Genomic DNA, 72,089 nt, shown 5'->3' on the forward strand with positions numbered 1-72,089 from the left:
AGGTTTGTATAGCCTTGTTATCGGCCTCATTGTGGAGGTTTATCTTTTGAAACGATTATTGGAGGTTTATATGATGTTTTTTATTTTGTTTGTAAAGTTGTTTGTCTTCTCTTTTCAACCAAAAGTTCTCTTGTTGATATTCTTGATGTTATTTTTTCTGAATGTAGGATTTGGAATTCTTTATTCAATAAGAAATTTTAATGGCCTTATTCTGTTATGCATGTCATGATGTTTTTGTTTTTTTTTCCAATTGTAGGATTTTTCTATCATCTTGTTTGTAAAATTTTATCATACTCCATTCAGTAGTTGGTTTGTAGTTGGTTTGTTTGTTGTAGAAGATGTGACAACCCGAAATTTCTATTTTGTACAAACCATTCACTTCAATCAAAGTCAGACTTGTTTCTGCTAACTTTTAGCACTGTTTAGAGTCTGTTTGAGCATTCTGAGCCTAGTGCACCAAAGGAATGAGTGAAAGGAAGTGCCAATTGATGCTGTAACCTACCAAACAAGCCATAAACCCTCAAATGAGGAGTTTACGGCCAGGGACCATGAGTTTACGGCCATAAACTCATGGTGGCCGTAAACTCCATACTATATATATGGCCCTTAGTCATTTTCAATCACTTTTCACATTTCAAGCCTAGAAATCGGATTCTCTCTCAAGTATCTTAAGAACTTTCATCGAAATCTTCAATCTAGTAAGTAATCTTTCCAATTTCAACTTAATATCCTTCCATATCTAGTGAATATACATGATTTCATCCATGAAATCTCTTCTTTTGGTTAGATCATCAAGTGTTCTTCATTTCACCAAGAACACCAAGAACACCCTAGTGTTTTTGGACCTTAATCACCCTTTCAAGCTTCTATATCGTAAGTACTCTCTCCTTAGCTTGTTGTATACTTATAATACTTGAAGAACACTTAGAAAACATCCATTTGACAAGAACAAAAGGAGTTTACGGCCAAGACAATCTCCCTTGGCCGTAAACCCTTAAAATGGTGCCATATTGACCCTAAACTCTTCTAGGAGCTAAACTTGTGAACTAGAATACTTCTTGGAAGACCATTAGACCTTGAAAAAACATCTAGAATTCAAGAACAAAAGGTGTTTACGGCCAAGACAATCTCCCTTGGCCGTAAACCCTAATTAGTGTGGCATAAGGACCATAACTTCTTCCTAAGGCTTAGACAAAAGACTAGAACACTTCCTTCATGAGTGTAAGACCTTAACACACAAAATGGTACAAATTACCATGAGTTTACGGCCGTAAACTCATTGGGCCGTAAACCCATGGGCCGTAAACCCATGTGAGTAACGCCATTGGGCCGTAAACTCCTATGTGAGGCCCTACATCCCTTATATGCAACCCTATGTGGTTTAACACTTCATTACAAGTTTTTCCTAGTCCCTAAGGTTGTTCAATTTCATGATTAGTTGTTATAAACACTAATTAGATGCATATATGTGTCATTATATGCTAAATAGGATCCGTGTGTGCTCAAGTCTTAACTTGACACTTAGCATCCTTTACCGATCTTACATTCACATCACTCACTACAGGTGAGTTCATACCCCTTTAACTTATCTTTTAAATGATTTTAAATGCTTTTATGAGGGGGGGGGGGGAATACAAGTAGAAAACATATAAGTTATATAATCAATCACATGTGATTAATAACTGTGTTTCAAACAAAGGATTTCATATACTTCAAACTGTGTTTCAAACAAAGGATTTCTTATACTTTAAAACTGTCTTATCAACCAAACTGCTTTTAAATCGTTTTACAAATTGACATCAAGTCATCAATATTTATTATTAAACTCTTCAAATGTTTTACAAAACTTCTTTTTAAACTTATATATTGTCAAATGCATGTCTATATATAGAGTTATATAAGTAATGTTTAAAGGACTTAGGACTGATAACTCGCTTTATTTCATTTTCCTTGTTTGGATGTAGCCTTAGGATATCGGTTGTTTGTCCGAATGTCGTCTAAATATTAGTTATATATTATGTGTACATATGTAGATACAAAAGTACTATCAATCAGTTCAGTACCTTTGGGTAGCAAAGGCATACCTTCATTCATTCAATCTACAGAAATTACTAGTAAACTATAATATGTATAGTTTAGGAGAATACTAACATATACAAATACTATAACGAGAAACAATACTTACTATAAAGAGAAACAGATAGAGAATACTATAACGAGAAACAATACTTACTATAAAGAGAAACAGATAGAGAATACTATAACGAGAAACAATACTTACTATAAAGAGAAACAGATAGAGAATACTATAACGAGAAACAATACATACTATACACTATACAAGAGAACATACTATGATGAGAAACAAAGAGAACATACTACATACTAGACAGAGAGAACATACTACATACTAGACAGCGAGAACATACACTACACTAGTACATACAATACATATACAAGAATACTATATCATAATGTGAGATACTACTGCGGGGCATAGCATAACTGCTATGGCTCGTTTTGTAACCAGAATCTCCTGGAGGGAGAGCGTGAATTTGTGTATAGATCTATACTGGATTGACTATCCTACACCTAGCTGTTCGCTACAGTGAGACTTGCAAGTCTACTGGTGCCAAATGTCATTTCTTCCGACGTCTTTCATCGTCGTGTTTTAGTCAGTTAGTATGGTACAACCTCATCACATTATACCTAAATTAAACCATTGGTTTTAAGGTAGTTATTACTTCAGTAGTTAATACAAATAATACTGCAGTACACATACATTTTCCCATTATATTCAAATTGTGATCTTGTCACATAAAAGGGTAATATAAAACTATATTTTGGTAATAATAGTCATATTTGGGAAAAACATCCACTTTTACAGAGAAACAAACATATAAAACAGTCTGATCTTGGTAGAAGACTACTTTTTATACTAGTAGAAAATATAGGATGTTCTAGGAGTTTTCAAACATATACAAACATTTACAAACATTTTCAGTAAACTTATTCAAACATTGACACTAAATACTTATGAACTCACCAGCTTTAATGCTGATCTACGCTTTCAAAATAACTTGTATTCTCAGGTCATCAATAGACAGGTACAGTCGACCAGGTTTTGAGAAGACGGAGCATGTTCAAGACTCGTCTTTTATTTTGATTATTCATTTTGGTGTCTTACTACTTTCAAAGAACACAATTGTATTAAATTATACTATTAATGCAATGGATGATGTTGTTGCTTGTTTGCTACTTTGCATTGTTATGATACTGTACATGACGTCCTCCGCCCCCGAACGTTTTCGCCGTTCCGGTTTTGGGGTGTGACAGAAGATTATGATTTTATTCGGTATAGAAGTTTATGTTCAAGTTATGTATTATTGTTATATATTTGATATTTGCTAATAAAGTTCAGATGATTGTTTGATTTTTGATCCTTTTGCTTATATCTGGGTTTTCTACCAATTGGAAGTTGTTTAAGTTTTGGGTGTTTATTTTTCTTTCTATTTTCTAGTTCAAGTAAGTCTGTTTATATCTTTGGCTTTTGTGGTTTGTTTTTTTATTCCAGTGTTAAAGGATTTCATGACTTCAAGTCATGGTTATCCAAAAATAGTCCGAAAAAAAAAATCCGTTAGATGGGTGTTACCAAATCCATTACAAAAGAAACTATAGTAAGCAATTCAAGATTACAATATCAAAACATAAACTTTACATTTTCCATCTATAAACTTTACACTTCATACATAAGTGTTTATACCTTTAAAAAAAAAAAACAGAATAATAATATTTTCATTTCATAGTTAAATAGTTTTGTAAATTTTATTCCGTTTTGTAATTTATTCTATTTGTTTAAGATTTTATTGTATGACATGCCTTTAATGGTAAGGAAAATAAAGAATTTCTTTTATTAATGATTATAATTAGACAAAATAGGAAAAAGAGATGTTATATATGGCTTTTTCATTCCCGTCCTTATCGTCTGTTTCCAAAACAAAACTGGGACTAGTACTGACTTTTTTTGGCTTAGACAAAAAAGGGAATTTTTTTTTTTGGCTTATAATTAGACAAAATAGGAAAAAAAAAGATATTATACCTAATTGTTTGGTGCAGTGGGTGATCCTGTGTGAGTGGTGAGTGTGTGTTTTGATTTTTCATATGAGACCCATTTTTCTTTCCTTTTCATCTCCTACCTGTATCTCCAAAATAAATCTCGACCGCAGTGTTAGCTAAGATTATCGATTCATCACTTGCTGTGGTAGAAACCATGTCGAATTATGTCTATCTTCATGTTCTTTCTATTCTTTTGGTGGTGGTCGGGAACTATAATGATGTCAGAGTTTTCGTCTCTGGTGTGGTTGATGAATACGGAAGAGATGATTTTCCCGCTGAATTCGTTTTTGGTTCCGGAACTTCTGCTTATCAGGTATTTGCTCGTCTGAAGTCTGGAAAGTTGATTTGGAGGTAACTGTACATGTGTCTGTTTGTGATAAGGTTGAAGGAGCAGTGCTGGAAGATGGAAGAAGTTTCAGCATTTGGGACACCTTCGCCCACTCAGGTACGTAATACAAGTAGAAATTTCGGTAGTCCGTTCAACTGACTCGTTGTGTCAAAACTGAAAATTTTGGGTGTTTCGATGTAAGTTTTCATTGTGAAATTTCAAACTAGAATAAGATAATGATTAATGATCCGATTAAAGTTAGGTCGTTAGCTCCTGTTACAACTCAGCACCTGATATGGATCAGTTTTTCAAGGTTCACAATTCTTTAAACCAGAATTTGGTACTTCCTTTGGAGGTTAGTTCCAAACACAATAAAATTTAATTGATTTTTTTTTTTTTTTTTTTTTTTTTTTTTTTAGTTTATTCGAGAATTATTGATAAAATTTGCTGTAAAAGTATTGAGTTTGTTACCATTTGGTATTGAAAGTTTAAATTAGACGTTTTGAAGTTGTAGGAATTTATAGACTTAGCCATCGGAACAAACTATAGCATGTTACGGGTCTACGTGGCATGCTCAGTAGGCTAATTTTAAAAAACGTTTTAAAATTATTAATATTATTATTAGGGAGGAGGGAGTCGTTCCCTTCCAACCCTCCGAACCCACTGCCACATCAATTTTTCTCTTTTATTTTTCTTCATCTTTCCGAACCCACAACACACGGAAATCCTATCTTTTTGAACCCACTCAACCCACTCAATTAAAAAAAATGCAAAACAATTAAGGGTACAAGTTTAAAACACATGGTACAAGAGAAAATAAGAAAGAGAAAGTAGAGAGAGATGATGAAGTGGGTTAGTGAAACCAATCAACCCACTCGTTGAAGCGGGAGTGGTACCGCCGATAACTCTATTGCTAATTAAGATTTTACATTTGATTGTTTTGTATTTTTTTTTAACCGAGTGGGTTGAGTGAATTCAAAAAGATAGGATTTCCGTGTGTTGTGGGTTCGGAAAGATGAAGAAAAATAAAAAAGAAAAATTGATGTGGCAGTGGGTTCGGTGGGTTGGGAGGGAACGACTCCCTCCTCCCTTATATATTTACAGATTTGGTCTCTAAAATTTTTAAGTTTAAAACATTGGCCACAAGGCATTCGTATGTTGGCAGATTTAGTCCCTGTGTAAAAAAATAAATTACAAAAATTGTCCTCGTAATTTATAGAAAAGGTCCTGTGCAGTTTTTTTTTTTTTTTTTTTTTTTTTACATTAACGTTCCATATGTTTAAGATTTTTGTATGTCGGCGGTTTGGCCTTGTGTAGAAAATAAATTACAAAAAATGTCCCCGTGCAGTTTTTTTTTACAGAAACGGTAGTGGACATTTTGTCGGAAATCAGAATCACAAAAGTCGTTGGACTGTAACTCGAAAGAATACAGCATGACTAGGACTTGGTTTATTAAGATAGTTTAGGAGATGGCATGCAACATGAAAATGAGGAATTAATTCTTGGCTTAGACATAAATTGGGACAACCTTTGAACAACAAAAGAAATGTCTAGCCTAGTAATGTTTAAGTATAGAAATCATCCAACAAGTCTTTGATACTGATATGGATCGATAAACTCTTCTCCATTATCTGTACTTAATGAAGAATATGGATCCATAGGATTGGTTGTTGACTTTGCAGCTAGAAGACCAACATCTTGGATTAATTGTAAGTCATAGGAGTCCCAAGTTCAAATCCTGGGAGCTACTCAGGGGCTAGCATATATAATTAAATTTATCATTCAGCTTTAGATATTTACGATTTTACCGCGTTACTGATAAGCCCCAGACTCTACTTGTCTATTGCAAAAGGGAAATAAAAGGCAATTGGGTGATTCCTTCTCGTTATGCTGGTATTTCGCCAAAGGGGTATTTTAGTCTTTTCTTTTAATTTATCAATGAGTGAGTCTGCAGCCAATCATGGGTGGAAACAATTGTTAGTGGGGTCAGCACATGATTATGTTGGCTGTTATTCTCTTTTGTCTTCTCTGTAGTCGTAGTATAAATAGTCATTTTGTTTTAGGGAGTCGGCAGCTAAGAATTGATTTGTAAAGAACTTTGTTCTTCTTTTGGAGAGTCCATTCCTCTCGAATGAATGGGAATTCTATCCTAATTTTCTGGTATTATTGAGTGTTTTGTTGCTTTGAATCTGTTAGAATGTCTGGGGTATATGATAGATTCAACAAGGATCTATCATTTACACTCCTATATATATTGTTTAGCAAAAAGGATATCGATTCATGGGAAATTATCACAATAACAATATGATCTATTTCACATCTCTTGTACTTATTAATTACTCTAAATAAAATCTCTTGAACTTCAAGTACCATTGCCTTGGTACTAGCTTTAACCCATACGGACTTTTATCTAAAATACCATAAACATTATAGTGACGATCATGTCCATTTAGCAATCATCAAACTCCACAACTCAAAATCTAGGCGGGGTATCACATTGTTGATGTTGTTAGGGAGTTGAAGATCAGAAATCCATTTCAAAGTGTAGACTTTATATGGGGTTATGAAGGACTAATTGTGGATATATATGATTCTTGCTCCAAAATCTCAGGTTTCTATAGTGGAGCAAATGGAGACATAGCATGTGATGGGTACCATAAATACAAGGTACACACCCTAGCTAGGATTTCAATCAAGAACAGTTGAATACAACATGTTTAAGTGCAACTTTAATAGTTTCCTAGAGTCTGACTGCATTGAATGATTCAGGAAGACATTGAACTTATGGCAGAGACTGGTTTGGAAGCATATAGATTTTCCATCTCTTGGTCCAGACTCATCCCAAGTATGTTGTCTAATGTCTACTCAATAGTAAAACTTCAGTGTAACTCCACTTGTAGTCTTGCTTATTCATGGTCTTAATTTTTGTAGATGGAAGAGGATCTATCAATGTAAAGGGCTTACAATTCTACAACGATTTCATCAATAGGCTTATCGCCCATGGTTAGATACCGCATAATACAAGTTATATAGCTAACTAACCAAACAATGTGTAAAAAAGTTGATAATTAAGTCGTTCTTCACCCAACAAAATGTAATCTCTAATTTTCGGCAATTCTGATTATGCAGGAATACAGCCACATGTTACATTACATCATGATGATCTACCACAGATACTTGAAGATGAATATGGAGGATGGATTAGTAGAAAATCAGTGTACATTTCTTTCTAACTAAAACTGTGGTTCCATAACCCCCTATCCTATGAATATGATGTTCATGGAACTAGTTCTCCTTGTAGGATATAATTGAACATGGTTAATTACCATTTGTAAATGCAGGAAGGACTACATTGCGTATGCTGATGTTTGCTTCAGAGAATTTGGTGATAGGGTTTCGCATTGGACTACTATTAATGAAGCCAATGTATATGTTTTAGGTGGTTATGACGTGGGTTTCTTACCTCCTGGGCGTTGTTCTTCTCCATTTGGGTACATTAACTGTAGCAGAGGCGACTCTACTACTGAGCCATACCTTGCAGCTCACCATATGCTTCTCGCACATGCATCTACTGTGAAATTGTACCGTGAAAAATACAAGGTAATTAAATTTCTGGTATTTAATTTCCATGATTTGCAATTCAATATACCATCCATCCATATGTTCTTACCTTTGTCTTCAACCAACATTCACGATAATGACACTATCTTGATGGAAGATCCTAACATCAACTTCCTTTGTCGAAAAAAGAAAGAAAGAAACATTCACTAATATGGGTGATGATGATCGATGCAGGCCATGCAACATGGTTTTGTTGGATTAAATGTCTTTGCTTATTGGTTTGAACCTTATACAAACACAACCGAAGATGTCAAAGCTACACAAAGAGCCCATGACTTCTATCTGGGTTGGTGAGTCATCATCATAAAATCCTAGTCTTGGAATCCAACTAATTTTTCACTTTGATTTTTGTTTTCAGGTTTTTGAATCCCTTGGTGAATGGGGACTACCCAGAAATAGTGAAGAAGAATGCAGGCAACCGAATTCCAACTTTTACCAAACTTGAATCAGAGAAAATCAAGGGTTCATTTGACTTCATTGGCATAAATCACTACAGCACATTATATGTGAAGGACAACCCAAGTAGTCTTGAAACGGATACCAGGGATGTTCTTGGAGACATGGCAGCAACCCTTATATGTATGTATGTATGTATGTATGTTCACCAAGTAAACAACAAAATCGACACTTAAACAAGCAGTCACTACTCAATCGGTAGATAAAACTAACACTTACATGATGTGTGCATTTCTTGACTTTGGATTGCAGATGGTGGAGATGGTGGAAATGGATCCCTTCCAACTCAGGTTTGAATATCTATCGTTTGTTGTTACACTTTTCATATTTTTGCTTTCATTTATCCTCTTTTAGTACTTAATTTCTTTTTATATTTTTAATCTCAGTTCCTGGTGAATCCAATGGGTCTTGAAAAGCTTCTTAACTATTTAAAGGAAGAATATGGGAATCCTCCTATCTATATCCATGAAAATGGTATATACATCAAACCAATTACTAATAAAATTTTATTATTGTCTACTGAAATAAGCAAAAAAACGTGTCATGTGTTCCGCCGGGCATGTACATGTATATACTACTACCTTTTTGTAGTGTAGAAAAAAACATAAAGATTTGGTTTTCTAGTGCATCACCCCAATGTTTTTGTTACTTATCCCATGTTGAGGTGGCCTTAAGCATTTTCAGCTTTGAAAGGATTCAAATGAGACTACTATTCTTGTGAACCATGGGGATGTATTTCTGTCCATATATTTTGGGGAAAAAATGTCAAAATATTTCAAAAACAATATATGGCATTACTTTTCGCCATTTTTAACATCTAAACATCATATATAACAAAAATCACCATTTAGTGAAATATTCTAGCATAATATTATTCATAAAAATATAATGATATTCTATCAAAATATTACAAATGTGCAAAATTTTAAAATCTTCAACAATATTCTTATGAATATAACAAATATTACAATGTGCAAAATTTTAAAATTTTAATAATATTCTTATAGAATATTTCACTAGAACAGTTATATTTTTGTTTATTATATATTTTTTTGATCTTAAAAGTGACAAAAATAATGCTATATATATATATATATATATATATATATATATATATATATATATATATATAGGTCCCCGAAAAGTGTGGCCATAAAAGCATCCTCGGGTCTCACAATATTTCCTTTGATGGAGTATTGTTTATCTTTTTGCCACCAACATCCTAAATATGGTTGTATGATATTGACATATAATGTTTCGGCAGGCCAAGAACAACCACGTAATGGAACATTGACGGACACCCCAAGAGTAGAGTACTTGCATGCGTATATTGGTGCTTTATTGGATGCAGTAAGGTATGCCTCTACTCGGCTTTATGAAGAGAAAGGTAGAACGGTCCATCTTTTCAGAGCTTAATATATGGTTATTTTTGTCCATGACATGGTAACAGGAATGGATCAAACATGATGGGATATTTTGTCTGGTCCTTCTTTGATCTCTTTGAGCTGTTGGATGGCTATAATTCTGGTTTTGGTCTATACTATGTTGATTTGGATGACAAAGAATTGACTCGGTATTCTAAGCTTTCTGCTCACTGGTACGCCAATTTTTTGAAAGGAAAGAACATGAGTGGCATAATTCTAAACTTGAAGGTAAAAGACTCTTTCTCTTCTTCACACTAATTAGCTTTTGCCTTTGGCAATGTTGTAATATGATCATTATTGGTTATCATACCCATGTACTTATAATCGTTACCAAGTTGACTATACTTGGCTAGATTTTTGCAATTTAAATAGCATGCAATGCGTTTGGCATATATGAACAAATTTTGGTTTATTTCCTAGTGTGGTGTTTAAATTTCTAGTAATTTCAGGTTTGATATATAGGAGAATGAAAGTGTAACAACCCTCGCTAGGGCCTATTTGAAAACACAGTTAAGAAAATCCCTTTTTGATGTAAGAGTTTAATTTTGTTTGTTGAGGAAAATACGGTCCCAATATATCAAAAACACATTAGTAAATTTTAAATGACGAAGTTGTTAACAATAAAATATCACAACATGGTTCAAGTTCACCACACATTCCATGGCATTTTTAAAATCCAAGCTAATCCTTAACCCAAGCTAGGGTCTTCGATCTAAGCACACATCAAAATACCTTAGGAGATTGATTTGTTTAGTGAGTTACTTGATGTTGATTCATTTAGAGTAGATGATGACGATCTATCATACTCGAATCAAACCCCCATAAACAAACACACAAATAATTCTCAACACAATAACTCAGATCAAGTCAAGGGTCTTGTATGCCTAAAAGGGTCTTGTATGCCTAAAAGATTGACATCAACAATAATATTTTCAAAAATGACATATAAGTCCCACATTTTACAAGAAAGGGTAAACCAAGGCTAAATCATATAATAAGATGCATTACATGCAACTAGCCCATAACCATGTCAATCACAATAGTCAATCTCTCCGGTGACTTAATCGGACACTATGATGCTAGTTTGTTCCTTAGGCTAGGGAGCCACAACCCCTAGTCCCAATGGCTCAACCAGACTCTACGATGGTAATTCGTTCTTACCTATGGGGTAGCTATCATCTACTTGTGCACATTAGAATTATCTAGAAATTTATTCACAACAATTCAACATGCAAAAGAGATCTCAAGGATTTGATAACTCAAGTCACCCATCCTAGTATGTATGCACAATTATAATGCCAAAAACACTTTAAAAATAAGTATTAGCTTTTTTTATCAAATCACTTTCAAAATCTTGTTTCATGAATGCAATCAAATATATACACATATTCAACTCCAACATTAAAGTCTCTTTTTTTCAATATAATCAAGTATAATGAAACTTTATATATGGAATTATCCATAATTAAGGACACCATTGTAGTTTTTTTTTTGTTTACTTGTGCATATAAATATAGGTGATACCTCAATTCTTTTGATCTATATCAAAATTAGGGCATCCATAATGCATTGAACTTTATAGAGTTCAATAGATTGTCATATCATTATTTTATATTCTATATAACTATCAATTTTTTTCTACAATGCACTGAACTCTACAAAGTTCAATGAAATATTAAAAAAGCTTATTTATAATATTTATTAAGAATTAAAAAACTTTCATTTTTTCTATTGAAGAGTTCAGTGATCATTGAACTCGAAATCCATTAAATGTCATGGTGGCATCTCATAATGTAGATTTTCATTATTTAAATGAAAACTAAACTTGACACCTTCATTCAACTCTCTCATTAAACTCACCATTATGGATGATCTTAGAGAGTTCATATATAAATTTTTTTCCATTAATTAGGATGCTACTTTTACTAACATATCTCAGTTCGATAACAAGTGTTTAATTAAGGTTTCTTGTTCTCCAAGTAATAAAATCATGTCCTCTTTTGTGGACAGACATGCACCATCACATCGATGGCTAAACCACTATAAATTCTTGAAATCTTCATTTGGTCGAGGCCGTTGAGCTTATTTTGTGTTTTGAGTTTTTGAAACAATACGATTCATTTTTTTACTATTCCTCTCATTGTTGGTTGTTCACTTGGGTAGTGAACCTTTAAGCAGGGGCGGATTTAGGGGGGGGGGGGTCACTGGTGGCACCGTCAACCCCTGATTTTTCTAGCCGCAGTGGAAATGTTTTCAAATTTTTTATTTTTTCTACTATCGTACAATCTCTAACTTTCTCGTGCAACCCCTACTGTGAAATCCTGCGTCCGCCCCTGCCTTTAAGTTACAATAACTTCCAACAAGTGTTATCATGGTTTGGAATTCAGTCCTCAAGATAGTAAGACGATTCCTCCACATAGGTAATACTCCCATTGTGATCTCTTACGTTAAAGGTTCTTATGTTGCATCCGTTTCTTCTCTTCCTATTAGAAAATGGAATAGTATTTCGAAACCTATTTCAACTTACCAGTTATTTATGCAATATATAATTATGTTAAAACCATAAAATTATTCATATAAAAGTTGAACTAATTCATTTATTCTATAAAAACGTTTCATGAGTTCAGCTAAGCACTCCATGAAAAATAAATCAGTTACAACATCGTATGGAAGTAGTAACCGGCATTGCGAAGATGAAAAATGCCATTGTTTTTTTTATCTTAACATATTTCCTAATTTTGACTATAATCTTATGGACTTCTATTGTGGTGGACCATATCCCACTAAGACGCCCAGTCGAAGAAGACCAAGAAAGGGACTCTAGAACAGATTTGTGTAGTTAACGCATATGTACATGCTCTCTTAGTATATATGAAAGAAAAATAAACTAGACGAATGTCCGCACGTTGCGCAGATTAAAATCATATAGCTAAAATTTTGAAAAAATATATGTTATTAGAAGGTATTATGTCATTGGCGTTAACAACCAACCAAGATTGTATCGTAATAAACTCATTCACATGATTAGTATATGACATGCCTTCCTTAATATTTGTATTCACCAACTATCGATCCAGTAAAACCGTATTTGTTATCGAAGGTTTATATATATATATATATATATATATATATATATATATATATATATATATATATATATATATAGGAAAACACCTTTATTACTCCAAACGTTGTCTTCTCTTTGATGATATTGTAGGCAACATTCTTCACTAATCAAATATTGGCCATGCTATGAGATTATCAATCCAACAAACCCCGATCCTTCTACTTTATCGATTATTTTCATAAAAGGGTTTGTATATTTCTTTTGGTAGAGATAGTCTTCGATTTGCATCTTTTAAAATCTAAAATCATGGGTATCATACTTTTCTGTTAGCGGATCATTATTATTTGTATTATTTGTATTCATGTATAGATAGTCCACTTTATATTAGCCCATTATATCCGGGCCCATTTGCTATGTATTTTGTATATATTCATTTATCTTGAATGGAATGCGATTACGGAAAAATATTATTCTTTCTAAACCCTATTTCTAAGTCAACAGCTCTTCTATCGTCGACCCTCATCACATCTCTCATTCTATTCTTCACTTTCCTCTGTCGATTATCATGACATGATCTCCAAAGTACCAATCTTTTTCTACTGTTTCTGACAAACCTTATACCATGATAAATATCGAACATGTTATTTCATGTGTTCTCGATCTGGACATGATGAATTATGATATATGGCTAGGAGTTTTGAGACTCACTGTATAGGCTATGGAGTTGCCAATCACTTAGAGCCTCCAAGCGAAAAACAGGCTGCTTATTCTGATAACACATAATGGGATAGATTGGGTTCCATTGTCAAGTCATGGTTGTATGCTACTCTCTCCACGTCTATTCTTCAAATGATCTTTAAGAAAAAGGTTACTGCATATGAAGTTTGGCAAAACATCGAGAAGGTCTTTCGAGATAACAAAGTCAACAAAATAATCCTGGTAGATAATGAACTCCGTAACATAACTATGAGTAATTCTACTATTACTGAATATTGCAATTGTATCAAAAAGTCTTCTAGACTTGCTTGACAACATGGATGCTAAAGTAGCAGAAGCCAATATTGTAGCATACACCTTGAACGGGTTACCTCCAAAATTCCGGTATATTGTGGCATCCATCCGTCTTTGATATCCACTGCCCTCGTTTTGGGATACTCAATCGATCCTTACAAAGGAAGAACTTCAGATAAAAAAAGATGAAGCCCGGTTGTCGACTCAAAATCACTCTGACAACCCCTCGTCGACGATCGTTCTAGCCACCGACGGGACTCACAACAGAAACTACAATAAAAACTACAACTTTCACGGAGCCTATCATGGTGGAAGAGGGGGTCGCAATCAGCGTGGAGGCTGAGGAGGAGGCCGATGTAGGAAGAAATAGCTTCACAGGACATGGCAGTAGTGGCAGTAATTTTCAAGGAGGCGGAAGATATACCCACAACGTCAACACTTTTCAACGAGGTGGGTGTGGTTGGGTTTTTGGCTGGTATCAGGTACCATCTGATATTGGGCCATCGCAACAACTAGGTCTCTTACCTACGCCTCCTAATGGGCCACGACAGCAACATGCCCATCAACAAGTGGGCCATCAATTTTTTCAGCACTCTAATAACATCCCAGCTCCACCACATCAAGTTTTTCAAGTTTCTCATCCCAATGTCATGACCCAATGACCCACTAATATCTCTCCATAGGCTACTGCAATCCCACAAATGTTCAACTCTATGACACTAAACGACGCGAGATAAGGCGGAGGGTTCAGGGGTTAAGGGATGGTTTCAATTTTGTTGGCAGTTCAGGCTCCTGTGTTTTGGTTTGATTCTATCTGTGTTGATGGTTTTCTTTAGATGGATTAGACCAGGGTGGGATAGTTTTTAAGGCTGTGGGAAGACCACAACATGCATGGAACCATGAAGTGGTAGGTTGTTGGAGGCCGGTTGTGATATAAGACTACAGTTGGTCTTGTAGCATTCACTTTTAGCATTGCATTTGGTGGCGTCAGGTTTGTCGGGCTGTTATGATCTGTTGGAGTCATAAGTGGCAAGATAGTTTGGGCATTTATTGCCAGTTGAGGCTTTCACTCGAAAGTCGCGTGGGCGGGGATTTGGTGTTTCAATTAGTGGAAAACAAGTTGGGACCAGGGAGGTCTCGACAGCTTTTGGAAAGTTGCTAGGGGGCAACGAATTAATTCAAGGCGGTATTAGTGATTTGGGATTCGTGTGTGGAGTCGCTTATTATTCGGAAATATGGTAAGACATTTGTAGCTTGGATTAGATAATCTTAGAGTAAATGATTTGACCCTGTTGCGCAGCTCTCGTCTGAGTCTAACCGTTGCAGGGATGAGTCCTCTACTCGAAAGATTATCTGAGTCTTCTGTCAAGTATAAGTGTTCAACATCAATAATGGTTTGTGATTCTGTTTCCGTTAGAAGCGTCAAGTCAATCAAGGGTTGGAAGCGTTCAGATTAAGTCTGGACTTCAATGACAATTTGGCCTTGTAGTGGTTCGGTATGGGCGGTCTGTCATGGAGTCAGACCAATTTGAGAATTCAGGTAAAGTAAGGCTGGTTTTCTGCATGGGATTATGGATTCGTCTTCTTTGGGTTTGGAGGGTTCTGTTAAGGGTGGGTACGATAGCTTTGGGAAGGCCGTTGTATGCTCGGGATTGTGGTTGCGTTCTTCAGGCTGTCTGGCGTGCCTGGGGTGGTAAGGAATGATTTCAAGGACGAAATCTAATTTAAGTGGGGGAGAGTTGTAACACCCGGTTACCTAAGGTACTAAATTATTCTTTCATTTTGCATATTGTGGGTCTTCACGACGTGAAGTCTTTAGAATCACGTCGTAACTGACTGTTGACCTGTTGACCCGCGTTTCTGGGAACTCACGACGTGAGGCATGGGTCTCACGACGTGGGATCGTCTTAATGACCCAAAACCCTAATTTTTTCGAGTATTTAAGTAAATGAGAGGCTTGGGCTGTCCATCCTCAGCCTCTCTCACCCTCTAAGCCTCTGGAAAAACCCTAATCTCGACTCTCTTGAAGTATATTAGCATTTTTGAACTCCTTGAAGCATTCTTGGGTGGTTTTGGGTTACTTGAAGTGGAAGAAGATCTTGGTTGAGCAACCTCTTTGTGTTTTGGCTTTCATATTGCAATCTCCTAGAGCTTTTGGACCATTGTAAGTCATAAAGCTTGGACCTTTCTATCTATTTCTTTCTAGATCTAAGTTATTAGCTCTTTTTTGCTTGTTTGGGGAACTCACTAAGCTTTGTGCTTATGGTTTTCAGTTTATGTTTCAGGTACTTGGGTTTTCAAATGGAAGAGCTCGGGATGATTGCAGGGCACACACCACATGTTTCCGCCTTCTGTGAATTACTCTGATTTGATGATATTTTGCTAAATCTTGTCTACCTTGGTTGTATGGGAAAAATATGTATTAGTGATTTATTAATCTAAAAACGAAAATTTTATGTCATTATAGTTGGGACGTTACAGTGTTATATTCATATATGAACGATACTTAAACTGTAAAAAAGTTAAACATACGTTTTATTCATAAGTGAATAATGAACTATAACAAAAATCTGATGCAATTTTATTCAATAATGAATAACGAGAGCTGAAACTCTAAAAAAAATTATTTTATCTTAAAACTAAATCAATATGGATGTCTATTTATAGAGAATAAAAAATTATGAATTTTGATATATTTAAAATCATTTTTCGATAAAAATGGCTTTCTAAAAAAAGTATGTTTTTGTGTATATTAAGGTAATGATTAGCATAAGTTAAGGGACCATGTTTAGTTGGAAAACACATATATATCCGTTACTCATTTCCATCGGTACACTTAAGTGTTTTGCGGCAAAATAAATGTGTGGCTGAGAATGATTCTCCTATTCTCAACATTTTGTTTTTATCAATTGAACCCTCTTTTATATATATATATATATATATATATATATATATATATATATATATATATATATATATATATATATATGAAATTAGAAACCCCCTTATGAACGGTACCTCACCAGGGACACTGTTCATCGAGTTACCAATAGGTTAAAAGCTTTTCACTTCCCGATCCTTCTACAGCTCACTCCATCTTCCCTCGCGGCTCCACCTACCGACTGCTTCTTCTGCTCTAATTTCCATCTAATTTCCATCTGAACTGATTTCTCCCCACACTCCTCCAAACCACCGCCTCACTCCTCCATAGTCGATCGGTCTGATATTTGATTCCGATTCAACACTAACACTTTCACGATTTGGAATCTGGGAGCCAGGATCGATCTCTACTTCTCACTAGAAATCGATTTATCAAAGGTCATCCTTGCCAGTCACGTCGCATGCGTTCACCGGCGACTCTCGGCGCCTCTATCCCCACTATTCTCTCGATTTCTGCCACCAGGAGCAAACCACCGGTCACCACAACATCTTCACTGCCATGTCGCCTATTCAGCTGCTGTACAGCTATATCACCGCTTCATACATCGCTGACTTCCTCTTATCTTCATTTGCTCACAATTTCATTCATTATTATTCATCATTCAAATCATTAGAAATAGTTTATCTTTTTGTGTACAGAAAAAAAAAATATTAAATACAAGGAAATTTTGATTAGACATTTAGACTTAATAGGTTTTTCATATATATATATATATAGCTTAAGGATATCTCATGTAAGTTTTTGTTTAGTTTTTTTAGTCGACTATTTCTCACTATTTCATTAAAATCATCTCCAATACATAAGTTTTTATAAAAAAATTATTGTAATTGTCAACTAGATTTTCCAACAACATATTAATTAAAAAAAAAAACTTTAAAAAAGCTTTTAAATATAAATTTGCATAAAGTTATTTTTAGAGGTGGCAATGGGTCGACCTGAGTTGGGTTCGGGTTCAACCCATTTAATAATTAGGTTGAAAATTTCAACCCAACCCAACCTGTTTATTTAAATGGGTTGATATTTTCAACCCAACCCAACCTTTTAGATAAATGGATTGTCACCGGGTTGACCTATTTATATAGTTTCCAACCCAACCTATTAAATAAATGAGTTAAACGTGGGTTAACCCATTTAAAATCAATTAAATAAATTATATAATTAAATATTATACCACTTAAATTATAAAATGTAAATAAAAGTTCATAATTATGACAAAAGCACAATCCTAATTCATAAATACAAATAAATTGTTCAAATAACATTAAAAATATTTAGTTTTACAGTGATTTTGGAGAGTAACCAGTATTATTAGCGCTAAAAAATGATGGAAATTATGATTGAATTTTATTAAACATAGATAATAATAATGCAACGTTATAATTTACAAATTAATACTTTGATTAATACATGATAATATTCAAATAATTATTAAATTAAATATATATATTAAAGTTAAATGGGTTGACGGGTTGAAAACGGGTTGATAATTTTTTACCCAACCCAACCTGTTTATTTAAATGGGTTAGACGGGTTGACCTATTTAAGTGAAATGGGTTGAAAATCTCAACCCAACCCGCTAATTTTGGGTTGTGTTCGAGTTGGGTTGGCGGGTTGGATCGATTTTTGCCAGCTCTAGTTATTTTTATTTGCTAAGCTTTTGCTTAAAAAGCACATGATAATTTTTTTTTAAATGATCTATTCTTTAGAAAAAAAAAATTGCATTGAAGATGTTGGAAGGCCAACATATTGACCAAATCTTGGTTGCCACGTGTTTAGCTTCCATTCGTGTCTCTTTGCCGCGTGTTTGTCCTTCTTCATCTTGATTAAGAAGTTCCCCGAAGAAGCTCTCTATATAAAATATAAACAAAACACATGTCCTGAAAATTCTCTTCACCATCATATCCCATCTCCTCTTTCCCTTGCAAGTTTTAACCATATCAGAAATTACTTTTTATCTCTCCTTGTAACACAGAAAAAAAGAAAATTACTTTTTATCTCTCCTTGTAACACAGAAAAAAGAAGAAGAAGGAATCATAAAAACCAACATGACAATCAATTTCGCCAGAACGAGATCTCAAAAGAAACCGTCGACGGCAAGTCGCGGCGTCCGGTCACTAGGCATAGCTATTGCGATCCCGGTGGCTCTAACCGTATCCAATATCATGATGTTCGGAGAGACCGACACCTTCCACTACCAGGACCTCGACAGGCCATTCTGGATCCCACCCTTGTGGGCCCTACACCTAACCTGTGTCTCGTCGGCTTTCGTCATGGGGTTATCGGCTTGGCTGGTGTGGGCCGACAGTGGATTTCATCGCACACCAACGGCTATTTTTATGTACTTGGCTCAGCTTGGACTCGGCTTGGCCTGGGATTCCATCTTTTTCAAGGTGGGTCCCACTCGAATGGGGTTGGGTGTGAGCTTCGGCCATATGGTTACCATTTTCTCTTGTTCTCGGATGTTTGGCCGGATAAACCCAATCGCCGGTGATCTGGTGAAGCTTTGTTTGCTGTGGACCTTGTTCTTAACGTTTATAAATCTACATTTTGTACTTGAGGAATAAATAATAAGGATCGATATGCCTCTCGTTCTCCTCTGGTTCCAAGAATTAATGGAACGCAATCATGAAAAAAGGAATTGAAATCATTCTAGCTAATTAAGAGTAGAGAAAATAGGAATTAAAAGGATAGGAAAACAAAACGGAAAAGGGAAAGGCCTCTATCCAAGCTTAATGGTTGCCATAAAATCAAACCATGCAAGGACTATTCAATTCTTTTGTAATTTGATGTTTGATTTCTTGATGCATATGTTTGAAAAAATAGAATGTATATATCAATAATCCTCTCATTGCTTTTGGAGCTAATCATTAAAATTCCACTTACATCACAAAATGATTACTTTTTGCCATGGATACTCTCTGATTCTACTGTCCATGACTTGATGTATCCTGAAATTTTTATATTTGATCATAAAAAGTTCACGAAACATATTGTTGCGGTGCTTTTTCCTTCAAAAAATGGTGAATACAAAAATTATGGTTTTGCTACATTAATTCTCTTTCAACTATGTTTGGCTTTAGGAGAAGTCAATAGGTTTCAAGTTAAAATTATTTTTTTAAACACATAGTTTTTAAAGGGACTTATACTTGCACCATATATGCTCTTGAGAAACCAAAATTGTAACCAATATTATTATACCTCATTTTGCTTAAATTTTAAGAAATATTCATGCCATACAATTTTCACGACATGATATCATTTTAGATTTTAGCAGAAAAAATATGTCGTTTTAATGAAAAGGTTATTATTTGTAATATTTTTTTTGAAATGGCAAATTTATTTTATTTTAAAATTGTTTTTAATTTCATTTATGTCTGAGAGACAGACTTAAACATAAAACACTCGACTCCAATGAGGAAAGTAACATTGATACCTATCATAATAAACGAAACATAAAAATGTCACGTGTCCTTTTTCTAGTATGTCTCTTTGACATGTGACACTTTTCTATGATTTCTATCATTTTTTTTGTAACAAACCAATTTCAATTCAAATTTTGAAATAAAAAATCATATCCTAATAACAATTTTGAAATATATGGTATCTATATTTTAAAAATCGTATTAAATCTCCCAGAATTTAATGTATACCAATAAAACTTTCAATGTTGTAAACAAAAAAAATTCAAAATCTATATTAAAGTATTAATTTTATTTTTACTTAACAAATTAATTCATGATTACTAATTACATTCGACAATACGCTCTATTTTTTCGACATTTTTTGTCTATATAATAATTTAAACATACCGACCGTGATTTTCACGCCTTATAACCTTGTTCATGATATATGAAGTCGGAAAAAGTGATTACAAGGAACTAGCATGCTTTTTTGCCAAAATAAATAGTTTTATGATAAGTTTTAAAACTAAGGTCATTTGTTGATACAAGCTTTACATTTTGGTCGTTTTTGTTATTAGTCGGTGTTTTTATAATCAATAAATATCTAGTAATTTTTTAATTTTTAAAAAAATTGCAAAATAATTTAAATTTGTTTTTATTGTTTACGAAAATATTTAATATTATGTGGGTTTTTCCTATAATTTAAATTAAGATATGTAGGATTTCAGATAATTTGTCATTAACATATTTTTTTTAGCGCGAGACTCATCCCAAAACAAATAATATCACATTCTTCTTTTTTATCTCCATCTTTCTACACCGTTAAATATGAATTGCAGGTTGAAACCTTCCCATGTAGCCTCAAAAACAAACAAATTTAAACGAACTTCAATCATCATATGTATTTCACATTTAAATAAATAGGTATGTTTAAAGTTATGGCACTTACATTAACAACTATAACTTTTAGGCCAAAGGGTATGGATGGGGTTTTCACGCGTGACAGCTGACGTGGAGGTGACGAAAGCAATGACATATTAAAAACATTATTAAAGACACGCGTCTTTTCATTGTGGAAGAAATTGTAATTATTTGTCATTTGTCTTTTATAATTATTATTGTCAATGTAATATAAAGTAGTGTAAAGTATAAGACCCTCAATAGTCTAGGGGGCTATATTGTAAATATATATGTCGTATTGCAATCAAACGATTGCAACTCAATTATGTAACCGGCTCTCTTGAGCCTATAAATAAGGCATTTGCCCATATGAAATAAACAAGTTAAGTTTGAGTGCCTAAGACTTGAGTTGATGTCAAAGTTATTCCTCTGTTGAAATAGTCGTTCTATTTCTGAATAGCAGAGCCCTATCCAAACATATCCACCATTATTCATATAATTTAAACAATCCATCGTCAATCCATCTCGACGCATCATTCAGGTATAATTCTATCCTAATTTTTTATTAATTCCGTCATTTCGTTAATTTTGGTATCAGAGCTAAGTATCGTTCTTATTATGATTATGAATGATAAATCTTTCATTCATATGAATATATGTTCATCATGCATCATCATAAATATTATTATAAATATTTATCGTTATGAGTTATCATCATAAATTCAATGTTTAAAACAATTATTACTATGTACCTACAAACATATTTCGTAAAAAAGTTTTTAATTCTCCTTATGAAAACATTGGCATCATAACCACCATTATAAATATCATAAATAACAAACCCCACCATCCTATTAAAATCTATGATTTTTAGTTACCATTGAAAGAAAAGCTAAATTATCATTTTAAAAATTATAATCATGAGTTTTTCAAGTTTAAATATTATTAAACAAGAATTAAAGTTTTTTCGTAAAACATTGAAACAATCTAAAAATTTCTTTTAAATTTAAAAATAGATTCTAACATATCAATAATTAATTGTATATCCAATATTGAAGCAATACATATAATAAATAATAGTATAAATTGGAAACAAGAAAAAATAAAAAATCTAGAAGATAAAATAACAAAACTAATCTGTTAAATATGTCTCAAGAAATAGAAAATTCACCAATCATTATTAATAACGAAGAAAATGAATCTGGATACACTTTTGATGCTTTAATTAACAAAAATAATATTAATAAAGATGCTATAAAAAATCAAATTTTACACTATCAGAAAAACATAATTTTAGAAATAACCCATTAAAAAATTTCTTTTCTAGAAAAAATATTATATATTATGGAAAAATTATAGGAGAAGAACCAATACCTATAGAATCAACTCAAGGAAATATTATTATACCCATAATAAATAAACAATAAATTAGAAATAGATTATCTAATATTAAAGAAGTAGATAGAATAAAAATTGCTTATATTCATATATCAACTATTCAAGTAATTTTAAAAAGTACTTTTAACGATTTAGATACACCAATAGAATTAGAAATCAGAGATGATCGTATAATTAATAATCAAGAACGTATTATTGCAAAAGGAAAATGTAATTTAATTAAAGGAAAAATAAAATTTAATATTAATATTCAACTAGGATTAAGTCTTAAAGATAAAAATCTAAGTAATAGTATTACTGTACGATATAAATTATTAAGACAAAATTTTATGTTAAAAGGTAATCATCCGTTTACTATTACATATCAAATAAATTATGCATTAACAAATTCTCATCATAGTATTACATTTAAAACAGAAGATAGAATTTATATAGACAAATTATTTACCCCTTTATTATCACTTGAATCACCAAATATGAGTAATAACAGAATATTTAATGAAACTAATTTTCAACCAATAATAACTACTCCATTAATAAAAAGAAACTACAAGATTTGTTTTCAAAAAATTAGTACCAACAAACCTTATTAATATGGAAACTTTACAAGAAAAAGTAGAAACACTAACTAAATTATTCGCAGCACTAGAAATTCAATCCGAAATTCAAGAAAATAATACAGAAATAGAAAATAATTCGGATAATAACGATGCAGAGGTAATATATGATTTTTCATCCGATGATGAAAACCCTTATTCAAATCCATATAAAGAATCACAAAATAATTTTGGATTAAAACAAAAACAATCGTATGTTGAAGATGATTATCAAAATCAATATATTTATGGACCACCTTCATTAGAGGAAAATTTTTTATATAGACAATGAATGGTTAAAAATAAACAAAACAAATGAGAAAAAATACCTCCACAATACATACCCAAATTATTTACTTTTCCAACAAATTCAGATATTCTTTTTGTTGATTGTGAATAAATTCCCGAAGCAAAAATTCAAGAATGGAACAATAAAATGGGAATTCAAATTCAATTAACTGAAGAGTTAAGAAATCTACATCCAAAATTTTTTCTTAATTATATTATACATAAAACACGAGGTAATGCATATCGTTTCCTTTCATCTCTTGATGAAACAGAAACAATGATGATAGCTACCACTGACGCTATGGAAACATTTAAAAATGTATTAAATCGGCTTATTCAAGAATTCATAGGAAAACAAATAGAAGATAAAACATCCCAGGAAGCCTTTCAATTAGAATCATCATGACATTTAACTAACCTACGGATTTGTAACATGTGTTATCTAGACCTATTTATATGTGAATATTCTGAACATTATTATAATCTAGATTTCACTAGAAAAAAGATAGCATTAGACATGTTTTACCAAAAATTACCATCATTAGTAAGTCAAAGTGTAATAAAAGATTTCCAAGAAGCATTACAACAAAATAAAATTGCAGATACTTTAGGAGCACGAATAAATATATTAAAAGCATGGATGCAGAAAAAATGTTTAGAACAAAAAACAACACAAGATGCAAAAATTGATTTATGTTGTGATACCCTTTCTAATAAAGTTAATCAATATGGTTGTAAAGACAATAAAAAAACAATATAAAAATAAAAATTGGAAAAAACAAACTTATAAACCTAAATATAAACAATATTATAAACAAGGTGAAAGAAAATATTTTCGAAATAGAAAACAATATAAACAAAAATATCAATCTAAAACAAATTATTGCCCATCGAATAAAAAAGATTGTAAATGTTGGATATGTCAAGAGGACGGACATAAATCTTATGAATGTCCAAAAAAGACTGAAAGAGAAAAAGAAACAAGTTTATTAAAAATTGCATATGATCTAGGATATGAACCTATAGAAGATTCAAATATAGATTCAGATATAGATATTTATGCATATACAACTGATTCTGATTCAGATGCAGATAGATAATCCTATGGAGAAAGCATTATTGGGATTGAACGTGAGGGAAACCTCATATCTAACCCATCCGAAGTACACATTACCAAAGCATACAATGGTATGAAAATACCACCAAAAGCATACAAAAATAAAGTATACAGTGATATGAAAATTCTCATATCATCATTTGAAATATTAAAAACAAACAACTATCAGCAATCATTCAGGTACCCAAGAGACGCAAATATTTAATCAGCAGATATATTGAAATGGAAGCAATCATGAAGCAAATCAAACACCAGTTCAAACAAAAAGAGGAGCAAGAAACATCATTAGTCAGACAACTTAAAGTAGTCAGACGTGAAAAAGAACATCTACAACAAACATTACACATTTTATCATCCCATTCAGTACCTAAAGAAGAAGCAGTTAGTAGTTCAACAACGAAGCAACCAAAAGAAGAAATTCAAGAAATATCATCCGATGATAGTCAGCCACAGATAATACTCAAAACAGAAAAACAACCTATGACGCCAAACCAGGAAGAATATCCACCACTTCAAGCCGATCATAAAAACATAAAGAAATGGTATGTGATTTTCAATGGAGAAAACAAAGGAATCTACGACGATTGGGGAATTATCAATTCATATATTCTTGGAAAAAACGTCATTCACAAAAGTTACAAAACAAAAAATGAAGCAGAAGCCGCATACAACGAAGCATACAAAGCAGTCATAAAAGATAATGTCGAATGTTCGAAAACAGTTCTCCTTACACCACAAAAACCCATATCCAGCTTTACCCCACAAAAACCTGTATCCATCCCAAAATCCCTTAACCAACTAAACGCAAAAATTACCCTTGAAGCCATTCCATCAACTAAAGAAAAAGAAGCTATGAAAAAACCATCTGCTCAAAAATTTGCCAGATTATGGGACAGCCTCATTAAATACACCGAAGTCTATTCTTTAGTGGGCTTTTACCCAGTAGCCAGGCGACCAGGCCCAAAAGCAGTATTCCTAGCAGATCTCACTGACCCCATGACTTTATGGGACTATTTCAGCCATGGATTCATAGACACTATCTATCTTGATGGAACAAATTTACATTGCATCAGCGAATTCCCATCAGCTGTTCAAAAAGTAATCAGAAGCTACAAAACACGATTTGCAAAACAAGAAAGAGGGTTATTTATCAAGATGCATTCAAGTTACCCAATTTTTGATGAAGATTCTCAATTACTTGTTCCAAGCATTACTTTCGCAAATATGGAGATAAGCAACGGCTCAAAACCAACAAGAGATGACCTACCCCATGAAATACCTACACAAGACCATTTGATTTTCGCACTTGCCGGTGTCTATTTAGCATCATCTCGTGTAGGCAATGGTAAAGATCAAAAGTCAAGAATCAGAGTAAATTATGCCAGTAAAACCTTCGTTATCTATTCTCTAACAGACAGTGAAATAACCCCGGAAGCATTAAAAGCAATTGAAACTTTCGAACAGTCGTTCGAAAAATTTTCACATCACTTAGCTGAATTACCCGCTGATTTAAAAAAAACAGCTTTGTAAAGACAATATGGAAGAAACACTGTTCATGGAAGACTAACGTCAGCAATGAACAAAGCACATATCATTCAGAAATATCTGTCCTTTCGGTGGCGGGAGGAATGGCGGAATGACGAAAGCAATGACATATTAAAAACATTATTAAAGACACGCGTCCTTTTATTGTGGAAGGAATTGTAATTATTTGTCATTTGTCTTTTATAATTATTATTGTCAATGTAATATAAAGTAGTGTAAGTGTCTTTTAGGCCAAAGGGTATGGATGGGGTTTTCACGCGTGACAGCTGACGTGGAGGGGGGTATTTACGCGTGAACACCGCCCCCCTCTATAGTGGGTGTGACGCGGATTGAAGCCATTCACGGACGATTACGAACAATTTTATTGGCTGAATTTTTTCTCCCCAATCATTCCTCCCGTTTCTCTCTATCTCTCTCTTCCTTCTCTCTCTCTCTCTCTTGTTCACTAGTGAACACCACCCCATTAGGCCATTACTAGTAAACATGTAGTGGAGTGGATTTTTATATGACGTGACAGCCTAAAACGCGTAAACATCTCAAAACCATACCTCATGGCCTTAATAGTGTTATTGGGTAATTAATTGTGGGAATATAGTGCCAACAATCATCCAGAGAACTTATGAAACCGAGAGAATTCATGGAGCAATGTTGCCTATGGTATGTGGCATTGGTTTTTGGTGCTAACAACCACAAACACAAGATACGGTTTTCATTTTTCTAGTTTAACAAAGAAAAGTACAAAAAAATAAATAAATAAATAATACAAAATAAAAAAACATCACATTTAACAATTTTTTTTCTAAAAAAAATGTCATGGTTGTCAAAATAGAAAAAAATCAAAAATTGTTGACGTATGGTGGCTTTAGTGAAAAAGAGTGTCACTTCGTCACCGGTAACCTACTATACTATAACCTACCATACTAAACTGGCAATATGAAGTCACACTGGTCGAGGTGGAAATTTTGTTTCAAAATAGAATGAATTTAATAATAGAACAAAATAAAATATATTAAATCACGAAAAAAAGACAAAAATAAAGTCGGTTTTCAGTAATATATATATATATATATATATATATATATATATATATATATATATATATATATATATATATAGACAAGTTCAATAGAGAACCATTATTAATCAAGGAACCAAGGAACCAATCCAAAACGTCAGAATTTAAAGCGATCAACGGCAAAAGGAATAGTTGCAAACTTTTATAATGGACTCACATGTACTGGATTATAACAAAACTCACTTCCTTTTTTTCATTTAAATTTTTTTTAGGCCAAATTTTTTATCGAAAAAAAAACCGAATATACCGTTGATCACGATTTTTCGTCCTCTTTCCATAGAGATCCAAGATGATATATAAAAAACGAACTTTTTTTTTTTCCGAAAAAACTCACTTAATTTTCTTAGTTTTTCAATATTTAAGTTTATTTTTATAAAAAAATATTAATTTTTTGTACTCTATTAATAAACATAAACACCGATTTAAAAAAAAAAAACCTCGAACAGTGTAGATTCACACTGTAAATCTAAACTGTAAATATTTCAATTTTTAACATTCACAATATGAAAAATCTCGAACAGTTCAGATTCACATTGTGAATCTGAATTACTATTATGCATACTGTGAATCTGAGAAGGTTCACAAAAAAAAAAACCTCGATCAGTATAGATTCACACTATGAATCTAAATTGTAAATATTTCAAATTTTAACATTCACAATGTGAAAAAACTCCGATCAGTTCAGATTCACACTGTGAATCTAACTTATTATTATGCACACTGTGAATCTGAGGAGGTTCACAATATCAATCTGAACAGGTTTACAATATGAATCTAAACAGGTTCACAATGTGAATCTGAACTAATATCGTTTTTTTTTTTTAACATGAATATGAATCTATGTTTAAAAAGTACAAAAAATATGAATTTTGATATATTTTTTTTCTATAAAAAAATAGACCTTAACTTTTTTCATCAAAGAAAATGAAGTGAATTTTTTTCGAAAAAAAAAATTCGTTTTTTATATATCATCATGGATCTCTATGGAAAGAGGACGAAAAATCGTGAACAACGGTATATTCGGTTTTTTTTCGATCAAAAACATGGCCTAAAAAAATTTTAAACGGAAAAAAGTAGTGAGTTTTTTTTGTAAAGGGTGGATTTTTTGGTATAATCCGGTGTGTGTGCGTCCAATGTAAAAGTGTACATCTATTTCCTTGGCCGTTGATCGTTATGATTTCCGACGCTCACGATTGGTTCCTTGGTTAATTATGGTGTCTATTGAACTTCACCATATATATATATATATATATATATATATATATATATATATATATATATATATATATATATATATATATAGGTTCAGGTGTTTAAAGTAATTATTGTGTTATTGCATGTATAAATGTGGGCTAATCAAAATTAAATAAATAAATAAGGGTAATTTAGTAATATGATTAATAACTTCCAAAAATAATCCCTATAATCATGGTATTGACTTTTTACCTAATTTCTCCAGGTTTATATCTAGTTGACTTTTTCTAACCCTAATTTTATCCCCTTCATAAATCAGCCTCACACCCTTACCATCGAATCGAACGATCATGGGAGAAACGGGTGCAATCCCAGATTTCCATTCCCGATTTCTAACCCTTTCGCTCCGAATCAACAGATTACAGACCAATGGAATAGGTGGATGAGACAACAGATTTCCGGTGAGTCCCTTTTGGGTCTACTCCTCGTTGGTCTTGGTGTGTTCTGTGATAAGGCGATTGGCGATTGAGGAAGGAGGCTCCTTCGATGCTTGGTTGGACCGAAGAGGAAAAAGGAATGGAAGCATCGGGGGTGGGGCTGTTGCTCCGATCGTAGTAGGTCAGGAGATTGGGGGTCTGCTTCAGCAGCTCCTCTGTTCTTCTTCTTCTTCTTTATTTTTTTATTTTTATTTTTTTTGTTGCTCTTGACTGAAAATGATGAATGGAACGGATGTTTGTGTTGTTTGATTTTGAGGTGATCGACATGAAAGATGAAAAACACACACTATAGTGTGTGGTCATTGCAGAAGACAAAGAAGAAGGTGGAGGTGGGTTGTCACAGTCGACTGCTCGCCGATTTCCCTCTCTTTGTCACAGTCGACTGCTTACAACTTGCATTGGTTGGAATCGAAGCAGAAACACAAATTACACTCAACTAAGTCCCTAGCCGGGTAAACCACATGTCTCTGTTGATATTAACTCAATTAAGCAGAACAAAGTTTTTACAACTTTATTTTAGTTCATTTCATTAAAATTAATGTAAACTTTAATTTGTTTCTTAAAGATAGTTTTCTACATGTTCATACTAAATTTATATTCTATTGGAATGGAATCACGAATTCCAATTCTGTTGGAATGAAATCATGAACTCTAATTATGTTGGAATGGAGTATGGATATTTTCTCACTGATTTATGCATGTTCTATAATTCTTGGTTATTGGTTTTGGTGCAATTCACAAGTCCACATATTTTTCCAAAGGAATTTAGTTTTTTATTTTCATTTGCTAATGCATTATTGGAATCTAAACTACAATTTGGTTTTTTTTTCACAGAAGTTGATGCTTGAAGAATGGACCACAAAAGTGAAAGTGATTCTAAGCAACATTATTCTTTTAGAATGTATTAGTGTCGATGTTAGATTATGTTTTCTTTCCCGTTTTGAAAGTTTTTTTAGTTTTATTCTTTAACAATAAATGTAATTCTTAACAATTGTTACCCGTATTCTATAAGAAATAATGTATTTTTTGTTTTTATTCTTCAATTGATTATTCAAGAATTTGTTATTCTACAAGAAGTTCTTAAAGTCATGATCAAGAATTAGGTTCAAGAATATTTTTATTATTTATGGTTCAAGAATATTTTTATTTTTGAGTAAATAATTAAATAAATAAACATATTCTGTCAGAATGTCCGAATTAAAATAATTATAATTCGTAAAATCAGATTTTTAAAATTAATAGAATTTATGATCCCTTAAAATATGCAATTTTCCTTTATTAAATCTATATTAATTGACTAAAATACCCTTGTAATTAAATTAGATGATAATTTTCAATTATATTTAATTCAATAATATATATTAATCACTTTCTTAAAATAAGTAAAATTGATTGACGTACATTTATGCATACAATAACACAATAATTACTTTGAATAGAATAACCTAAGCCTATATATATATATATATATATATATATATATATATATATAGAGAGAGAGAGAGAGAGAGAGATGAGAACATTTGAGAACATTTTTTAGCCTATGAGTTCAAAAACACGCGTGTTTGTTTTAAAATAATCTGATGTCCCTCACATACTCATACACACGTACATTCTCTCTCCCCTACACTCTCTCTAGAATTGGACCACCGGTCCACTACCAAACCACCGCTGTCGGAACCACCGTAGTGCTACCAGAACCACCACACCTGTGCCTTTTCACCATATCCAGATCTTCTTGTTTGTCGTCTCCCTCCGCCTCCCACCGTCGGAAACCACCCGACTACCGCCTCTACACTCCAGATTTGCTTGTTTACCACCACCTAACATCGAAAACTACCTTCATCTACCTCCACTCTTCCCAAAACGTCACCAGATCTTGCTACACTGGCCACCGCCACTGGATCTCGTCTAGCACCCATCATATCTCGTTTCGATGGATCTCATCGGATTTGAAGTAGAAATCGTTCGCTTCATCACCACACTTATTTGTCAAAAGGTTTTGGTCTTCATTTATGATAGTGTGATTGATAGTCTAGCATGTGAGAATGGAAGGAGGAGAGAGGACTTGAATATATGAATGTAAGCTTTGAATTCACACAACAAAAAACACATTTACATGTCAACCAGTCATCTCCGGCGAGATATCTCCACCGGATATCATATTTCACGATATCATTTCACTGACCACTAGATTTCTACAGGATCTGAACTAGAAGGCCACCATTTTCCGATCACGTTCATTGGATCTGAAGAAGGCGACAAGATCTGGTTTCACCGGTCGCCGCCATCGAATCTGTCGACGACAAGCTCTTATCGGAAATCATGGAGTTATCGTCGTTTCTCCGGCACCGCCGCCGCCTTCGTTCTCTGTCAGGCTTCGTGATTTTCAGCAACAGTCAGCTCCTTTCTCCTGGTAGATCTCTCTCTCTCTCTCTCTCTCTCTCTTTGTATATGTTTTTCTCTTCCTGTAACTATGTCGAATGCGGTCCATTTATCATCCTACTTACTAGCCTCCTTATCATATTTACATTTCACGTTGGAGCCAAAATCATGAAAATGATCTTCAACAAATTGTGAATAAAGTAATCAAGCATCTGAACCCCATTTTCCTTCGATTTAGCATCAAATTCATCCACCATCTCGTACTTCCTGCCTATCTCAGTCAGAAATTCCGCCAAAAAGTTTATCCCCAAACCCAAAATGAGATTCAAGCTCAATAAAAACCTTAGATACAAGCGAAAGATATTCGATTTTTTTTTCAAACTCGGTTCCTTCGTGATTTAAGATAATATATTCATACCACACATATATGATTCAACAAGAATTAAAAAATACACATAAATGTGGAAAGATAGTTTGAATGATTAAAGAGATGAAACATTGGATTTAAGCTTTGTGATTCGTGAAGCCACCTGAGGCTATGCACCGCCGTTAAAAAAAATAGGTTAAAAAGATAAGGAAAAGTAAATAGAAAAAGAAATATGTTAAAAAGATAAGGAAAAGTAAATATACAAATCCATCCAATTACTTCGTGAGTTTGATTCTCCTCAACATCCAAAGGTGGTCTTTAGATTTTAATAAAAAAGACACAAAACATATCAAATTTTATAAATTTTTTCCTTTTGTTTATCCATTATCATGTAACTATTATTTTTTGGTAATCATAAATAAAATTTAACAATGATTATAAAAATCAATTTTATTCATTGTTTATATTAAAAATGTTAATATTTTTATAATTTTAAAATAATAAAAAACTTATTATATATAATAATACTTTAAAATAAAATTTTGGCTTAAATTAGATTATTATTAGGTGTAAAAATTATATTTAGTTGGATTGAATGGGTGGAAGATAGAAAAAATAATTTTTTTAGTACATAATTATATTAAATTTACTTGTTGATAAAAAATTCTAAATTATATATGAAAAATTAATGAATTGAAAATATGAAAATGAATATTATCCGTATTAATCATATATGATTAACTTCATATAATCACATGTGAATATATACATGAGAAATATTATTAAATCGAGATTGCAAAAAAATATTTGATGGAAAATGATCTTGTCCCTATAATCATTTGTGATTAGATACATATAATCAAATATTATTAAGTAAACGAGCACAATTATTGAATCGAGTAAGAAAAAATGAATTTTGTCCATATAAATCACATGTAATTAAATACGTGGGACTTACTATTTAATTCGAAAATTCGAAAATAAATATTGTTCACATAAATCATGTGTGATTAGATGTATATAATCACATGTTATTATATGTATCTAACCATATAATTACATTTTTTATTTCTCGACTCAATAGTTGTTCTTGTGTATATAATCACATGTGATTATATGTATATAATCACATATGATTTATATGGACAAAAATGAATCTTGTGCATAAAAATCATATGTAATTAAATACATATAATCACATGTGATTATATACACGATAAAAAATATTGAATCAAGTACACAAAAACAAATATTTGTCCATATTAATCGTGTGTGATTAAATACATCTAATTACATCAAAAATGTATTGTTCATGTAAATCATATGTGATTGGATACATATAATCACATATGATTATACGTATCTAATCACATATGATTAAAGTTGACAAAAAATAATTATTGAATCGAGAACGCAATAATGACATATGTGATTAAATATATCTAATCACATTTGATTAAATATATCTAATCACATGTGATTATATGTATCTAATCACATGATTTATATGGACAAAAAAGAATATTGTCCATATAAATCATATGTGATTAAATACAAATAATCACATGTGATTATATACACATAATCATAGGTAGTGGTGATGGGTGGTGGTGGTGTGTAATGATGTTTGGTGGTGGTAGGTGGTAGGTGGTGATGGTGGTGAAGGGTGGTGGGGGTGACATGTAGGGTGGTGATTATGGTGGGTGGCAGGTGGCGGTGGTGATGGGTGGTGGAGACGGGTGAAGGTGATAGGTGGTGGTGGTGGGTGGGTGGCGGTTGGTAGTGAGGGTGGTGATGGTGTATGGTGGTTTTGGTGGGTGATGGGTGGGGTGGTGATGGGTGGTGGAGGCTGGTGGTGGTGATAGGTGGTGGTGGTCGGTGGTGATGGGTGGTGGTGGTTGGTGGTGGGGGTGGTGATGATAGATGGTGGAGGCGAGTGGTGGTGATGGGTGGTGGGTTGGTTGGTGGTAATGGCAGGTGGTGGTCATAATGGTGGGTAGTGGGTGGGTGGTGGGTGGGGGTGATGGGGGCAGGTGGTGATGATGGGTGGTGGTGGTCGGTTGTGATGGATGGTGGTGGCGGGTGCTGGTTTTGGTGTGTGGTGGGTAGAGGTGGTGGTGATGGGTGGTGGTGGTGGGTGGTGATGGGTGGTAATAGGTGGTGATGGTGGTAGGTGGTGGTGGATGGTGGTGGTTGGTGGTAATGGGAGATTGATGTGGGTGGGGAAGGTGGTGGAGTTAGGTGGTAATGGTGGTGGTGGGTGGTGGTTTGTGGTTGATGGGTGGGGGTGGTGGTAGCGGGTGGTGGTGGAGGTGGGTGGTGGTGATGAATGGTAGTGGTCGGTAGTGATGAGTGGTGGTGCATGGTGGTGGGTGTGGTGGTTGGTGGTGGTGGTGGAGGTGGTGGTGGGTGGTAGGTAGTGGTGATGGGTGGTGTTGGTTGGGTGGTGAGTTGTTTTGATTAGTGGGTTTTTTAATTGTTTGTAACAATTGACTAATTTTATGAATATTATTTTACAGTTTTAATTAAAAAAATTAAATGGTGCAAATTTGTTCTCAAATGTTCTCGCAGTAAGAAATGTTCTCGATTGAACGCTCCCTTATATATATATATATATATATATATATATATATATATATATATATATATATATGAGTAGGATCAAATGAGAACACCTAAAAGGTTGAGAACGCGAGAACAGATCTGAACCATCTAAATATCAAAATCTAAGGCTATTATTCATCGGGCCATTTATGTACATTCTGAAATTATTGGTATGAAAATGTAACTTTTAAATGGAAAAAAGGGTATAATAGTAATTAAATAATTATTTAATTCTATAACCTCTCACATACTTCACTCTCTCTCTCTTTCTCCTTCCAATTTCCTGTATCTCTTTCTCTTCCTCGATCTCTCTCTTTTTCTCTCTATACCTAGGGCACGCCTTCATCATCTACACACCACGAGAGCACCATCTGTTCATCAAGATCATCTCATGCCGCTGACACTACTGAGCCTCCTCACTAATGTGCCGAGACCGATTGCGACAGAGAGACATATACAGAGACCGATTGCTACATCAAAAGCGGCGGAGGCCATGGAGTCGTCGGCGACGCAATCTAATGTGCCAACAGCAGCAAATGGTGTTTGTAATCCGGTTGGATAGCCAGATTAGTTCCCGTTGTTTTCTTGTTACCAATTTGAAGGTAACCCTAGAATTTTTAGGCTTTTGATTTTGGATTCACTGTCCCCCTTAAAATTCAGTTTTTTATAGTTTCCTGCAATATTAATATTATATATCTTGTTTTTATACTTAGATTCATGGCATTGATATGTATAAAAATAGAGAATTCGACTATGCACCGGGTTTGTTTATTGGGTCAAAAGACAAGACATATGAATTTGTTTTATATGTAGTTATTTTTACACTTTGTTAAATTGCAAAAACAACTCTGTTAAAGTATCAACAAAAGTCGTGGGCATATCTCTACTATTAATTATGTTTTGTTGATCTATTCATTAATGAATAAATAAAATTGGCTTAAGACGTTAAGCTCTTTTTTTTTAACTAACACCTTATTCATTTATGAACAGTGAATATCACAGTTTGGCTTACTATATTACATTTTTTTTTTCACTCAGGTCTTATTCATTTATAAATATTGGGCTTTATGTTGATGCAGATACAATAGCTTGATCAGACAAAAATATACACATAGGAAGAATGGAAGATTTCTATGGAAAAGGGAACTCGGGTGACACAATTACGTTTTATTCAAATATGATTATACTTGTATTGGATAGAAAGAATGGAAGAATCCTATGGAAAAGGGAAGTCGGGTGACACAATTGCGTTTTATTCAATTATGATTATAGTTGTATTGAATTCATTCTTAGCATATTTAATTACGATTATAGTGTTAGTATACTCATTTATGGCTTGTTTAGTATAAATGTATGAATTTGTTCCCTAGTATATTCATTTATGAACAAATTAATATAACCTTATTCATGTATGAACATATATGTATTTGAATATTTCATATTATAGTAAAACACTAATTTCATAAAATTATAAACCATATTATGTTTTTATAATCATATATGAATGAAATCACACATAAATCAAATGGTAAAAGGAAAAAGCGTGAGGTTTTTATTTTGAAAGAAAAAAAATTAATAAAAATTATTTTTACGATCTGTTAAAAAAAAGAAAAAAAATCAATTCTTTTTTTGGTAACAGAATCCCTAAATTTCAGAAAATACAATTTAATTTAATTTTATTATAATTTAATTAAATTACACATTTACAAATATACCATTATATATTGATTGGTCTAGAATTGTTTTCGCGTTCTCAACCTTTTAGGTGTTATCATATATATATATATATATATATATATATATATATATATATATATATATAACTGGAAAATAATCATAGGGTGTCCATGTGGTTCCCTCTAAACAAATTACATGTTATTCATATTGTAGAAATGTAGTGAAGTAGGGTCAACTTCGTAGTACCACTTATACATACGTGCTTATGATGATGAAAAATGAGTGTCACAGCAATATTAGTACTTAAGCCAAAAGCTAATCATGTTAATTAGAAAAAGAGTCTTTTATTAGGTTCAAGTATGGAATTATGGGAGTGATGTTGTTTCCTTTCAAGAAATTGGTGTACCAATATGCAGAAAGCTTAGGATATCGTGTCAACTCCTTCTCATCAAGGTCAACATAGTAAAGACCATAACCATAATTATAGCCACCCACCATCTCAAGGAGATCAACGAAGGACCAGACAAAATAACCCTTCGTGTTTGATCCATTCCTGTTAGCATGTCATAGACCAAAAGAACCATAACAGATGAGCATTATATATATATATATATATATATATATATATATATATATATATATATATATATATAAAGCTCTTTAAAGGTGAATTTTTTTTATAAGGATTGAGTAGAAAGTAGCATCATCCATGCATGTGTACGTGCCCTTTCCTTCATAGGTTCGAGCAGAGGCATACCTTAGTGCACTCAACACAGCACCAATATATGCATGTAAGTACTCTACCCTTGGGGTGTCCATCAGTGTTCCATTACGTGCTTGTACTTGCCCTATCATAAGTTAGAACAAGATATACATGTCCATATATATCATACACTCATATTTATATATACTCATATATATATGAAGTACTAATTAAGATGTTCGATGTATACCATTTTCATGGATGTAGATAGGAGGATTCCCATATTCCTCCCTCAGATGGTTAAGGAGCTTTTCCAGACCGATTGGAATCATGGGGAACTGAGATTTAAAAAAAATAATAATAAGAGATTTAGTACTGTTGGCATAATTCAGGTTATAAGCCTTCAGGGACATTTTTGGAAACTTTCCTTTTAAGCAGTATTTGTGTTAGTTTAGGATGCTTTTTTTATTAGTATAAGTAAGGGAAATATTTTAGTTATTTTTCATTAAGTTTTCCAACAATAAAAGTCTTGTTTAGTAAGTAATCTCTTTTCCGCTCGTTGTGTTCTATTCCCTTGTTTCTTTCCTTGTTGTTCTGATTTCTTCCTTAGGCACCAATGTATCCTTAAGTTGATACCTTACACTTGGTATCAGAGCAAAAACCAATCGATCACATCCCCACCCATGGAAGGACTGAAGATGCAGTATCCTGTCTTGACCAAAACCAACTACAACTACATTGCATAGGCGATTAAGATGAAAGTCTTCATGCAAACACATGAAGTTTGGGATGCGATTGAGCCAAAAAAAATCCCAGAACCCAGTTGGTGTCAAGAAGGATAAGATGGCCATGAAAGCTATTTATCAAGCCATCCCGGAAGAAAACTTGTTGTTGATAGCGGAGAAGAAAATGGCAAAAGAAGTGTGGGAAACACTCAAGACTAAGTATATGATTTTTTAGTGACTAAATGCTGAATTCGAGATTCTTAGCATGAAAGAATTTGAGACGGATGATGATTTTTCAGCAAAAATCAACAATATCGTGAGCAACATCCGAACATTGGGTGACACCATGAATGAAGCATACTTAGTCAAGAAGATTCTACGAGTCGTTCCCTTTAAGTTTGTTCAAATTGCATCAACCATCGATCAAGTCGTTGATCTTGATACAATGACAATTGAAAAAGTGGTTGGTAGACTCAAAGCACATGAAGTGCGCATTTAAGTACATCAAGAAGTAGACGAAAATAAATTGCTCTTAACCCGTGAAGAATGGTCAGAAAGAAACAAGAAGCAAAACAACGGGCAAGAGTCAAGAAACAACCAACGGGGTAATTCGAGTAACCGTGAGGGACAAGGAAAAGGTCGTGGAAGAGGAAGTTGGAACAACTCAGGTCATAGAAGAGGTGGAAATCACCAGAGCAGAGGAAGTCATTGTCAAAATCAAACTCAAAACCATGACAAAAGTAAGATACAATGATATAACCGCCAAGAATACAGACATTATGTTTCTGAATGCAAGAACCCACAAAAAGAAAGGAATCAAGAAACAAATCTAACTCTGGATGTCAGTGATGCCACACCAGCCTTGTTACTTGCAGCATTGCATAATGAAGATGTTAAACATGAAGACATGCTAAACGAATAAAAAGTAAATCCAACCTTAAGAGAGAGGGAATAAGTATTTAATCAGTCCTAAGTATGGTGCCTTGACAAATGGGCTAGCAACCACATGACGAGTGAAAGAGGTAAATTTCGAAAACTTGATAGCTCAGCTAAAGTTTTTGTCAAATTTGGAGATGGGACTAGAGTTTGAATCGAAGGAAGGGGTTCTATCGTTTTTAAATACAAGAAGGGTGAACATTGAGAACTCAAGGAAGTATATTTTACACCAAGACTATGCAACAATATTATTAGCTTAGGACAGTTGGCTCAAAATGGTGATAGAATCGTTATGTATGGTTCTTACATGTGGGTTCTCGATGAAAAAGGTAGGTTGTTAATGAAAGTCTTGCAATCTAAAAATCTGATGGGTTTCGAGCAATACATCAATCCTATGGTGTACATGCAAACCCTAATAGCTTTGGATCTAGTTTGTCTAATGAACATGCAATTAAATATCCAAAGCTATAAACCCTATATCTAATAAACTATAACTGAAAATAGGGTTTAGATCTTACCTTTGATTGTTATATAGCAATAACAATCAATCCTTGGCTTCAGAAAGCTTAGTGCGTTAAGTGTTGCACCTCTAATGGAGTCACAAACACCACTAAGAAACTTGGATGAAGAGGGAGGAGAGAGGAGGCACCAAAAACGGCTGGAAACCCTAAAGGAAGTATTCACCACGTTTTTGGGGCCATAAGGGTTCCTTATATATGCTGGCTATTAGGGTTTACAGCTAGGAAACCCTAATCTGACTGCTTAAGCCCTAAGCAGCCCATGGACCCCTTCTGGAACATGCCTTGGACGATTTCTAATGGGCTTCCCCATAGAATTCGTCTAACCTATTATTCCAAGGTGATCCATAGCCCAATTATGCAATTATCTTATAATTACACAATAAGTCCCTTAAGTTTAATTAATCTCTTTTAGTCACAAAATTAATTCTTAATTAATTCTTGAGTAATATTAATTAAACAATATGATTTCTCCTTTAATATATTATTCTTATAATATATTAATAAATCATAATTAAACCTTTCTCTCCTTAATTCATCCTACATATTGCTATGGTGAAAGCAACCCAAAAGGACCATGCTCATAATCAGGTCAAGTACATACCAAAATAGTTATGGACTTAGACACTAATCCAACAGTCTCCCACTTGGATAAGTCTAATAACTATTTTGCATAACTTCAGAACCTGATCAGCAATCATAGCTTTCAAAAACAGCTGTCAACTCTGATCTTATCAGATACGCGTGTCCTTTAGATAAGGGATCATATATTCCTCCATTCTCAAGATATCGTATAGACACAAGACATGAAATTCGATCATTCTCTCTATACTGTTTCCCGACTTCCGATTTATGACGACTGACAATAGACTACAATTGAACACATCAACTTAGTCCCGACTTGGCCAAGCGCTTAGGGTCATCACTAAATCATCGAGGGGCCCACAGATATCGCTTTTATCCCACTTTGGGTAAAAGGAATGGATAAACTTCGACTCAAATGCTCGCTTGCATTTACTGATCGAATCACACACAACAATAAGTTTTATAACACCAAGTTACTGGTGCGTTTTCTTATTATCAATGCGCAACCGACCAACAAATAACAACTCACACGTCTCGGTTTAAAAAATATACAATGTTATCGTCTCACAATTACTCATGATAAAAGCCATGAAGTGATTCAAGTGAGCGTGGGTTTGATCCAATACTCTAATCTTATTAAAGCACTCATGAACTCTGCAACAAACTTGTGTTATGTCTAAACACTTAGACAATCTACAGACAGATTCATGACAGTCTTCCTTCATACCTACTTCCAACGTATGACCGAATGTGGAGGTTCGAATAACCCAGTTATTCTGGAAGTCAAAACATGCAAAGTGAAACGCAATAATAATATTAATCCTATATGGCCCCAAAACTTTTGAGCGTAAATAAAAACACTTTTATCTAAACACCATATTGATTACTCATTATTCATTGCTTACTGTTTCAGAAAATCAACTTATTACTCGAATTATAACCACAGTTGTCCCATGCTCCAAGCATGCACACTTTGGTTTCCTATGGTCCATACTTTGTGAAATAGATCAATTGAAAAACCTTTCCAATGAAACTCATTTCACAATCCCCAATCCTTATTATTAGTATAAGAATACCAAATTCTTACCACTTTTATAATATGTCAGATTCTAACATTTTATGCAATGATTCTTTCGTAATGTCACAGCACGAAAGTCACCAAGACCCGGCTAATGAAATTACAAGGTATTCTATCGGAAATTGTTACAATACAATTCCATAGACGTGAAGTCTCACATTCAAAGTACATTCCTTTGAACATCCTTCTCGCATAAAAGTTTCTAATCTAGACATATTTCTTAATATCCAACTCCCATTAATGAAAACATTTCCATATTTTCCATATGATAACTCATTCTTAATAGAATCTTATCTATTCATAATAATGTCAATATAGTCCATCCAGTACTATACTTCTAACTACTCACAAGCGACAAATCCTCAGTGAACCTCAGATCGTCCTTTGATAGTTGTTTAATTATTTTAGTCAAAACCATTTCTAGTCTTTTTTCCCTCTTAATGCCCTAGGCATTTGGAAAATTTTAGAATGGTCAAATATTATAGCATATGCAATCGATCCTATACCCGAACCGTATTGGACACGATGCATAATGTCTCACATAAAGACATGATACTTTATCATCCTTCTGCCATAATATTTGATGTGCCATGTTCCCACTATTCGAACTATGAAGAGGGATGTCGTAATCATAATCGAATATTGAGAATGCACTATGTATCCTTGACTAAATTTATTAACATTTCTCGATCTAAGCTTTAGAATTTTGAAACGAAGTATAATATTCTCTCCCTTAATTATAGCAAAACAATTTTTCAACCCTTGCGACTTTGCAAAGTATAACTCTTGTTTTCTATAATTAATATCGCTAACTTGCAATAATTACCATAATAATCATGCTCCCACTATCATGATGATTATTTTCTTACCAGCATAACACTTATGCTCCCACTAGCTTTGACATGTATTCAGAAAACAACTGAACTTCCAGAGAACAATGCTTATTGAATTCCTTAAGTTCATATTTCTAATACTTGATGCTTTGATAAGCCTTTATCTAAGCTTTTTAAACTCATACACCTTTTCCTTAGAAAGCTCATATGTGTGTCTAGACAAATTCAGAACTTATGTTACTAAGTCCCAAATGTACAAACTAATTGCCAAATCTCACAATTCGAACTATGAAGAGGGATGCCGTAATCATAATCGAATTTGAGAATACAATTTTCACAATTGCTATCTTCTTAAAATCTCTCTTAGTGAAAGCATTTCCTCACAATCATTTACATGAAGGAGGGAAACCTTATGTCACTTAGATTTTATGGTGTATGTGTTCCTATCCATGTGAATTTGCCAAAACGAAGGTTTGCGACAAATCCAAAAACATATGGACTGAACTTTCTCAATCTTGATTTCTTGCCTCATCGTAATACGAGTGCCCACCATGTCTTCCAAGTAGTTTAGCAACTCGCCCTTACATATCAATGTACCTTCCATTGATCAAGGTGCTTGTCTTTATGCATTCAAATGAGAACTCATAGAACTCACATACATATTTAGCTTAATTGGAATGGCACAGAAACAAAATAATGTCAACACGATAGGTTATAAGCCTCAAGTCGTGCGCTAGTGATGATTAACTAGGTTTACTCTTGATTTGTTCTTGAAACTTTTCAAGACCATTAAGACTCCCACTGACTCCTTGACATATAAGGTTCTCTTGTCAAGAAACATTTCTTGACAAACAAATATTCAAGAGTTAGTGTAGCCTTTTGTCAAGTTTAACACTTCACACAATTGGTCCTGGTTGGTCTTTGTCTTATCCAAGACATCACAACTTACCAATTTCAAATGTGCAGGAATAAGAAGACTTTTTCCAATTCCACATTTGTTGATTGTTATAAACCTACTAAAGACTTGTCACTCATGTCAGAATCTTGACTCTAAGACTTGATATTGGAACGAAGTATGATTGACTTCTTGATTTAACCATTTCTACAATTCTCGATTCCTCTACTTAGACATGCAATTGCACTAAGACTTACTTAGAGGATCAATTGAGACATGGTTCTTAATCATTAATACCTATCATAAAACACAATAAAAGGTACTCTCCCTTCTTCTTAGAATAGAGAAACTTTTATCTTTCTGCCTACTTGATTCTTCTTATTCGTTCTGCTATCGTTTGAAACTCTTTCGATCAACTCAGAATTATACTTAATCTTGTAAGTATAACCATATTTACTAAACTTTAGTAAATCATGACGAATATCTTTATCACTCTCGTGGTGGACTTGATCAACGCACAACCTAGTGTACTCGATCTCCTAGTCCTTCTCTTGACACTTTGCCAAAGAATTAGTCTAATTTCCAAATATGAAGTTTCTCATTCATCACCCAACCAAGTTGTATGATTCCAAGTTTCTGTCCAATTGAAACTTGGGCGATGAGAATCTTCCTTTATTTGGCAAATTCTCGACATTTCCACAAATAACATAATTAAGAATCAAATCCATTATTGCTAATAGTAGAAATATTCAAACATCAATTTTTCATACATGCCACTGCAAGGATAAATAAATAAGACAAAATCAAAATTTATATTATTGCGGAAAAATTTGTCCTTACAATGCAATTCAACTGAAAAACTATGCTATCACATATTTCTTATCAATCTATCCTAACTCTAGAGTAGCAGCTCAAAAATCTGATCTTCGAATCCATGCGATCGATATCCATTTCTTCATGATCAGATTCAGCACGCTTCTTCCTTAAGCTTCCTCTCTTTTCTTTGATCCTGCAAAAACATCAAAATGTAATCTTATCACATCATGTATTAAGAATCAAAGAATAGGAACTTATAGAGTTAGTTAATGAATTTTACCTGAAGTAGAGCCATACGTCTTGACTCTCCCATCTCTTAGATCTCTCAGGTAAACAGGGCAGCTTCGTCTCCAATGCCCCTTCTCTTGGCAGTAGAAGCAGATGGACTCTTTTAGAATGGCACAAGGAACTATCTCAGAATTTACCTTTTCTGGATTTCCAATGTCACCATTTTCAATGTCCATTGAAGTTTGGGAGTTTGATTTGCCAGACAAATTTGCTCGATCAGCACGCCAAATCATTTCTGATTCAACAGCTATAAGCAAATAGGTCAAATCAATGAGGGTCACGTCATGGTCCATCATATAGTACTCTCTAACGAACTCACTATATGATTGAGGAAGTGACTGAAGAACCCAGTCAACAGCCAACATTTCTGAGATATCGACACCCATCATCCTTAACCTATCAATGTGTGACTTCATCTCTAAGATGTGTACACACACAGGTTTTCCATCTTCGTGTTTACTTGCCAAAAGGGCTTGAGTGAGCTTGAACTTTTCAAGCCTTTGAACTTGTGGGTTAGGGAGATTAATTGGAGGAGGTGAAGGAAGTGAAGCATGATTCTCATTTCCTTGATCGTATCGTGGAACGTCATCTTCATTTGGAAAGTTTGTTCCAAGGGACTTGGGAAGACCATTGTAAGATTTATACATCTACAAAACGGGAGAAAATTCAAGTTAGTTGATAAGAATCCTTGATGTAACACCCAAATGGAACATCAAGGCTAGGATCCAACACAATATTCTACAACCTAGAAGAGGGATGTCGTAATCTAGTTGCAGAATATTTGAAGGTAGGTAAATGACGATTTACCAATTCCCACCATGAAAAACGAAAAAGAAGTTTAAGTTTTAAATGAATTGAAACTCCTAGGTCTTTTGAGATTCATTGAACTTTTCAATGGCATGTTTAATCTCGATTATGCCCTTCAAATTTGCGATTGGGATGCCGAGGATCACAAACAAGGTGTGAATAACCATACGAATCTACGTGATGCACTCAATGATACTATCACCTAATCAATGTGCCGGTTAACCACACACGCTCCATTGATCTATGATAAACATCGAGCCACCCTTCACTACCAATGTCAACACCAAATTAGTGTGCCGGTTAACCACGCACGCTCCACTAACGTTTGGCAAGGGTGTGAAGTGTAATTCCATGGATTAGCATACAATTTCACATTTTGCCTAAAGTAACTATGATTTGGGAATTTATAAAAGCATTTAGTTACTTTGTACTTCATTATACTTATAATGGAAGGTTTCGTCCTATCCTACCCGTTCGGCTAACGACCCTCCACTAGTCAAGAGTGCGGTGGGTAAGAGTGGATACTCATTCAATCGCCATTTTATAGGCAATTTCCTTAAACACCCCTTATAGACTAGCTTCGTGAATGAGGCCTACTAACGGTAAGACTGACTTTTTACTCATATATATAATATTAGACTTTTAATGTTACATATATATAGTATAGGGTGTATTTTACACTTTTAAAATACTAGGTGGTCTAATTTAATAAATTATACTTTTAATTTAATTAAATGTAAACCAAAACTTTATGGGTTTATAAAATCTCCTTTAATTATACACCTTAATTAATAAATAAAACCATAAGGGTGTAATTTAAACTTTTTCAAAATACGAGGGTTTTAGAATTTAACATTTCAAAATTAATCTTTTAATCAACTTTTAAATTCCAAAACTTGAGGGCAAGTTTTGAACTTTTCAAAACATTAGGGTTTAGAATTTAAATATTTCAAAAATTAACTTTTAATCAAAAAATTTTAATTCCAAAACTTGAGGACAAATTTTGAAACCTTTCAAAACATTAGGGTTCAACTATTCAAATTTCAAAAAACAAAACTTTTAAGTTCAAATTTAAACTATAAAACCTAAATGGGAAAATTGAAACTTTTTCACAAGATAATTCAAATCTAAATTACAAATAATCAATCTTTATCTAATAAAAACAAAAGATTATCTAAATTTTGACAATTATCTTCTATTTTGGCAAGGATAATCTCCAAATATTGATAAAAATCGGATTTTATTAATAAAAAACGTTTTAGGCAATTATCCACAGCCAAAACATGTCAAAATCCCGAAATCTGCTCCATCTACGACTCTGACTCGTCGAGTCTAGCTTGGACTCGTCGAGTTCACTATGGACTCGGCGAGTTCAGCCATGGACTCGGCGAGTCCAGCCCCCAGAAACCAAAAATTTTCGATTTTAAGCATGAATAATCAACTATAGCATCAAATACATCAAACAAACAACCCTAGGCTCTGATACCACTAATGGGTTTCGAGCAATACATCAATCCTATGGTGTACATGCAAACCCTAATAGCTTTGGATCTAGTTTGTCTAATGAACATGCAATCGAATATCCAAAGCTATAAACCCTAGATCTAATAAACTATAATTGAAAATAGGGTTTAGATCTTACCTTTGATTGTTATATAGCAATAACAATCAATCCTTGGCTTCAGAAAGCTTAGTGCCTCAAGTGTTGCACCTCTAATGGAGTCACAAACACCACTAAACAACTTGGATGAAGAGGGAGGAGAGAGGAGGCACCAAAAACGGCTGGAAACCCTAAAGGAAGTATTCACCGCGTTTTTGGGGCCATAAGGGTTCCTTATATATGCTGGCTATTAGGGTTTACAGCTAGGAAACCCTAATCTGACTGCTTAAGCCCTAAGCAGCCCATGGACCCCTTCTGGAACATGCCTTGGACGATTTCTAATGGGCTTCCCCATAGAATTCGTCTAACCTATTATTCCAAGGTGATCCATAGCCCAATTATGCAATTATCTTATAATTACACAATAAGTCCCTTAAGTTTAATTAATCTCTTTTAGTCACAAAATTAATTCTTAATTAATTCTTGACTAATATTAATTAAAGAATATGATTTCTCCTTTAATATATTATTCTTATAATATATTAATAAATCATAATTAAACCTTTCTCTCCTTAATTCATCCTACATATTGCTATGGTGAAAGCAACCCAAAAGGACCATGCTCATAATCAGGTCAAGTACATACCAAAATAGTTATGGACTTAGACACTAATCCAACAAAATCGCCGGCACAAAATCTCGTTTGATGAAGAAGAATCTATGTGTCTACTTGGCTAAACAATCAAACCAACATGGTTATGGCATAATCACTTGGGCCATGTAAGTTTCTCGTCCCTAAAACACATGTATAATGCAAATATTATGGAGGGATTAGCTAATATCAATAACCCCACCACCCGTGTGAAGGATGTTTGGTTGGAAAACAAACACGAAAAATATATCCCATGCAAACAACCTTTAGAGCAAAAATTAGACTTGAACTCGTGCGTGGGGATCTTTGTGGTCCCATCTCGCCACCCACACCTACAGGAGCAGGAAAAAGTACTTCATGTTGCTAGTTGATGATTATACAAGAGCTATGTGGTAATATTTAATGAAAAGTAAGGATAAAGCCTTGCAAGTATTTAAAGAATTTAAAGCAAAAGTCAAAGTGGAAACTGTGACATCCCCATTTTCACGGCCAGAAAAGACCGATTTTGTTTATGCTTTATAGAAATCAGAGTACTTCTTTTAATAAAAATGTTGCGGAATTTGTTCCCAGTAAAATATGATAAATACGTTATCAAAGCATTTCTGAAGAAATGTATTTTTATTCATTTTTAAAACATTTGGGATGTCATCGTCAATACAGAAACATAAGCATAAACATAACTTACATTCATTTACACTAGTGATCTACATCTCTTTTAAATCCCTCAGTGTAAAGTAGCTTCATATCGACACTTGTTATACAAATAAGCTTGAGTGGGTCAGGTTGGGAAACCTGGTGAGTACATAGGGTTTTCAACCCACAAGAATATAATTATTATGTTAAACATCAAACAATCAACCCAATTACCCATCCCCATTATCTTCTTTACTCTTAAGGATCTAACCTAAGATTCAGCTATTCCTCGTTCATTCATTTCTAAGGAGTATCATAAGGAATCGGCACTAAGTCGGCATAGTCGCCAAGGTTTATCTCGTTTATTGACAGTATCGCTTTCGAGAGTCCACTCGCAATACCTGTCAAGGGGTTTTTAGAGTACACCGGGTGAACACATCGTTCACAACATCTACAGGTTGCGAGCCTGCTAGTGTACTACTAGACTGTCTAGAATAGTCTGTGGTTGTCATCCATACTCTGCTAGATGACGAGGCCATCGCTTGGGTCATCGTTTGGCTCATCGTTTGGCTCATCGTTTTGGCTCATCGTTTTGGCTCATCGCTTTGGCTCATCGTTTTGGCTCATCGCTTTGGCTCATCGTCTTGGCTCATCGCTTTGACTCATCACTTAGGTCATCGCTTCGCACCATATTTTATCACTCATATATCATCGCTAATCATTCATCTCATCTTTCATCCCTCATCATTTTTCTCATCTTTCATCGCTCATCATTTATCTCACCTCTAATATACCCATGTTTTTCCCAACACATTTTGTAGATATAAAATACATATACAGTTTAGATCATTTAAAACATGTATAAAACGTTTCATCCAGCATAGACAGCAAGTATTCAGACAGTATACACACGTAGCACGTAATTTATAAAATACGTCATATCTATGTGTAAGATGAAAGTAACTATGCACTCACCTGGAAAGGCGGTGACTCGGTACTTGGTCAGCACTTCGTTACTCTTAAAACAATCTTCCTCGGACAAAACCTAATATCATTACCACTAGAGTTTAGTCTAATGCTTGACGAGACTAATTAATAGTCTTGCTAGTATTACTATTTTATAAGCACGAAACAATATTTCTCAACCACTATGTACAGACAGGGGCTAGACATGAAACACCGGAGGGCATGATCATTTCGGCATAAAAGCACTTCTGAATTCCAACAACCCTATGCGGCCCTTTAAACCAGATTCCCCGTACCGCGAGTAGTTAAAAAGATATTATAACGACACTTATATAACCCATAATAATAGCTCAAATAATTATTATAAGGTCCTAATAACGTTACTATAATTAATTAAAAGCTATATTAAAAATAGCGTAGGCGTAGCTCACTTACAACGGGTTTTATCAAAAACCGGGCTTCGCTGGAGCAGTGTTTCCGAGCCGAAAGGCCCTTTTTCTCGGGACTCCGGGAGCCTCAGGGCTTCCTTCGGGTGCTAGGGGGTTTACCTAGACTTTAGGGGGCTTAAGGGGAGCTAGAGAGAAGTTTTAGAGAGAGAAAGTAGAATGGGATGGTGTGAGGAATTGGTTTCACCCGGCACCTCTATTTATAGGGGGCTGGAGGCCATTTCACGTTGTGAAACATAAATTCACGTCGTGACCCGCTGGAGACAGCCAGGCACAGCCTGGTGCTGACACGTGGCATCGCACACAGGGTGGAAATCAGCTGATTTTCAAAAATTCATAACTTTCGAATACGAGCTCCGTTTTCGACGTTCGTTTTTTCCACGCGTAGGTAAAAACAAGATCTACAACTTTCATTTAGACTCCGTCGGCTACTTCTCGACCGATCTTAAATTTAACAGTAGGAGGAGATTAGACTGTTAAATGACCGCGAAGAATTCGTAACTCCTTCATACGGACTCCGTTTTCGTCTGTCTTTTTATCGTTGAGTTCCTATTAATGAGATCTTCAACTATCATTCAGGTCGCGTATGCCAAAAACCGCTCGAACTAAAATTCGAGTTTCTGGCCGTGCACTGCTATGCCAAATCTTAGAAAATTCATAACTTTTACATACGAAGTCAGATTTGGGCGTTCTTTTTATGGACGCTCTCGGTTTAACGTATACTATAACTTTTTTTTAGATTACTAAGGCTAAAAAGTAATCTATCGTAAATTCACTATTTACGTCTCCCGGTGTCGTGCCGGTTTTGCCGAAAACTTCGACGGGTCATAACTTCTTTGTTATAACTCGGATTTCGGCGTTCTTTATATGTACGGAACCCTTGTAACATATACTACCACTTGGAAAAGATTAATCCTTCTAAATAATATTCCATCAAAAACTCATTTTTTGATGCTTATTGTCTCTAAATTGACTAGCCCGGATTTGCGGGCGTTACAGAAACCGGTGAGAAGATTTTAACACTTTGTATAGATCAAGCAGGTGAGTTTCTTCCAAACCGATTCACCTCTTATTGCAAGGAAAGTGGCGTAAACAAGCACTATACAACACCTTACTCTCCACAACAGAGTAGAGTCCTGGAAAGACGAAATCGCACCGTTGTAGAGATGGCCAGAAGTAGTTTGAAAATCTTGAAAGTTCCTGATGTGTTATGGGGTGAAGCGGTGACTCATGCGATCTACATTCTCAATCGTGTAACCAACCATTAAAGCTCTCAAAGATGGTACACCATATGAAGCATGGACCGGAAGAAAACCACGAATTGATCATGTAAGAGTTTTTGGCTACATTGCACACATGCAGTAACTGGAAGGCATTTGAGTAAATTAGAAGTTTGTAGCAAAAAGCTAGTTCACTTGGGGTTAGAAAAAGGTATGAAAGGTTATAGAGCGATTGATCCTGATACATGATACAAAATCAATTCAAGTAAGTAGAGATGTGATTTTCGAAGAAAATAAAACATGGGAATGGGGGCAAGCAACAAAGTTCAAAAGAACATCAAACAAAATCTTCACCTTCGATATATTACATCTCGATGAAAACAAACACCCCTGGTGATAGTGAGCAACATGGAGAGAACTCAAATGAAGACAATACAAATTAGGATAATGGTGTACCTGAAAACCCTCATAATATTCCATTAAGTCCCGAATCTTTCCATGCAACAAGTGAAACTAACTCGACCTCGTCTACAAACAAAGCTCCACTCAAATTCACACCTTGGCTGATATATATAAAGATTGTAGTGAATTTTTATTCCTACGTGATGACGAGGAACCCACATCTTACTCAACGGCAAAAGGAATTGTTGAATGGGAGAAGCAATGAAGAGTGAGATAAGTGCAATTGAGAAAAACAAAACTTGGAAGCTGCTAGATTTGTCAAAAGGGAGAAAACTCATTGGTCTCAAGTGGGACTTCAAGATAAAAAGAGATCCAAATGGAAATATCTTGAAGCACAAGGCAAGATTAGTTGCAAAGGGTTATGTGCAAAAACATGGGGTTGATTTCGATGAAGTTTTTGCACCTGTGGTTAGCATGTAAATTGTGTGTATTCTACTTGTTTTGGAAGCTACGAACGGTTGGATTGTACATCATATTGATGTAAAATCAATCTTTCTTAATGAAGATTTAGAGGAAGGGGTTTATGTAACTTAACGAGAGGGTTTCTGAAGAAAGACAAGCCAAAGTTGGTGTACAAATTATTAAAGGCGTTGTACGGATTGTGACAAGCTCCTAGAGCTTGGAACTCAAGGCTAGGCAAATGTCTAAAAGATTTAGGTTTTGTAAGATGTCCACAAGAGTATGTCGTTTACACAAGGAAGAAAAACAGAAATCCACTAATAGTTGGAATATATGTGGATGATCTAATTGTCACTACAAATCATGGTGATGATAACAAATGAGCAACAAGTTTGATATGAGTGGCCTTGGGTTATTATCGTACCACCTTGGGATTGAGGTAAGTCAACATAAGGAGGGAATCACCTTAAAACAAACAACTTATGTAAAATCCATACTTGAAAAATCAAGTATGATTGGTTGTAATCCGTACAAGTACCCAATGGAGCCAAGACAAAAGCTAAGTAAAGATGAATAAGGAGAACTTGTTGATCCCACTTTATAAAAAAGTATTATTGGTGGATTAAGATATCTGACACATACCCAAAAAAACATCGAGTTTTTGGTTGGAATAGTGAGTCGCTTTATGGAAATGCCAACTTCACAGCACCTACTAGTCGTGAAACATATTTGGAGGTACATAAAGGGAACAACTATGTATGGTTTGGAGTATGTTAGAAGTTGTGAAGAAGACAATGTCATAAGCTATATAGATAACGATTTAGCTAGAGCTGTGATTAAAGAGAGAATCACATCAAGTATGACATTTTATCTTAATGAAAAACTTGTTACATAGGCCTCACAGAAGCAACAAAGTGTGGCACTTTCATCATGTGAAGCAAAATTTATGGCAGCTACAAGTGCCACATGTCAAGGAGTTTGGATACAAAGAATGCTAGGAGAGTTAACTAAAAGAATAATCAGTCCTATAGTGTTGTATGTTGACATCAAATCAGCTTTGGAACTGATGACGAACCTGGTGTTCCACAGAAGAAGCAAGCATATAGACACGAGATACCACTTCATACATGGACCGGTTGAGAAAGGAGATAACATCATACAACATGTGGGGACTACTGAACAACGGGTTGATATACTCACAAAATTTATGGCTAAAGTGAAGTTTGAAGAGATGAGAAGTCTATTAAGAGTAAAGAACATCTTTGTTCCTGAATTAGGAGGGAAAATGTTGGCATAATTCAGGAAATAAGCCTTCAAGGGCATTTTTGTAAACTTACATTTTAAGTTGTATTTGTGTTAGTTTAGGATGCCCGTTTAAGCAATGTTATGTCCCCTAGATCTACGGATGTAGTCTTCAAAAGAATTGGCTTTATCATACAAAAAGGTTTAGCGGCGCAGCTTGTTATCCGTTTGCCTTCTCACTCATTGTATTGTGATCACTAAATGGTATTAAAAGATCTTAATTAATGTTATAAAATATAGTTAAACTCATTAAGTTTTCCGGTGATAAAAAGTCTTGTTAAGTAAGTAATCTCTTTTCCTCTCGTTTAGTTCTATTTCCCTGTTTCTTTCCTTGTTGTTCCGATTGATCAAGTTGATACCTTACAAGTACTAGAGGAGGATATAGGGAAATAATAATAAGAAAAGAATAACAACACATGATCAAACATTAAAGTTAACGTACCTCGGTTATCGGGAATTCAATTCCACTGTCTACAATACAAAGAAATGTACACATTATATTAGTATTATTTTTATCTATAGAGTACAAAGTACTTATTGCAAATTTAAGTGCCAATTTTGGTTGCTTCCAAGAGGAAGACATGTGCAATTATCGGGGTGATCTAATTTAATTACTTTTATATATCAAACGAGAAACCAATGCAACAGTTAAATGAATGTATTAATCGCAAAAATGACCACAAAGGTAATATCATAACACCATATGACCATTTTTTCAAAATTTAATTATTACCAAATAGCCACCTATTTCGTGAAAGAGTTTGCTAATTCGTGAAATAGCATTTTCTGACATCAAATTTCGCGAACTTTACCTTTTCTCGAAGATGATGATTTTTTCACAAATGATAACGCTTCGTGAAAGCATAATTTCATTTTCGTGAAATAATAAAAGTTTCACGAAATTTGATAAGAAAAGTATTTCTTAAACAATATTAGGTCTAGCAAAATTGTTAAGGTATTTGATAGCCAAACACCTTCACCAATTTTGTTGGACCTATTTTGTTTACATTTCAAATAAATACTTCTTTATTTTGTGAAAATAAAATTTATTTTTCTGTAAATTTTTTTTTACATCGTAGTTCACAAAATTGACGTCATCTTGCGAAATAAAAGAAATTCAGGAAATTGAATAAGAGATATATTTCTTTGTATCTACACAAAACTGGTTAAGAAGTTTGGTTTTCATGCCGTGAGGTTCCATATTCGAGTCCTTTTAAAGACGACCTTTTTCCACATATTTTCAAGTTCCTTTAAATGTCAAAATAAATAGTCCTTCATGAGACTTGAACATGGCACCTCATGAGAATCAAATGCTTGAAAGACAAACAAAACTGTTTCACTAAACCTATTTTTGTTTACATTATAAATAAATACCTATGTTACCCAATTTTGAGAATTTTTTTGCAAAATGAAAATTATGTATTTTTTGCGGAAACAAAATAAAGTTCACAAAATATGATGTCAGAAAAAAACTACTTCACGAATTTTCGCAAAATAGGTGATCACTTTATGATAGATATTGAAAAGGTGGTCATTTTTGTGTTATGCCATTATTACCTTTTTTGGTCATTTTTGTGATTTTCTATCATGAAGTAAGATACATACATATAAGCGCCATGTCTGCATAAACGTCCCTGGTATCGGTTTCAAGATAAATGGGATTGTCCTTGATGTATAATGTTGTATAGTGGTTTATGCCTAAGAAGTCAAATGAACCCTTGATTTTCTCTGATTCGAGTTTGGTAAAAGTTGGAATTCGGTTGCCTGCACTCTTCTTCACTGTTTCTGGGTAGTCTCCATTCACCAAGGGATTCAAAAACCTCAAGTAGCTAGGATCCATGAAACAAATATTAGAGGTCTACAGGTGGTAATTTCGACCCATTTGCCAAAAATTAATGGGCCGATATGGGATATATTTACTCTTAAATGACTTATAACAAAATAATGAAATGAGTTTAAGTCGCCTATATTGCCCATTTTTGCAACATATAGCTTTTGCTTAAACTTTATGTAGTAGCAACTCACCAACCCAAATAGAAGTCATTGGCTCTTTGGGTAGCTTTGACATCTTGTATTGTATTTGTATAAGGTTCAAACCAAAAGGCTAAGAGATTTATTCCAACAGAACCATGCTGCATGGCCTGCATCGATCATCACTCATATTTAGCCAACAAGTAGTAAATGTTTCTTTCTTTATATATTTAGCCAACAAGTAGTGAATGCATGTTTTTTTTTTTTTTTTCCGCAAAAGATGATATTGATATAGTTCATGTTAGGATCTTCCATCAAGTGTCATTGTGGTAAATAAATTTTCATATATAGCGTGAACCTGATGAAAGCTTCAAATATGTTTTGCAAATCATGGAAATTAAATACCAGAAATTTAATTACCTTGTATTTTTCACGGTACAATTTCACAGTTGATGCATGTGCGAGAAGCATATGGTGAGCTGCAAGGTATGGCTCAGTAGTAGAGTCGCCTCTGCTACAGTTAATGTACCCAAATGGAGAAGAACAACGCCCAGGAGGTGAACTACCCGTATCATACCCACCTAAAGCATATAAATTGGCTTCATTAAAGGTAGTCCAATGCAAAACCCGATCACCAAATTCCCTGAAGCATACATCAGCAAATGCAACAAAATCTTTCCTGCAATAATTTACGTTTTGAATATATATTATCATGCGCCTTAATTATAACACAAGGTGGTCGGTCATATATATATATGGAACCACAGTTTTAGTTAGAAATTAACGTACACTGATTTTCTACTAAGCCATCCTCCATATTCATGTTCAAGTATCAGCGGTAGATCTATATGATTTAATGTAACATGTGGTTGTATTCCTGCATAATTATATATAATCAGCATTTGCATTTTGTTGGGTGATAAACGAATAGCTCAGCCTTGGCATTGTTTGTTTGGTTACACAATTTAACTTGCATTGACATATTTATTTGAAAAAACAATTAATATAACCAAACAATTCTAAATAAATCAGTAAATTACTTATGTCAGTCTAACCATGGGCGATGAGCCTGTTGATGAAATCGTTGTAAAATTGTAAGCCCTTTTCATTCACGGATCCTCTTCCGTCTGCATAAAATAATTTGACTATGCATAATAAGAAAGAGTCACCCAAGTTTTGTGATTATATTGATCTTCCATAAGTGATCAAACATACTTGGGATGAGTCTGGACCAAGAGATGGAAAATCTATATGCTTCCAAACCTGTCTCTACCATAAGTTCAATGTCTTCCTGCAACATTCCGATGCAGTCAAATTCAACTCAAGGAAACTATTAAAGCTATATGCACAAGCACCGACTTAAATTTCGCATTCTACTATCTTCACTTGTAATGTAAAACATTAATTAAACCTTGTATCGTATGAAGTCAGCATCTGCTTAAACATGTTGTATTAAGCTGTTGTGGATTAATTGAGGTCTTATCATACCCTATCATAAAGATGAGCTGTGGGTTGTGGTGTGCGGTGTGTACCTTGTATTTATGGTACCCATCACATGCTATGTCTCCATTTGCTCCATCGCAGAAGCCTGAGATTTTGGATCCATATAATATATATATATATATATATATATATATATATATATATATATATATATATATATATAAATGGAAAAGTTCAATAGAGAACCATAATTATTGGTTCTTCAAGGAACCAAATCTTTTTTTCAATTTTTAAAGCTTATTCTTTATTGAAAAAAAAATCTAAAAATATCTAAATTCATATATTAACATTATGAATGTGAAAAATATTTTTCGGATTCACCGTATGAATCCGGATTCACATTGTGAATTTTCAAAAATTCACATTGTGAATTTGACGTTAAAAAAAAAAAATTCGAATTTGATATCATTGGAAAAATGATAAAAAGTTATGAATTTCTGTATTTTTAGTTTTTTTTTTTTAATAAAAAATAAGTTCTAAAAGTTGAAAAAAAGATTGGTTCCTTGGTTAATTATGGTTCTCTATTGAACCTCATATATATATATATATATATATATATATATATATATATATATATATATATATATATATATATATATATATATATAATCATCTTAGGAAAATCCTCAAGCTAGCTATCATTCAAATTAGATACGTTCTAAACAGATAGAGTCAATTACAAGCATCCAGTCAATTAATGTTTATCCCTTGGCTATGTATCCCCATAAAAAGTGTAGGCTTTGAAATGAATTTTCAAGAAACCCTAGCTAAACTCCACAACTACATATTGCCCTCCATCATTGTGCGTTGTGATAAAGCTGCACTAAAGACTTTGATATGGATCATCCAAGATACGGGACACTTGGTTAATTTGGAGCTAGACAGACTTAATTTCCATATTGAAGATGGAAAGGAATTTAGATGCCCAAATGAAGTACGTGGATGTAACTAGTTAAATTAGGTGTAAATGGCATTAATATTTTAAAATTTCTTTGGAATGCGTCCATATACTAGGATAGGACTCTTGACTCTTGAGTCTTAGCTTTAACTTAAATCAAATGGCTATCTTATGCTTGTATATAATATATACTGAAAACTTACAACCGAACACCCCTAATTAAATTCAGTACAGATGGAGGAAACCATCGATCCAACTCAATTTTGAGATTGACCGGAAAATCCAACGGAAGAGTAGTCGGGCATTATATAGACACATGAGTATTAATTATTATTACCTGAATGAGCGTAGGCGTCCCAAATGCTGAAACTCCTTCCATCTTCCAGCGCTGCTCCTTCAACCTTATCACATATATATAGACACATACAGTTACCTACCTCCAAATTGATTAATATTAATTACACACACTTCAAACTTCAATCGATCGAAGTTATGAATTAATTAAGAGCAAATGCCTGATAAACGGAAGTTCCGGAACCAAAAACGAATTCAGCGGGAAAATCATCTCTTCCATATTCATCAACCACATCGAATATCAAGAATCCTACGTTTCCAGTCACCAGAACAAGAGCAAGAGCTAGAAGACGGACAAAATATTTCGGCATACCGCAAGTGATGAATCGACTATCTTAGCAGGCAAACTGACGCTGTCTGTGTTCTGGATTAATTTTGAAGAGATATCATATCCATATATGATTGGACGATAAATGGAGATGCCACGTCGGTCTTAGAACCAACATATTCCACACTAGGGATGAGAGTGGGTCCAAACCCGGACCCGGAAAACCCGGGAACCGGTTAACGAGATTTTTTAGGACCGGAAACCAGACCGGTATATAGGAACCGGTTCCGGGTAAGGTACCAGGTAAAGTGGGTCTAGAACCGGAAAACCTAGAAATGTCAAAGTGGGTCGAATGGAACCGGGTAAAGTGGGTCTAAAACCGAAAAACCCGGGGAACCGGGTAAAGTGGGTCCAATGCAATGTTTTAAAATTTCACAAAATACAAAAATAAAGCTGAGAAAAAAAATCGCAGCTTTGATATCCTACCTTTGGGAGACTATAAATCAATGAATATGAAACCAAAAATGACAAAATTATAGTCTAAAATCATGTACAAACTCTATACTACACTTTGGAAAAAACCGCATGCTATTCCGACTTCAAACTAATTAGATATGCATGTTTTAAATCTATCACAAAATACAAAGAAAGCTGAAAAACATAAAATTTTCAGCTTTGATATCCCGACTTTGAGAGACTATAAGTCAATGAATAAACACCCAAAAATAACAAAATTATAGTCTAAAATCATGTACAAAATATAAACTACACTATGGAAAAACCCTCATGTCAATCCGACTTCAAACGAATGAGATATGCATGTTTTAAAACTATCACAGAATATAAAAAAAGCTGAAAAACATAAAATTTCCAGCTTTGATATCCCGACTTTGAGAGACTATAAGTCAATGAATATAAACCCAAAAATGACAAAATTATAGTCTAAAATCATGTAGAAACTATAAACTATACTATGGAAAAATCCTCATGCCAATCCGACTTTAAACGAATGAGATATGCATGTTTTAAAACTATCACAGAATATAAAAAAAACTGAAAAACATAAAATTTCCAGCTTTGATATCCCGACTTTGAAAGACTATAAGTCAATGAATATAAACCCAAAAATAACAAAATTATAGTCTAAAATCATGTACAAACTATAAACTATACTATGAAAAAATCCTCATGTCAATCCGACTTTAAACGAATGAGATATGCATGTTTTAAAACTATCACAAAATACAAAAAAAAACTGAAAAACATAAAATTTCCAGCTTTGATATCCCGACTTTGAGAGACTATAAGTCAATGAATATAAACCCAAAAATGAAAAAATTATAGTCTAAAATCATGTTAAAATTATAAACTATACTATGGAAAAAACCTCATGCAAATCCGACTTCAAACGAATGAGATATGCATGTTTTAAACTTTTCATAGAAACCGGTTCCGGTTCCTAACACGGTTCCGGTTCTTAAACCCGGATTACCCGGAACCCGGATAGAGCCATTCTTTAAAGCCGGGACCCGGACCGGTTTTACATATTCCGGTTCTAACGGTTTCGGTTCCGGTTCCGGTCCCGTTTTCCGGTTCTAAATCTCATCCCTATTCCACACGACTGATCAGCCAAACTCAGAGGCGTTTGGGAGTACTTTTTTAAATTACTTAGTAATTTATTAAATAAGTTAAAAAAATTGGGAGAATTTCGTATATACCTTATTAAACATCTAAATATCATATTTGCCCAGCTTAATGTTTTAAAATATCAGATTTATCCAAATCTATTTTTTAAACATTTTTTATTATTTAATAATCTTTTTTTATATTTTAAAATCATTAAAAATAAAAAAATAGTCAAATAGATCATAATACCCTTACCTTCTAAATCACATGTATACCTTATTCCTTTGACATGCGACTTGCGTTCGACTCACGATCAACACAACATGCGTCTTTTTTCTGCCTTCTTGCCAAGTCTGTTGCACGATCAACACGATAATCGACTACATCATGTACATTTATGTTTTTATTAGTTAATGGAATATTCAATTCTTGATTAGAAGTATTGATCGCTTCAATTTTTTTGAGAATGTGTGATCAGATTGAATTTGGAATCGGCTACAATCAACAAATTATTTGTTTTCTTTGCCAATTAAACATTGAATATGTGATTACAACTAATGAATTAATGCTACGAATTGTTTGTGAATTGATGTGAAATACACATACAACAGAGACACCAATAGTTACTCAATCCTTCAAAGCATACATTTTTTCACTCCAATAAAACTATCAAGGGCAATCTATAACTCTTTGTCCAAAAGTACAATGGTATCATCTCAATCATGGCGTTTCCAGGCTCTAATCCTTTGCTTTTATGTGAAGTATTGACAATTGTAAACCAAGCTCGGATGATTTATGTTGGATACCCATTTACAGAAATACCAAGGTACAACAATAAGAATCAAACACAAAGTAAATGACAAAAAAATATAGAAAAATATAAAACATAAATCACAAAAGTCTAAATTAACATATCAAAACTTTAAGATAAGGCCAAAAAAGGCAAGAACCATGCAAGGTACCCTGCGAATCAGCTAACAAAAAAAAACATGCAACTATAAACTTCAAGAATAAACAACCGACAATACCAGATATTAGCTCGGTAGAGGATTAAAACTTTCAGGTGTAGCCAGCAAAGACAATGTATTTTCAATATGAACCAACATTAGCATTATACATTCAATACATCACCTATATAAGCTTGAATTTTTAGGAACAAAACCAGCCAGAGCTCCAACATTTCAGAAAAAAGCACCAGCAATGAGTTGAAACAAACATTAGCATTGAACTTTCAAGAGCAAATCAGAATTAGCCATCTACTTTCAAGAATAAGCCAACACCAAAACCAAAATTCCAAATCGATCACCCCAAAAATCCAAATCAATTTACCCCAAAAATCCAATCGATTTACACCTCAATCAATGCTATGAACGAAGAAGAGTCTCATATTTTAGATAAGATGGTGGCTGACAAACTGGTGTCGCAGCCTGAATGAAAGGAGTGTGTATATCGTGTGTGTGTTAGAAGAATTTAACCAGATGAGAATGAGTCGATCTCCAGTTCTCCATCGTTCTCTAGTTCTCCATCTACGTGATTAGGTTAGACAACTGAGGGCTATATTGGTCAATCTATCGAATGTATCATTGGATTTTAATATCGAAGGGAAATTTAGTCTATTAGTCTTTTTTAGTCTTTTTTGATAAATTAATATGATTATAAAAAATTAAAAACTGATTAAAAATGTTTAAAATTGTTTAAAAAATAAATTTGGAAAAATCCGATATTTTATAACATTAAGAAGGATAAATATGATATTTTGATTTTAGACCGGGCAAATACGATATTTTGAAGCTTAATAAGGGTATATACGAAATTTTCCCATGACAGTAACCTTATCAATAGGACATCTAATGTTGTATTCAAATAAATCTTTGGAAATTTGTGATTGATAATAATTATTTAAAATATGTAAGTATTTTTGTATTAGTATAGATTCAGTTGTCTACTTATTCATCATTTTGTTTATATTTATTACGAATATTTACTTTAAAAAATGCTTAATGTTTATTGATATTCAACACAACTATTTAAAGCATGTCAATAGTTTTTTATTAGTATAGATTGAATTACTTAATTATTCTCAATTTTGTTTGTATATTTTTCAAAATTTACTTTAAAAAATGTTAAATGTTTACACCATGATATTTTTTTAGTCAACCTATATACAGTAGCGGATTAGTAGCGGATTTAGGGGCTTTTAGTGGGATGTATGCACCCCACTTAACATGCAATCTTACTTAAATTTTATATAGAAAGTTTATAATTATAATTGGTTTTCAGGTAAGGGACCCCATGATAATAGTAATTTTATACTATGCACCCGGTTACAATCATGTCTGGATCCGTCACTACATATATACTATATAGGTCATGCAATCTAGTATAATAGTATATAATTGAGACTTGAGAATTAAGATAAATTTTCAAATCTTTTTATTTTATTACTTACAAGTGATACAAGAGTTGTTAGATTTGGAATGATAATGGAATTGTAGTTTTAATATAGAAATTGAGGAATGCTGTTACCGATGGAAATTATAATATACAGTAATTGGGATATTTGACATGTAAAGGACAAAGTAAAGGGATTAAAAGATAATTCAACCTAGGGTCAACTGCCAAGGGCCAAGGCGGTATAATTCAGTCCAACAAAATAAAATCTGCATTTCTAAATAAAGCTTTTGGGCCCATTTTGTTTGACAAAATTGTAAAAATCTAATATGGTGTTGTCAACAAACTATGGTTTAGGACATGGTTTTTGTCCAAAAGATGTATAAGTGATTTAATTTTGAATCCTTATTCATTTAAAATTACTTTTATATCCTTGTAATTATTTTTTTTTGTTTTTCTTAACTTAAAACAAATAAAAATAAATAAATAAATAATCCCAACCCATCTTCATCAGGAAGAAGGAAGAGAGAAGCCCTTCGTCCCTTCATCACAGCCGCAAATCTTGTCGGAAACCACCGGCAGCGTCGTCATCTGATCTGCCATTCTCTTTCAGTTTTTTATGGGAATAATGCAGAAAAGTCTTATTATTTTGAGAAAGTTTTTAATAAAGTCCTAAAAAAATTAACAGAAAAGTCCAAATTATTTAACATTTTGTCCAAATTAGCGAAAAAATATTTTTTATATTTGAACAGCAAATGACAGATTATGTGATTTTCTCAAAATAATGAGACTTTTCTGTTCAAAAAAAATTATGACTTTTTTGAAACTTTTCCCAAAAGTTTGGGATTTTTCTATAGATTTCCTTTATTTATTTATTTAAATACTATTCTGATTAGAAGAAAAAAAATTAAAAATCAATTATCTTCCCCCTTCCCATATGAATAACCACGATCACCCGTCGGAATAATATGAACAACCACCACCACCATATCAATCTCTTTCTCTCCCGATGAACACACACACACATACATACTCTCTCTCTCTCTCTCTCTCTCTCTCTCTCTCTCTCTCTCTCTCTCTCTCTCTCTCTCCAGATGAACATGCAATCTCTCTCAAGATGAACACACATCCAGATAAACATAAAGACAAAAATCAGAAATCCAAGAACAAATACAAAACCCAGAAAATTACAAGAACGAACATGAAGAAGAGAGAGAAACATGGTTTTTCAGAGACCGATTTGTTCGTCATAAGCACCAACATCTCACCAGATCTGTTCGTCATAAGGATTTAGGGTGACGGCTTTGGTGGTCGTCCGACGAGAATAAGAGAGAGAAACAAGGTGAAGACATATCTAAAAAAGCTAGGGTTTCTATAAAGTAGAAGGATGTCGGTTGAAACCCTAAACGGCATCGGATCTGAAATCTATAACGATGAAGATTACAGAACAACACAAATGTGGGTTTGCAGATCTGCGAGAGAAGGAGATAAGGGTTATCTGAAACCCTCTTCCACCACCGTCGTTCGTCGCCACTAAGTTTGTCCCCTATCTGTTATCACCAAGTCCAATATAGTCATCCCTCACCCTCCGTTCAAAACTACAACCACCCGTACCCTCCCTAGTGATCATCATACCAGTAGATCTGACGGTGTTGGCGAACCAGATGCATCCCATCGGCCATGTTTTCCGGCGAGACAACATAAATCGAAGGGGAAGGGTGCGATTTTCTGAAATAGTCTTAAAAAAGATGAGGTGAGGAAGGGACGAGGTGAGAGTTTGATGCATCCTAGCCGGAGAAAGAGTAGACAGTAGTGGTTTGCGGTGGTGGTTCGTTGTATGGTAGAGTTGATCGGAGCAACCATTTGCTCCATGTGAACGAGCTGGAGGGTTTATGTTTTCCGGTGAGAAATGCACACACCCACAAAAAAATGTCAAGAAAGAGAGAGGGGTATTTTATTTTTGTTTTGTTTTTAATTGTTTTTTAATTTCTATAATAAAAGAAAATTATAAAATAAAATAATAAAGGGCAAATCCATTATTATAAAAGATTTCAAAAATTTTGGATCAAACTCGCAACAAATTGAAAAGTTTGGACTTCTGATGCTAGTCCAAACATTTTTAGACCAAAGTGGCAATTTTCAGCTAACCACATAGACCATTTGTGCAGTTTAGTCTTTTTCTAATTAAAAAATATGAAATGAAATATATGTAATTAAAAATAACTACTATATTCATCATTTCATGGTATTTCAAGTTGGGTATGAACCAAAATCACACAAAAATATCAACCATAATGACCAAAACCACACAAGGTATTCAAAACTAGACTATTGATACACCATTAAACTTTTTTGGATAAAAAATTCATATATTTTTTTACAAACACATAGACTAATTTTGCTATATTATTCTATAATAAGAGTAAATTATGTGTTTGGTACCGAAAGTTTACCAAATATGACACCTTTGGTCCAAAGTTATTTTATAGCAAAGATGGTCCCTAATTGAAACTAAAATAGCATGTTTGGTCCCTCGGGTTTGCCATCTACGGTTAATTGGGTAATTGAACTCCAACTACAATTGGTTTGGTCTGCTCCAAGTGTGTGAATTTTGACATATGTTTCCATGGATAAAGATAAGAGTAGTACAACCTCAAAACAGCACCTGCTGCAAGGTAATTCAACCAAAAGTTGATCTCTTTAGGCCGACAACTTTAATTAAAGGTACGATATATATATATATATATATATATATATATATATATATATATATATATATATATATATATATATATATATATATATAATCTTCATGTATCAGGGATACCACCCAAACATCATATTAAGTTGCCAACCACAAGAGAATAAGTTAACAGATAACCAACAACACACAAAATATCAAACGGTTCTTCTTTATTTATCAGATCACTGTTTCTTCACATGCTTCTTCTTTATTCATGGCAATATTTATTTTTTTTATTTTGTTTATTCTCTTGTTCTCTTGCTGATAGGATCTAAAGAAACTTGGATTGGACCTTGGGGACTACTGAGATTTTTCTTATAAAATCAAAGATACCATCACATCAAACTCCACTCCTCAATCACTCTCATCACAACAACATTTTCAAAAGGTTGAAAATAAATTTTGGGAAGAAGCCTGATATTCTATTGCTCTACTCAATAAAAAGAAGAAGAAATAAGAGCCCAAATGAAATTGCCTATATGCGAAATATAGATTTTTGTGTGTCAAGTCTATATTACATTATTTCATATCCTTTGAAGAGAGTATACAGCCTGGGAATGCAGTTAAGTACTAGTCACTCTTGCAAAGCTTTCTCAATGTAATGGAGGTTCTTTTTTTCTGACGAATTTCTAGGCCATCCCATTTCTGGAAACCAGGTTTGCGGTTGATTTCATGTTTCCATTCGTATCTGGCTTCACCTGATATCAACAGTAAAGAGCCAGGTGTCAAGTATACAGGGATCTTGTTTTCATTTGTAGATTCATGTACACGGCTGAAATGCATCACACAGGATGATTCTAGGGAAACTAGGGCTATCCCATCTTCAAACCGCATCAGGTCCACATGTGCACAAATTCCCTGAAAACAAATTATGAGATGCTCAAACTTCTTTCTTTTCTCTCATCTCTATAGATATGATGAACAAAAGTATGAAAAAGATCATGGCGCACCTCACCTGGCTGGTATGAGTTAACAATGAGTTGATTAAAGAGAGGCTCCCTCTTCAGTAGCTCTGATGGAAATATGAATTCTTGTTTATCCATTTCCATGGATTCAGGATCATAATCACTATACTGGACAACTTCATGTATACCTGTTGAAAGCTCCTTCGCCCATGCTGGAAGATCACCAAACCTCATAGCCTGCAATAATTATGATTTATGAAATAACAGAATTAGCTTCTGATCTCAGGTTAACAACAATGAGATCTGACCATGTGAGTGAAAGCTTAAGTTGTTATGTCAACTGTCAATTGTCAAACCTGATTGTGAGAAGCCTCACTGAACCATCCTTCTGCAGCAATAAGTCGTGGTACAACAAATAAAGTTCCATCAGTGACACTTTCCAAACTCAGAAAAGAGAATACATTGAGGAAGACATGCATACGACCTACTAGGCTTTCAAGAAAATATGTCAAAGCTGCTTACTTTTCAATGCCAGATATGAAGTTGTTCTTATACCTTTTGAGAGATCGTTAATTGACAGAAACTATTGCATTTGACCCTAATTTGCTACAAAATTCGTAACTACATCGAAACTTACAAGTTGTACCATCATCAACACACATGCTGTCGTATATAGTGCAATACAATTCACAAATTTTACTTCTGAAAATAATTATTATGTTTGACATTATGAATCGAAACGTAAACTTCTTCAGGAACCGAGTAATTTTCCAATTTAAAGCTAAGGATGACGATTTATTATTCGTTAAATTAAACCGAAATTACTGAGATATATAGTAGATGGAAATAAGAAGAAAACCTTGTAGGATTGATGCTAGCAAAGTTGATTGTTGATCAGAAGTTAAAAAATCTCTACATAAGCTTAGCCCCTTGATTTCACTGATTCGCTCCCATTTAGGGTTCTCCCCAAATATAAATTGAGCTTCAACCGCAATGTTCGAGCCTTCCAGCTGTTGTCGATGATCGTCGTCGTCGCTATCTTCCGACGACTCTCCAAATGCTTCTTGAATAAGCTTCCTGTATTCATCCATTTCGAAGGAGCTTCGTCTCCAGGGTTTGCTGTGAGTTATTTTTTAGGGGCTTATTTTTGGAAAATAAGTTCAATACATATGGATTGAAGGTGAACCGCAACAAGCTGCGCTGGCCCTTTCTGGATAGCAAAATCAATTCTTTTGAAAACTACATTTGTGGATCTAGGAGATATGACATTAGAATGCATGACCCGTTGGACTCTATTGAGGAGCTCCACCGCCTCTGGAGCGAGAAAACCAAATGTATCGAATGCAAAAGGAACAAACACATGTTGATTTGTTATACATGCATTCTCGTGCTTTACCACTTTGCACACAGCGGCTTTCAAAGTGGCATGCCTAGCTGTGAAACCCCCGCTCCCTAAACCAACGAGAGGAGAGATCCCAGTAAGATCCATGCACGCATGCTTCCCTCCTATCCATCCAAAGACCAAAATGTCAGCCGGTCTAAGTGTGGACCTTCCATCCTGCGGGTCCGTCAAAAAGTTCACTGGCGCTTCTTTCTTCACAGAAATACCAGCACGCCGACAAGCATCAAAGAGAACATCCCGAACCACATCATGTCTATACTTGAAACCAGGGAGCTCTCTACAATGAACCGCGTGTTCCCCAAAGGTATCCAAACATGCCTTGCGACAAACTGGACATATCTCGTCAATTGGAAATATAGGAATCATGAGGCGGTAACGAAGGATAGTGTGGTACTCCACAGGAGACATATGTTGGCCAAGACCATCAATAGGGATAGTTAGCAGAAAATCCTGAGCATGAGGCGCTCGCAGACACTCAAAGACTGCTTTCTGTCTGACAGTCATGTCAAAGTCGACTTCCATATCTTGGACGATTTTGCTAAAAAGGGCACACGCCAAAGCTTTTTGGGATTTAGGGGGGGCGGTGTCCTTATTAGTGAAACCGCTACATTCAAATCCCAGAATCGTATTGCGAAGACGAGTCATAGCACATAGGTAATCCGAGTTCATACCACATACGTCACTGTCACGTAAGATGTGGTCTTGTAATGCCCAAGATTGGACCCTCGAGGCTACAAATGCGTAGGAGGAAACCTCGTAGGACGAGTACAAACCCAAACCACCGAAACGAATAGGTAAGGAAGCCAAGCGCCACTGAATGTCTCCAAAGAAGGGGCCTCCACATACCATCATATCCTCGATAGACCTGCGCAATCCTTTGTCAAAGAATAACGCTGCCTCTTCTATGTGTATCGGCTGGCATGTCCTTAAACCAAAGCAAAGTTTTGCAATGCCCATACATGATCGAAGCAAAAGGAGCTCACTCTGCGGGTCACATAGTTGTGGAAGAAGGCCCATCAAATCAACAGCATTGACCGCTCTCTTCATGGCCAGCCCGCTAATAAACCCTGCGTCTCTGCTAATAGCCCCCCCAAGGAGCTTCACCCCCAAAGAAGGTCTCCCTATATCCGTTGGGAATAAATCGGCACGAAGCTTCCTACCATCACAGGAGGGCCAAAAAATCTCCGTTTTCTTGATGTTCAACTCCAGACCCAAACCTGGACCATGCAACCGAATTATGTTCAACACTCTAGCCACCTCCTCTGAATCCCCAATGACAGTCCCATCATCTAGATACCAAGCATGGAGAAGGAGCTTACAATTGTCTCTAATCTTGTGCACAAGCGGGTGCAAAACGAGGGCAAAAAGAAGAGGGCCCAAGGGGTCACCTTGCTGCACCCCAGTGGCAGACCATATATGTTGGGCTCCGATATAAAGTCTCGCTGCTTGCCCGTACAAGAAATTCACCCACAAAGAAATGGAAGGGCACATCTTCTTAACCTCGTGGAGCAATGCTGATCGATCCACCAGGTTAAAGGCATTCAAAAAATCCACAGTCAGCATTACAAGAGACCCATCAGCATGGTGTTCACTCAACACCCTATTGGCACTGTGTAACACAGCCTCAGCACCACCAGATACACCAACCCCGAACTGAAAATCATTAAGGTACTTGGCCATTTCTTTACCCACACCTTTCATGGCAACCTTGGAAATCAGACGTCTCCATATAGTGCCTACTGCAATCGGACGGATCCCGTTGTCAGGTATAAGTAGAGGCGTGAGAGGAGCGGATGCAACAAACTCTGCCAAAATGGTTGGACATCTTCCCGCTAACCATAAATTAACAACTGAAGTGATAGCATGTATAAGATATGTGGCAATAGCAGATCCTTCTCCACAAAGGGCGTCTAGTAAGTGTTGAGCCCTCAAGCCATCTCTCCCGCAAGAAGTTCCTTTAGGGAAGGATTTGATGCAACCAAATACACAGTCAAAGTCTGCTACAAGGGGAGGTTCATAAATTATGGGGCTCGGCATGGATGGGGGTGGTCTGAAAGGGTGTTTGTCCTCCAAAGCTTTAATAGTATCACCATTATATGGTGCAACACCGGATGAGCATAACATTTTCACTGCTGCGGTAAAATGACCATCTGCAACCTTACGGAGACACTGTCTGATGTTGGTGTTACTTGATGTAGCCTCCTTCTGGAGGATGCCTCCACCCTGTCTCATAGCTCCACCCTCAGGATTGTCTAACATATTTTGAACTAACTTCGTGATACCACCCTCTTTCCCCCATGTATCCAAGGACTGCAGGATGGAGCTTTGCTGTAATGATTTTCTATTCCTAGACCTACATTCTTGTCTATTTTTGGGTCTAAACACCTGCAGTGTGCATCGAGGAAGAAGTAACAAACACATCCATGCTTCAACCGAGCGAGGTTGGGCAATCACCTTGTATAGAGCGGTCTTCAAAGCCTGAGAGAAAGCAAGACGACAACTATGGGGGATACTCTTGACAGTAGTGATAGGCTCTTTAAAAACACGATCAAGGAGTGCAACATCAAAAACCAAACCTCCAAGAGCATTTGTCACAAACTCTTTAGTTGACGGCTTTAGAATACCGACAATATAACGACTCAAGCCGTCATCCCCTGTAACAAACCTCGCACGACCATCCGGGTGATGACAATAACGGCTAAGAGCTTGCAAATTCATACATTTCCCACACATCCATTGACCAAAGGCCTTCAAAGTTTCTTCCACCGCCATAAATAAACCAACATCACTAGAAAGAGCTTCGCGTCACACACTTTTACGGTCTTCAGTAGGTAAATGATGCATTTTGATGTGTGAAATCATACGGCCAATCCCCTTACTTCCCACTTCACCGTTTGGAGCTTATTTTTAATGTTATTTTCTTAACTTAAGTCATAATAAATAAGCTCATCAGTTGGAAAATAAGTCAGAAAAATAAGCTTATAAAAAATAAGTTCGGAAATAAGCTAAAGCAAACACCCCTTTAGTTGACTTTGTTTAATTGCTTATTTGATTTTTGATTTTTGTGTAAAAAAAAACGCTACCGGCCGAAGAAAATCCATGTTTTGAAAACCGGACCGGACCGGCCGGTTCGACCGGTTCAACCGGGAACCGGTCTCGGATCCGGATCCGGTTCTTAAAGGCCAAAAAACCGGTATTCGTGTGAACCGGTGAAAACCGGTCGAACCGGTAAAAACTGGTCCGGTTGAACCGGTAAAACCGGTCAAAACCGGAAATTTTAAAAAATATTTATTTTTTTCATTTTTTGTATTTTTTATATAATTAAATATAATTATGACATCATCCGGTTTTTTAGACCGGTCCGACCGGTTGGACCACTTGAACCATCGAACCAGTAAGACGACCGGTTCGGTCTCCGGTCCAGTTTTCAAAACCTTGAAGAAAATAGGAATCGGTTTTTTTAGAACCGAATTTGAAATAACCAAACTAGTTAGAATTGAACCGTTGGTTTAAAACTGTTTTTTAGAAAAATCAAGAATCGGTTTTTTCCCTGATATTTTTAAGAAAATTGAAACGGACCGGTTAAAAAACCGAAGAAAAAAAAACAATATTTTAACAAAAATCCACTTCAAAAAACAGGTTTTTCTATAACGGGTTTAAACTGAACCTTGTCCTTTTAAAACTGTTTTAAAAAAAAATTAAAATTCAAACAATTTTTTTAATCGGAACCGGTTTAAAATCGGTGTTTGTGCACTTCTAGGGAAAGGTGGAAGTATTTGGTTTGGAATTGAAAAATTGAAAATCAAATCACACTCAAAACCGGTTTCAGACTAAACTAAATTATTAATTTATTTTGTGGTTGGTCTCGTGATGTTTGAACCAAACAAAATCTAATTACCAAATTTAATTTATTAAATATTTGTATGTTTCAGTATTTTAATAATAAATTTGAACTAATGAATATACATTACATTATAATTAGTCGAAACATCAAATCTGATTATTTTTTCTCTTATAGACTTATAGTATAGTGTATATTTTGATTTAATATAATTTATTGTTCATGTATTTTGATTTTTTATACTTAGAGACCGTGAAAAAATGAAACATAAATTGTATGTTTGGAACATTGGAACTTAATACATATTACTTTTAATCCTAAAATTTGGTTTTGTTGGTTTTCACCCAAACCAAACTGAATTGTGATTTGGTTTTCGGTTTGGTCTGAATATAGCCTTGAGTTTCGTTTGGTATGGTTTTCGGTTTGGACCCAAAAAAATTCAAATAAAAAAAAAACAATTTGATTTCCACCCCTATTAGCTATAATAACCTATGTTTTGAAAATGGGATCGAATACCGAATTGACAGTCTTGTTGATAATCTTTATCGGTTTGATAGTTCAACTGATAGGATTTGTTTCAAAAACCATATAACATCATAATCAATCGAAGAAATAAAAACGTTACAAAATACAAAACATAAAATATATGATTATTAATAAAATTTGCAGTAGGTTTTGGTGTATGTGGTTTATATCTATTGGAAGTGTTAGAGGATTGCTTTTTAAATGAATTTTTGACTTTTGATTTTTCCAAAAAGTCAAAAAATTCAAAAAGATGTTTAGCGATTAGAAAACTCTTTTTGAAACTAACCTTTTGACAAGAAGAAAATTATGGTTTTTCAAAAGTCAAAAAATGCTTTTTTTTTTTGTGACTTTTAGCCACTTAAAATGTAAATTACATTCAAAAGTCAAAAAAATTTAAGACAAACAATTTTTAAAAACAATTTTTGACTTTTTCCCCCCTTCAAAAGCTAAAGTCAAAAAGGATTTTTGCAAAAAATGATTTTTGAGGTTAAAAAGTAGGGTTTAGGTCATTTTTGGTCACTTAACTTTTGGTTTTGTGTTTATTTTGTCACTTAACTCTTTTTAAGTTTTAAAATGTCATCAAACTTTTGGCTTTGTGCTCATTTAGTCACTTAACTTTTGGTTTGGTCACATTTAGTCACCTAACTTTTAAAATTGTGCTCATTTAGTTACTAAACTTTTAAATTTTTTTAAAAAATTAGTGACTTGCACAATTTTAAAAGTTAGTTGACTAAATAAGCACAAATCTAAAAGTTAAGTGACTAATGTGTCCAAATCAAAAGTTAAGTGACTAAATAAGCACAAAGTCAAAAGTTTGATGACCTTTTAAAACTTCAAAATAGTTAAGTGAGCAAATGAGCATAAAATCAAAAGTTAAGTGACCAAAAATGACATAAACCCTTAAAAAATAATCTCTTAATCTAATTTTTTAATTTTTGACATGGTTTATCTTTGTGCTTTCCAAATATGCACACATAGTCCCTAAAAACTAACTCAGTCAATTGTTATTAGTTAAATAAATATAAAATGACTATTACGTTGGAAATAATGTCTAATGTCAGTAACTGTTTGGTAATATTTTTAATAATAATATGGTTCTTTTGGGTTGGCCTCATAATACAATTAGTTATAAGGAAATCGAAAAAAATAAGTTATTAATTTATTAATTAATTAATAAACTAATTGGAAATTATTTTGAAATTAATTAAATAGTTTTAATTAATTAAAGAACTTGAATATAAATTAATTCTTAGAGATTAATTGGAATATTCTAGAAGCTCCTGAAGAGTTGTAAGGGACGGTTTCTGTTTATCCCTAGATAGGGATAATGCAGATTTTTGAATAAGGTAATGATTATCCTAAGAGTTTGAAACCCTTAAGGATTTATCTACTACCAATAAATAGACTGGTAAGAATCAAACCATGGCGGATGATAAACTTCTCAAAATCGTCCATACTCTCTCCCTTTATCCTCGCTGCAAAAATTATAACCCCTCTTCTAGGGTTATTGAATTTTTGAAAAACTCTAATCTAGGATCAATCCTTATGAGTTTTTGTTGTTGTGGGCTAACTACATTAGAGGGATTCTACTTTGGTTTCATCATCATTTACAAGAGCAGGTAGTTACGAGATCGCAATTAAAGCAACAAAATGTTAGTATTTCATATATTGTTTGTAACGCCCGCAAATTCGAGCTAGACATTTAAAATATAAAAAAATATAATAATTATTTATAATTAAAACTTTCGAATAGGATAATTATTCGTCGTATGTGTTACGAGCAATAAATA

The 72,089-nt window shown here is 34.1% G+C and overlaps 3 protein-coding genes across 9 annotated transcripts; 1 reads left to right on the forward strand and 2 right to left on the reverse strand.

Moving 5' to 3' along the window:
* Positions 1–4,104: 4,104 nt before the first annotated feature.
* LOC145136927 (beta-glucosidase 11-like) lies at positions 4,105–10,364 on the forward strand. 2 transcript variants are annotated; one of them, XM_079071035.1, is made up of 13 exons: positions 4,105–4,429; positions 4,498–4,561; positions 7,056–7,111; positions 7,214–7,289; positions 7,376–7,447; positions 7,574–7,661; positions 7,786–8,044; positions 8,240–8,355; positions 8,424–8,656; positions 8,774–8,811; positions 8,908–8,995; positions 9,786–9,876; positions 9,972–10,364. In XM_079071035.1, exons 1-13 carry the CDS (start codon positions 4,271–4,273, stop codon positions 10,201–10,203), a joined length of 1,572 nt encoding a protein of 523 aa, XP_078927161.1. In that variant the 5' UTR covers positions 4,105–4,270; the 3' UTR covers positions 10,204–10,364. The 2 variants fall into 2 exon arrangements, with proteins under 2 accessions (XP_078927161.1, XP_078927162.1); XM_079071036.1 differs by having other exon boundaries at positions 4,106–4,429; positions 8,424–8,644.
* Positions 10,365–36,256: 25,892 nt separating this feature from the next.
* Positions 36,257–56,979, reverse strand: LOC145136930 (beta-glucosidase 11-like). 6 transcript variants are annotated; one of them, XM_079071041.1, is made up of 13 exons: positions 56,760–56,979; positions 56,582–56,645; positions 55,376–55,431; positions 55,059–55,134; positions 54,899–54,970; positions 54,633–54,720; positions 54,264–54,522; positions 53,898–54,013; positions 53,478–53,701; positions 52,315–52,343; positions 36,962–37,049; positions 36,766–36,856; positions 36,257–36,561 (listed from the first exon to the last, which is right to left on the reverse strand). In XM_079071041.1, the coding sequence occupies exons 1-13, from the start codon at positions 56,907–56,909 to the stop codon at positions 36,333–36,335; spliced, it is 1,542 nt and encodes a 513-aa protein (XP_078927167.1). In that variant the 5' UTR covers positions 56,910–56,979; the 3' UTR covers positions 36,257–36,332. The 6 variants fall into 6 exon arrangements, with proteins under 6 accessions (XP_078927167.1, XP_078927165.1, XP_078927166.1 ...); XM_079071044.1 differs by lacking the exons at positions 36,257–36,561; positions 36,766–36,856; positions 36,962–37,049 and adding exons at positions 46,391–46,587; positions 46,709–46,776; positions 48,053–48,122; XM_079071039.1 differs by lacking the exons at positions 36,257–36,561; positions 36,766–36,856; positions 36,962–37,049 and adding exons at positions 43,075–43,290; positions 43,378–44,032.
* A 7,091-nt stretch (positions 56,980–64,070) lies between these two features.
* Positions 64,071–65,682, reverse strand: LOC145135813 (2-oxoglutarate (2OG) and Fe(II)-dependent oxygenase superfamily protein). Its single transcript, XM_079070025.1, has 4 exons — positions 65,391–65,682; positions 64,888–64,919; positions 64,577–64,768; positions 64,071–64,484 (listed from the first exon to the last, which is right to left on the reverse strand). Exons 1-4 carry the CDS (start codon positions 65,620–65,622, stop codon positions 64,197–64,199), a joined length of 744 nt encoding a protein of 247 aa, XP_078926151.1. The 5' UTR covers positions 65,623–65,682; the 3' UTR covers positions 64,071–64,196.
* Between the last annotated feature and the right edge of the window lie 6,407 nt (positions 65,683–72,089).

Source organism: Lactuca virosa, chromosome 9 (genome assembly GCF_052849685.1).
Source record: "Lactuca virosa cultivar CGN04683 chromosome 9, Lactuca_virosa_CGN04683_v6, whole genome shotgun sequence".
Classification (NCBI taxonomy): Eukaryota; Viridiplantae; Streptophyta; class Magnoliopsida; order Asterales; family Asteraceae; genus Lactuca; species Lactuca virosa.

What these genes read in the sequence shown, in the direction of transcription:
- LOC145136927 (XM_079071035.1), top strand. Translation starts at nt 4,271, where the DNA reads ATGTCGAATTATGTCTATCTTCATGTTCTTTCTATTCTTTTGGTGGTG. An exon ending in CAATAGGCTTATCGCCCATG is followed by an intron (nt 7,448 to 7,573) that starts GTTAGATACCGC and finishes CTGATTATGCAG; the next exon opens with GAATACAGCCACATGTTACA. An exon ending in CCTTATATGTATGTATGTAT is followed by an intron (nt 8,657 to 8,773) that starts GTATGTATGTTC and finishes TTTGGATTGCAG; the next exon opens with ATGGTGGAGATGGTGGAAAT.
- LOC145136930 (XM_079071039.1), bottom strand. Translation starts at nt 56,909, where the DNA reads ATGCCGAAATATTTTGTCCGTCTTCTAGCTCTTGCTCTTGTTCTGGTG. An exon ending in TTGGTCCAGACTCATCCCAA is followed by an intron (nt 54,971 to 55,058) that starts GTATGTTTGATC and finishes TATTTTATGCAG; the next exon opens with ACGGAAGAGGATCCGTGAAT. An exon ending in GACGTATGGCTCTACTTCAG is followed by an intron (nt 43,291 to 43,377) that starts GTAAAATTCATT and finishes ATGTTTTTGCAG; the next exon opens with GATCAAAGAAAAGAGAGGAA.
- LOC145135813 (XM_079070025.1), bottom strand. Translation starts at nt 65,622, where the DNA reads ATGGATGAATACAGGAAGCTTATTCAAGAAGCATTTGGAGAGTCGTCG. An exon ending in GCTAGCATCAATCCTACAAG is followed by an intron (nt 64,920 to 65,390) that starts GTTTTCTTCTTA and finishes TTATTGCTGCAG; the next exon opens with AAGGATGGTTCAGTGAGGCT. An exon ending in ACTCATACCAGCCAGGTGAG is followed by an intron (nt 64,485 to 64,576) that starts GTGCGCCATGAT and finishes ATTTGTTTTCAG; the next exon opens with GGAATTTGTGCACATGTGGA.